At 40.3% G+C, this 72089-nt stretch overlaps 1 protein-coding gene and 2 pseudogenes across 1 annotated transcript; 1 reads left to right on the top strand and 2 right to left on the bottom strand.

Moving 5' to 3' along the window:
* Nucleotides 1-19641: 19641 nt before the first annotated feature.
* Nucleotides 19642-21558, bottom strand: LOC140854559 (protein RBL-like; annotated as a pseudogene).
* A 1963-nt stretch (nt 21559-23521) lies between these two features.
* LOC140854563 (uncharacterized) lies at nt 23522-24995 on the bottom strand. Its single transcript, XM_073250523.1, has 6 exons — nt 24944-24995; nt 24662-24865; nt 24467-24559; nt 24205-24306; nt 23752-24111; nt 23522-23651 (listed from the first exon to the last, which is right to left on the bottom strand). Exons 1-5 carry the CDS (start codon nt 24983-24985, stop codon nt 23932-23934), a joined length of 621 nt encoding a protein of 206 aa, XP_073106624.1. The 5' UTR covers nt 24986-24995; the 3' UTR covers nt 23522-23651; nt 23752-23931.
* A 16855-nt stretch (nt 24996-41850) lies between these two features.
* LOC140854558 (protein RBL-like) lies at nt 41851-46908 on the top strand (annotated as a pseudogene).
* Nucleotides 46909-72089: the final 25181 nt, after the last annotated feature.

Here is a 72089-nt window from a genome sequence, read left to right as displayed (position 1 = left end):
ATGACTTGACAATAAATTATCATCCCAGGAAGGCGAATGTTGTAGCCGATGCTTTAAGTAGAAATTTTTTTGGTGAATTGGCTGCTCTAATTACCTCACAAAAGCCTATATTGCTAGATTTGAAGAAATCAGGAATTGAAATACGACTACATGATTCTCAAGTTCAACTTGCAAATCTGGTACTACAGCCTACTTTGATTGAAAAGATTAAAGCAGCTCAAAAGGAGGATTCAGAATTACAAAAGGTCATAGAAGCAGTGGAATCCGGTATACAGACGAAATTTTGGACACATGAGGATGGGTCATTGTGGTTCGATAACAGACTATGTGTTCCCAAAATTCCAGGATTAAGAGACGAGATCTTGGAGGAGGCTCATTGTTCGGCTTACACCATGCATCTTGGAAGCACAAAAATGTATCAAGATTTGAAAAAAAATTTTTGGTGGTCCAGTATGAAAAGGGATATTGCACAATTTGTAGCCAAATGTTTGGTATGTCAACAAGTAAAAGCCGAACATCAAAGACCAGCAGGACCATTGCAGTCTCTTCTTATTCTTCAGTGGAAATGGGAGCATATTACTATGGATTTTGTGACTGGGTTACCTAAAACACTTTGGAATAATAATGCTGTATGGGTAATTATTGATCGATTGACGAAATCAGCGCATTTCTTATCTTTTCAAATTGATCTTTCTTTAGAAAGATTGGCAGGCTTGTATATAGAGCAGATAGTATGACTGCATGGAGTACCAATTACTATTGTGTCAGATCGAGATAATAGATTTGTTTCTCAGTTTTGGAAGAGCCTTCATAAAGCCCTTGGTACCAAGTTAAATTTCAGTACAGCTTTTCATCCTCAAACTGACGGACAATCAGAACAAACCATACAGATCCTAGAGGATATGTTAAGGGCTTGTATTATGGACTTAGGTGGAGCATGGGATAATCATTTATCATTGGTTGAGTTCGCTTATAATAATAGTTACCAAGCAAGCATTCAGATGGCTCCTTTCGAGGTATTATATGGAAGGAAGTGTAGATCGCCCATTTGTTGGGATGAGGTGGGAGAAAGAAAACTGTTAGGATCAGAAATAGTGCAATAGACAGTAAAAAAAGTACACATGATCCAAGAACGACTTCGTACAGCTCAGAGCAGGCAAAAGAGTTATGCTGATAATAGAAGAAGGGAGCTAGAATCTCAAGTAGGCGATCATGTTTTTCTGAGAGTTTCTCCCACTAAAGGTGTAATGAGATTTGAAGTTCGTGGTAAGTTGAGTCCAAAGTATATTGGTCCTTTTGAAATTTTAGATAGGATTGGAGAGGTTGCATTTCGATTAGCATTACTGCCGTCTTTATCTAGTGTACATAATGTGTTTCATGTATCAATGTTGAGAAAGTATATTCCAGATCCAAGTCATGTGGTGAGTTATGAACCTTTGCATCTTCAGAAAGATCTGACTTATGAAGAATATCCAGTACGAATTGTTGACAAGAAGGATCAGGTGTTACGGCATCAAAGTATTCCTTATGTGAAGATCCAATGGAGCAATCATAGCGAGAGAGAGGCTACATGGGAACTCGAGACAAAAATGAAGATCAAGTATCCACAACTCTTCGAAAACTCAGGTATGTAAATTTCGAGGATGAAATTATTTTAAGGAGGGGAGATTGTAACGGCCCAGTTACTTGGGCCTGTAAACCTTTGACGGCCCAACAACAGAAAAAAAAAAATTTACAGGAGGAAGACTCCTAATCGGAGTCTTCTTCCTTCTCGTTTCGATGGAATCAGACTCGAAGAGTCCGGCTAGGGTAGAAATTCTTCGCTATAAAGACCCCCCTTCCTCCCTTAGGATCTTACAACAAAAATTTCGAAGAAATTTGAGGGATTGAGGGATTTTTCTCAAAGGACACACCGTGGGTGGTTGATCGGAAGAGAAGGGCCGTCGGAGCTGTCTTTGGACGTCGGAACAAGGTATTCTTCTTCTCCTTTCTTTTCGAGCTGATCCTCCGATCATCGGTGTACTTGGAAGCCGGCGAGATGCCGGTTCGGGCTCAAACAGGGACACCCCTGTTTGCATTGATTTTCTCCTTCCGTCGTTGGCAGCAAGAAGGGATGGGGTTGCCACCGGGATGGTGGCTTCGCCATCGTTGGAGTTGCCGGAGAGGGTGGCCGGAGATGGCCTACCTGGCCGGATTAAGGGGAGGCGCTCGGAAAGGGCTCAGGTCCCCTATTTTTGAGCGTGAGGAAGAGGAGAAGAAATTTCTTCTCTCTTCTCTAAATAAAAAATTATATATATATATATATATAATAAATAAATAAATAAAAAGAGAGGGGGACATAGGTAAGAGTTTCGATAAACCTTAATATATAATTTTTTTTTAAAAAAATTAATTTGGTTAAATTAATTTGTTTGATAGGAGAACAATCTAACGATCAGGGGGACAATGAATAGGATTTTGATTTTCAGATTATAAGGCTGTGAATTTGAATTCTCATTGATCAAGGTAAGAATACTGCGCATGACCATCATTATATATATATTATTTATTTGTTAGTCTTATAATGTTAAATTTGCAATATTGAATTTATAATCGATGAGTTTTCTATGCTTGAGACACTGATATAGGGCTTATATGAATCTTTTTAAATATGAGCATGTTAGGGAAGGATTTGTTTTTATGATTAATGGTATGAGTCTTATGGATATGATTTATCAACTTCATCAGTCTGTAATTTGAAATAATTCGATAAAAATCAAGAATTAAATGAAAAAGATATGGTTTGGACTAGCCTCGATATATGGATCAGCCGGTCAGGAGCTCATGCCTGGGACAGCCCGCCAGGAGCTTATGCCTGGGACAGCCTCTCACGGGCTTTCGTACGTAGGATAGCCGGCCAGGAGCTCATCCTGGGATAGCCTTGAAAGGCTTATATGAAAGAAAAAAATTAGATTGGAAAGAGATTGAGGTATGGTCTGGGTTAGTTCAAAGCCAAAAAGAGATAAAAGATTGTCAATTGAAGATGAGAAAAGATGAAACATATAACACGTAATTCAATAATGAGTGAAGATTTTATTTGATGATATGTGATGATCCATATTATTAAATACATATTTATGATAATATTTCAGTTATTATATACATATGAGTCTTCACAAATTGTATTGATTTCAGAATATTATTGTTATTTATTGGCTTGATGTACATGTACAGTAATTCTTACTGAGCTGGAGAAGCTCATATTTCCTTCTTATTTTTTTCAGACTCACAGGATGCTTAGTTTGGATGGTTTGGGCGAGAGCAAATAAGAACTGAAGCCTTTAGTAATTTAGTTAGCTTAAATTCTCTGATACCAATGAACATTTGAATAAATGTATTGAACAAGTTTACATTTGATTTGAAGTTGTGACTCAGTTGATTGATTTGGTATTTACTTGGTTATTTTAAATTTTGAAGTGTTAAATTATTAGGTCTTACATGATCCTCAGGGTGTTGCTCTAGGGTTTGTGTGGCCGTGTCACGTGTCCAACTTAAGTGCTGTGTTTGGGACGTGACACCTTGTGCGTGAGCCCACCTGGGAAGTGGCGTTATATATTAAAAGGTTGTGTTTGATGCATGCAACCTTAAAAGATGATCTAGAAAAATACAAGATAGATTATTATTATTAAATTAAAAATAATATTAATTATTATATTTAATAAATATAGATAATATTATAGTAAAATTATTAGAAATTTTAATTGACATGTTTAGTATGACAATCAAGTTATTGGTAACGTAACATCAAATTTTTAAAATATCTTTAAATCAAATTTATTAAAAATCATACATCATGTATAAAATTTATAATTTTTCAAAATAAAAAAATAAAAATATATTATATATTATAATATTTTCATCATCATCTTTTTCATCTATCTCTGATCTATACTTGATCCTTTCTTTGTATCTCTACCCTCTACCAATACAAGCAGTGAGATTTTAGAATTTTGAAAAGCCCCTAGAGGAAAGAGGAAATGAAATCCATCGAGAAAATTGAAGCCATAGAATATTAAAAGTTGGCATTTTAAGAGGACAAACTAGAAGAAGTGGATTTTTAGTGTGAACAAAGAAAGCAACACTGAATTTTAGTATTTTAGCAAATTGGAAAACAAAATGCAGTTCCCTTTCCAATCCATCGAAAGTATTTTTTTTTCAATTTTAAACAATTGCCTGAGCTCCTCCTTCCAGCCCTTCCCACCGTCCTACCCTCCCCCCCCACAAAAAAAAAAAAAACCTCCCACCCACATTTGAAAAATCTAAACAACAAAATCTCCTTTTGACTTCTCCTTCCCTTCTCCCACTATCGTCGCGCCCGCAAACCCCCCCACCTCCTCCCATACTCGATGCCGATTGCATCTCCCTCGACCTCCCCCTCCTCCCACCCTCATCGACCTCCCTCGACGTCCCCCTCCTCTCGCCTGCATTCGCCCCTCCTCGATGCCGACGAACAGTGTCTCTCCCAACCTCCCCTCCTCGCGACACTCATCAGCCTCGCTCACAAACTCGATGACCACCCTTTCTCTCTTCTCCTACCTCCACCGTGCCCGCATCCCTCCGGATCTAATTGCCTTCAACTCCGCCCTCGCTGGAGTCTCATCCGCCACCCATGAGAGCAGGGCATCCTCGGGCTCTCACCTCTCCGTCGCCTCATCCAGCTCTGTCACCCACCGATACGAGCACCCTTGGCTCAGGGTGGTTCGTCTAGACGAGCACCATCGGCCGGTGCTCATGGAGACAACCCATCCCTCACAGGAAGAAAAGGGTGAAAAGGATGATTTATGCAGTAATTTTTTGAGGATATTTTTGTCTAAAAAAATTATTATAATATTATCAAATGTGTGGTAATATATAGCCACATCTCTTTAAGGCAATCTAGATTGCCTTTTGAGAGATAATCTAAATTATCAAGACAATCCAGATTGTCACTTAAAAATATACCAAATGCATTAATGTGATGGGCCGATGTTAAATTATCGGCAATCTAGATAGATTGCCAGCTACCAACCTAAGAGACTTAGCATTACATAATAAAATAAACCTACTTTCATATAGTTATTTATGCATCTAACTTCATAAGTAAACGTTAAAGATAACTTCAGCAGTAAAAAAAAATAAAATAAAAGAAGAAAGAAAGAAAACTCTTCACCAGGAAACCTTGTAGAATGCTAGATGCATATCCAACTAAACATAAATTAGCTTTTATAAATTAATTGTTAGGTCATTCAGTTAATGGCCTATCTGAATCATATATAAATATGCTTAGTATCGGATAAGCCCAGATTCATATCAATGATAGGTGCTGTATAGCTAGTTTTATATAACTCTTGCATTGTAGTTAAAAATAATAAGACATTAAATGGAAACAAGTTGGAAAAAAGAGGGAGATCCACAGATCCTATAATTGTCTAGATTTTCGAAAATGCACTATCCATGAGAATATAGAATCTCGTTGCTAAACAAAAGATGCGACAATTAGGGCGAATCCCAATTCACAAAATAGCATAATTATTTTTTAATGCAGATTTCTTAAATTAGTTATAAATAATCATTAAAATTTGTACCTACCTCAAGAAAATTTAACAATTTCAGATTTTTTTTTTTAAAAAAGAAACTGGAGAATGTTGTAAGCTGTGATTCTTTTGACCATAAAGGAAGTTGAGTGCCTTGCCCTCTTTTTTGGTACAATGACTTGCCATCTAGTATGTCATTCAGGTCCCTCGCTGCAGTTTGGGTTACGGGCTCTGTGACGCTGTAACGATGGCTGATTGCGGGGTTTGGCTTTCCCTAGCGAAGCTTCCAAACAGAACATCAACTTGTAAAAATTTACGTCACACCAAACATTATATGACAAATCTCCATGACTGGGAGCAGATCTTCTCTTGGTGGGAACCGATATTGGATCTTTGGAATGTTGCAAGCAAGTAGGGGCTCAGTTCAGCAAGAAAGAACTTCCACTTTACTGTGAAATTTTCATCACCGACAGCAGCACACAAAAATGAGAAATGCCAGAATTAAATATGGAATTGGAATCAATTAAAATTGTCTATAGATACTGTTGCGGCCAATCCCCTCGTCGCCTAGTCGTCGGGAACGAACGTCTGCAAAAGAAAGTCCACACTGATCGGAGGCGGCTCCGGCGGGGACCCTCCGACGGTCAAGTCAGAGAGGAGACTAGGCAATAGTGAAATGAAGACAGAGAGCTCGATCGAGAGAGAGAGAGAAAGAGAGGGAGCAAGCCTGAGAATTTTCGGAAGGACCCCAGCACTGTTGCCTTCCCCGATATATATAGTGGAGCGTGGTATGGCGTCGTCATTAATGGCGCGGACAATTGAAGAATTGTCAATTCACTGTAAACTGCCAGAGTCGCCGTAAAGATGTCAAATCGCCGTGGGGCTGTCAAATCGCTAGGATTGACCCATACCCTAAGTGGCATAATGCCCCTAGGCGGCAGTGCCGCATGCCGTTGTCAGGACCGACAGTCCCTGACAGAAGTACGGCGATTTGAGGGATCGACCGACCTTGGGTCGGTGGCCAGCTGAGAGCGTCGGGTAGAGATTCGGATCCCTCCGACGGTCAGTCGGGCACGGCGCGGGAGTCGGGCATCGGACCCCCCGGTGCAGTCGGTCGGGAGGGCAGAAAGCGTCTGCCCGACCGACGTATCCTCGGTCGGTTGACAGTCATCGATCGGTCGGTCGGTCGGTCGGTCATACATGCCCGATCGTAAGTCGGCACGAGCGGGGTCGGTCGGTATTCCCCAACAGTTGCCTCCCTCCACTCCTGAGTCAGACGGCGCGCTGGCCGATATCTTCGTTTGGGCAGCAGCGTCGGACGAAAAGGAGTGGATCCTCTGTGTGCCGAGTTCCGACCATACCGCGGGTTGATATGATGTCAGGCGTCTCATGAATGCCGAGCGATTCGCTGGCGTCAGACGTCCAGTCGGTGTCAGACGTCTTGTCGGTGTCAGACATCCTGTCGGTGCCAGATGTCATGTCGGTGTCAGACGTCTCGTCCCATCGGGAAGGGAAACCGTCGTTCCCGCCGCCCCTTCGGGGATACGAAACGTCACGGCCTTTGTGCCACGTGGCATGTGGCCATTGGGACGGACCCGTTGGAGCGGATTGAGGTGACGTGGCATGATCTGAGGATGGGTGCGTCGAACCGTCGGGCTAACGGACGGCCCGAATGATGCCATGCGGCGAGATCCGGGGGCTTCTCGTTGGTCGTGTCTTCATCTCGACCGTCGGAGGGTACTATATATACAAGGTCGTCCATATTCAGTTTTTACCCCCCGTTATCTTGCTGTCGAGACTCTGCCCGCATAATCCCTCATTTCAGGTTACTCCTCTCCGCTTCCCTTCTTCTTAGGAGTTCCGTCTTCTTCTTCTTAGGGCCGTCATCACCTTCACCGTCTCCTCCTCCCTGCTTTCTTCTTCGTTTCCTTATCTTTTGTTCCAGTCCATGGCTAGAACGTCTCCTCGAGGCAGTTGGTCCGGAGAGCCAACCGACGACCCTCGATCGACCCCAGAGGTGGAGGTCTCTTCACTATCGGGGCCGAACGTCGATCGGCTTCGGGAGCAATATTGCATCCCGGAGCAGTTTCAGCTATTCGCCCCTGGCGCCACTGGTCGGGTTAACAGCCCGCCTGAGGGTCAGGTGGCCTTTTACGTGGAGGACCTCCGGGCCGGCCTTCGTTTCCCGATCTCGGAGTTTGTCCGAAACATTCTTGACTATTACGGGCTGTGCCCGGCACAACTCGCGCCGAACTCAGTTCGGCTAATAGTCAGCTTTGCTCTTCTGTATCGGCTTTTGCCGACTGACCCTCGAATCTTCCTCTTCCGAGCCTTCTTCATCCTCCGACCCCACCCTAAAGCCCGAGGGTGGTGGTACTTCAATCCTCGGAAGGAGCTTTCCTTCATCACTGGTCTTCCGTCGTCCATCCACGGATGGAAGAACTAGTTCTTCTTTGCGTCGTCTTCCACCTCTTGGGGGTTCCCCACCCGTTGAGAGAATCCCCGAACCGAACCGAATGAGAACAGTCGGGTGGAAGCCGAAGATCGGAAAGACTTCCATCGGTTAAAAGATATCTCGGTGCCGAAGCAGAGGGAGCTCGTCACCGAGCAGGCCTTGTATGACGCCGGCCTCAGCCCGGTCCCTTGCTTAGGTCGGTTTTTTCGTTTTTCTTCCCTTTTTTCTTTTCTTTGTTTTTTCTTTATGGCGCTGACCGTTTGTCATTGTTTGCAGATATGCCACCGAGGTCGAGACTGACGGCAGTCGACGTATGCCAGTACGCCGTCCGAAAGAGGCTGGCACAAGGGGCCGGGCCGTCGCGGCCTCCCAAGAGGCCCCACGCAGCTCCGTCGAGCGAACCGACTGGGTCGGGGGTGGAGCCCGTCATCGCACTGTCGGCACCGACAGTGCTCGTCGAAGTCCCGTCCGAGGGACCGTCGGGCGAGGGCGCCACCTCGCCCGAAAGAAGGGCGGCCGATGAGTCGGTCGATGGCGCACCGGCTGCCCAGACGGCAGAGGAGGATCGGGAGGAGGTGCACGAGCCTGAGCGACCCTCGCCAGCCGCTGCCGCGCCGACGGTCGAGACTCGGTTGGGCTCGAGTTTGCCGTCCATCTCTGACGTCAGGGCCTGGGCGTCCGACCGAGGGAAGGCCCCCATGGCGTCGGGCGACGAAGGACGATCGGCCGGTGGAGGATTGACCGACTTCCCCCTCCCCGAAGGTGCATCGGGCCTGGCCAATCATGACTTTGCCAGGAGGCTGTGCCAGGCGCTCCTCCTTCCCGCCGACATCGAGGCAATGAAGAACCAGCGTGTCTCCAACATGCTGTCTTCGTTCTACCCGATGATGATTCAGGTAAGTCTTTCTTTCCTTCGTTTTCAACGTGGTTTCCGTAGGCTCGGCCTCTTGACAGTCGGTTTTGTTTCTGCAGCCGGTCTACAACATATCCGAGCTAGAGGCCGGATACCGGAAGTTCGGCGACATGCGCGCAGCTGGAAGAGACAAGGTCGCGGCCGTTGAAGCTGACAGGGTCATCCTGGTTGACCAACTACAGCAGTCGGTCAAGTGGGAGGGCCGACTTGAGGGGGAGGTCTACCGACTTACGGAGGAGGTCTCCCGACTCAAGGGCGCCTTGACGACATCAGAGTCGGAGCTGCTGTCGACCCGGGATGATGCGAAGAAGAAGTCCCGGACCGTCCGTCGGCTTCGGCACGAGCGGGACAGCCTCGCCAAGGAGCTGGAGGCCGATCGCGAGCAGCTCCGAGTAAGCCTCGAAAATCTCGCTAAGGCCGAAGAAGGTCTATCCATTGCTCAGGCCGATGCAGACGTCGCGAGGGCGGAAGCAGAGTCGGCAAAGGAGGCCATGGGTCGGGCTGTCGAAGACTTTCGTGACTCGGAAGAGTATCGAGAAGAGTTTCTGGAGAGCGGCTTCCTTTCATACCGGGCCGGGTACGAGGATGCTCGAGAGGCCGTTCGAAGCCTGTACCCGAAGCTTGATCTCAACAGCATTGTTCTGTCGGAGTCGGAGGCCCCAGCAGTGGAGGAGACAGCCGACCCAACGTCGGAAGGCATCACCACCGGGGCGGAAGCCCAAGAAGACGCAGAGCAAGCCACCGGAGATCAAGCGGCCCCGACTGCCGAAGCCATAGCGGGTTCGTCGATCGTCCCCGGCCGTCACCTAGTAGAGGAGGCCGACTCCGAAGATTAGTCGATTTTTTCCATTTCCTTTTGCTTCGGCTTGTAATACTTGTAGTCGGGCTTCGGCCCAGTTTGTAAAAGTTGCCTTGATCTTTAATGAAATCAATAGTCAAAGTTTTGGACTTGAACTTTTTTCTTCCGCACGTCTTTTCTTTTTTCGTGCGCTGTGGAATGCATTTGAACACACAAGTCGCTAACCCATATAGGTCAGTTAGGACGTTCGGTAATTCGCGCCGCCACGAAGGTAGAACAAGTCCCGACTTTGGATCGGCCTTTCGATGGTCGAGGGCCTAAGTCGGGCATCCTTCGCCCGGCTGTGAGTCGGGCGTGCTCGTTGAGTCGAAAGCCGACTGACCGTCGGATGAGACTGGTCAGTCGGGTCTCTTCCGACGCATTTTAGTCGGATGTTGCCCGGCACATTTTAGTCAGGGGAGCGATGATAAGTCGAATCTCGATACCCTTGTGTCAGGTATTTACACTGCGCCACATGATATACGGTGGTAAGCCGAATATCTTTCGATCGACCGTAGCTCGGTCGGTGAGTCGTGAACGCGATACCGGTCGCTTCGTGTGATAGACAGTGGTAAGCCGAATATCTTTCGACCAGCCGTAGCTCGGTCGGTAAGTCACGACGGCGGTCGCGCAGGCATTTCGCCTTTCTTTGGTCGGAGCTCAATCGGTAAGTTAGCCGATCGTTTGGCCCGAAAGTTCGACCGTAGAAGGAGTGTCAACTCTCGTTGTCGTGGACGGTTCGGCCCTTGTGAGTGCCCGATACATTATCGACGGTCGGGCCGTCAATCCCGTGCGGACATTAAGTCCGAGTCGGGACGTCGGGTCTCATCCTTTTTGGCGAGTGCCGATCATCAGTCGAAGAGATAAGACTCCGAGCTTCGGAACTGGGTTTGCATTCCGAATGAACAGGTACAAAGTTCATTGGTGATACAACTTCAGGTTGTCAGCATTCCAGGTCCGGAGGATCGGTTTCCCTTCCAGAGTTTCCAGTCGGTAAGCCCTTGGCCCGAGGTGTCCGCTACCATGTAGGGCCCTTCCCAGTTCGGAGCTAGCTTTCCTTGGTCCAGAGGCTTCGAGACCTCTGTCTTTCTTAGGACTAGGTCCCCAGGCCTGAAGAGCTTTGGCTTGACCTTGGTGTTGTAATATCGGACTACCCTCTGTCGGTATGAAGCCATACGAAGTTGAGCCTCATGCCGTAGTTCGGGGAGGAGGTCTAGGTCAGCTCTCTGACAATCAGAGTTGTCCGGCTCTCGATACCGCTCGACTCTGGTAGATGGCAGCCCAATCTCGAGTGGTATCATCGCCTCCGTCCCATAGGACAAACTGAAAGGCGACTCCCCGATCGGAGCGTTGGGGGTCGTTCGGTAAGCCACAGAACGGAGCCCAGCTCGTCGACCCAGAGGCCTTTGGCTTCATTCAGTCGGGTTTTGAGCCCGTGTAATATGGTCTGGTTGGTCACCTCGACTTTGCCGTTGGACTGCGGGTGCCCGACTGAAGTCAGTCAGTGTGTGATGTGAAACCTCGCACAGAAGTCTCTAAAGTCCTGGTTGTCGAACTGTCGCCCGTTGTCGGTGATAATGGTATGCGGCAATCCGAACCTGAAGATGACGGACTTTTGGACGAAGTCCTCCATCTTTCGTTCGGTAATCTGCACCAGGAGCTCAGCCTCCACCCATTTGGTGAAGTAGTCGATGGCGACGACTATGAACTTCTTTTGGGCCGATGCCGGAGGGAAGGGACCGAGGATGTCGACCCCCCACTGAGCAAAGGGCCATCGGGCGACAATGGGAGTGATTTGGCTAGCCGATCGGTGTTGTACGTTGGCGTACTTCTGGCATGGCTCGCACTTTCGGACCAACTCAGCCGCGTCTTTCCTCATGGTGGGCCAGTAGTAACCCGTCGCAGGATCTTGTAGGCTAAGGATTTGCCCCCCAAGTGACTCCTGCAGATTCCTTCGTGCACTTCTCTGAGTGCGTAATCTGCGTCGGTCGGTCCCAAGCACCTGAGCAAGGGAAGGGAGAACGACTTTTTCTAGAGTCGGCCATCCATGATCACATATTGGGAGGTCGACCATCGGAGCCGTCTGGCCTCTGTGGGATCCTCAGGGCTGATCCCATCGGTCAGGTACCGAACAATCGGATCCATCCAGCTTGGTTCAGCCGCCAGTTGTAGCACCTCCTCGACCTTATCGATACTCGACTGCTCGAGACTCTCCACGAATGTCCGGTCCAAAGAGTCGAAAGCCGAGATCGCCAGCCTAGAGAGTGCATCGGCCCGGGCGTTCTCCGACCTGGGGATGTGGGAGATTTCAAAATATTCGAGGTGCGTCACGAGATCCTTCACTTTCTAGAGATATTTTGCTATGGCTGGATCTCGCTCCTCGAATTCGCCTTTGACCTGCCCCATGATCAGCTGAGAATCGGAGAATATCCGGAGGCTGACGATCCCAAGTTCCCTTGCCATCCTCAAGTCGGCGAGGAGCGCTTCATACTCGGCTTGGTTATTGGAGGCTTTGAAGTCGAATCGGAGGGCATACTCGGTGACCACTCCATCCGAGTTGGTGAGCAGGAACCCAGCCCCGCTCCCCTGAGCATTTGAAGCTCCGTCGATGTGCAGTACCCAAGTAGAGGCCGGGTCAGGCTCAGAGACCGCGTCTCGTCTGGGGTCCACGTCTTCCGACCCTTGGTCGGTCGTCGGGCATTCTGCGATGAAGTCGGCCAGGACCTGGGCCTTTAAGGCAGGTCGCGGTCGGTACTGTATGTCGAACTCACTGAGCTTCATCGTCCACTTTGCTAGTCATCCCGATGTATCAGGTCGGTGCAGTATCACCCTCAGGGGCTGGTTGGTGAGAACCACAATGGCGTGCGCCTGGAAGTATGGGCGGAGTCGCTGTGCGGAGACAGTCAGAGCGAAGATCATCTTTTCTGTCTCCGAGTACCGAGCTTCAGCACCGTGGAGCACTTTGCTGGTGTAGTATATGGTTGATGAATCTGGCTCTCGTTCTCTCGGACGAGCACCGAACTGACCGCCTCGGGGGAGACGGCCAAATAGAGGTACAGTGTCTCCCCAACCTCTGGCTTCACAAGCAACGACGGAGAAGCCAGGTACCCCTTCAAGTCCTCGAAGGCCCGCTGGCACTCGTCTGACCAAGAGAAGCCCTTCGCCTGCCTCAGGGTTTTGAAGAACGGGAGGCACCTCTCAGCCGATCGAGAGATGAACCGGCTGAGGGCGACGATTTTTCCATTCAGCTGCTGGACTTTCTTCTTGGTGTTCGGGTGCCGCATGTCGATGATGGCCTTGATTTTCTCGGGGTTGGCCTTGATTCTCCGTTGCGAGATGAGGAACCCGAGGAACTTCCTCGAGGTTACTCCGAAGGCGCACTTAGTCGGGTTCAGCTTCATCCGGTGTCGTCGTAGAGTGCGGAAGGTTTCTTCAAGATCCCAGACATGATTCGAAATCTGCACACTTTTTACCAGCATGTCGTCGATATATACTTCCATGTTGCACCCGATCTGATCTTTGAAGACTTGTTGACGAGTCGTTGGTAGGTGGCGTCGGCATTCTTCAGCCCGAAGGGCATTACTCGATAGCAGTAGAGGCCCTTGGGGGTCATGACGGCAGTGTGCTCCTCGTCTTCAGGCGCCATCCGAATCTGGTTGTATCCGACGAAGGCGTCCATGAAGCTGAGCAGTCAAAATTCGGACGTTGCATCCACCAACTGGTCGATCTTCGAAAGTGGAAAGCTGTCCTTCGGACAGGTCCGATTCAAGTCGATGTAGTCGATACAAATCCTCCACTTTTCGTTGGCTTTTTTGACCATGACAACATTGGCGAGCCAATCAGGATACGTAGCTTCTCTGATGAAGCCCGCCTCGAGTAGCTTGTCCACTTTTTCGTCGATGGCCTTCTATCTTTCAGGAGCAAAAGACCTTTTCTTCTGCCTCACCGGCCTCATCGTCGGGTCAACGTTGAGTCGGTGCGTTATTGTCTCCGAGAGGATGCCCGACATATCTGCTGCCGACCAAGCAAATATGTCGGCGTTGGCCTTCAGCAGCTCTGCCAACCGTCGTCGTTCTAGGTCGAGTAGCTGAGACCCGACCCATACCTGTCGGTCGGGATTTTCCGCTATCAAGATGGGAACAAGCTGTTCGGTCGGTGAACCCCATTCTCCCTCCTCCCGCTGGTCCAGTTTGTCGATCGTCAGGGAGCCCTTCAGCTCATCGCTTTGGGTGGAGAACTGAAAGCATCGGCGGGCGAGCTGTTGATCTCCGCGCATCTCCCCGACTCTATTTTTGGTCAGAAACCGAACCAGAAGGTGGTACATCGAAACGATCGCTTTCAGGGCATTCAGTCCGGGCCTTCCAAGTATGGCATTATAGGTCGAAGGCACCTGGACGACCGTGAAAGTCAAATGGACCGTGCTTTGTCATGGTTCGGTGCTGACCGTCACGGGCAGGGTGACTTCCCCTTCTGTTGTGACAGCATCGCCGGTGAAGCCTATCAAGGGCGTAGGGACCCTCTTGAGTCGGTCGGTTGATAGTCGCATCCGGGAGAAGGTCGAGTAAAACAAAACGTTCATTGAACTTTCATTATTCACAAAAATTCTTTTTACATCATAGTTCGCTATTGTCGTCGAGACAACAACAGCGTCGTCGTGGGGAGTTTGGATGTCCCGAACATCTTCTTCCGTAAAGGTGATTACGTCGTCCGGGCGCGGCCTCTTCGTCGGCTCCCCTTCAGCAGACGTCCCCAGGCCAAGTCGTTTGGAAATCATATTGATGACCCTGGCCATTGGCTGATTAGTCGTCGCTTCTTCAGTCGGCTGGGGTCGTCGATCGACGACTGGTTGAGTCGGCGGGTTCCTCCAAAATTTACCGAGATACCCTCGGCGGATGAGAGCTTCGATCTCATCCTTAAGCTGGATGCATTGCTCAGTATTGTGGCCATGGCCCCGATGGAATCGGTAGTACTTTCGTCGGTCGAGGCCTTTTGCCTTCAGAGGCGAAGGCCGTCGCAGGTACTCTTCCCCCTCGATCTCCATCAGAATCTGCGCACGGAGAGCAGAGAGAGGAGTGTAGGAGTCGTACCTGGGGCGTGTCGGCCTCGGAGTCTGCCGCCGGGGCGACTTCTGGTTCCGTCGCGGGGGTGAGACCCGACCGTCGGTCAGGGGCCTGCTAGGTTCGGCGGGGTCCCGACCCTTTCTCCACTTTTCCTTCAGGCCCTTGAACTCGGTCAAGCACCGGTCAGAGGCTCCTTTGTCTGCGCGTATGTACTTGTACGCGCGCTCTAATAGTTCGGCATACGTCCGAGGGAGGGTCTTATCCAGGGAGTAAGTGAACCGAGATGCCCTCAGCCCCCGTTTCATGGCCGAGATGGCCATGTCTTCGTTGAGGTCCCGGACCTCAAGCGTGGCCGCATTGAATTGCGTCACGAAGTATCGGAGCGTCTCATTTTCTCCCTGTTTGAGGGAGAAAAGGCTGTCCGACGTTCGCGGCGGCTTTCGATTGGTGCTGAAGTGGGCCACGAAAGAGTGCTCGAGCTGCCCGAAGGAGTGGATACTTCCCGATCGAAGATCGGAGTACCAGGCCCTGGCAGCTTTGCGGAGCGTGGCGGGGAAGCCGATGCAAAAGAGAGCGTCGGTTGCCCCTTGAATCATCATGAGAGCTTTGTAGCTCTCCAGGTGGTCGATTGGGTCGGTGGAGCCGTCGTAAGGCTCCACATGCGGCATCTTGAACCGACTGGGGATCGGCTCATCGAGGATGAGTCGGGAGAGAGGTTGGGCGGTCTGGAAGTCAACGTCGTTCGAGGACCTCTGCCCGTCCACCTGCAACTATGCGAGCCGACGGTCGATTTCCTCGAACCTACGTTCGTAGTCGTCTGTCCGTCGGTGCTGGGAGACCCCAGGAGTGGAGTCTCCGGAAGAATCCGAGAGAGAGGCGGATGGCATTCGCGGGTGCTTCTCCTTCCTCGCTCATTCTAGCTGGGAGGGAGAATACCGTTGGGATCGATGGGTGTCACGCCGCGGCCGTCCGTCCTCCTCTCGGTAGGAGCGCTGTGGCAGGTGCTCCTGCGGAGGCGACGGAGATCGACGCGGGCGTCGGCGGCTACTCCTGGAGGGCATCGGACGTGCTGGAGAGGGTGGCCGGAGATGGCCTACCTGGCCGGATTAAGGGGAGGCGCTCGGAAAGGGCTCGGGTCCCCTGTTTTCGAGCGTGAGGAAGAGGAGAAGAAATTTCTTCTCTCTTCTCTAAATAAAAATTATATATATATATATATATAATAAATAAATAAATAAATAAATAAAAAGAGAGGGGGACATAGGTAAGAGTTTCGATAAACCTTAATATATAATTTTTTTTTAGAAAATTAATTTGGTTAAATTAATTTGTTTAATAGGAGAACAATCTAACGACCAGGGGGACAACGAATAGGATTTTGATTTTCAGATTATAAGGCTGTGAATTTGAATTCTCATTGATCGAGGTAAGAATACTGTGCATGACCATCATTATATATATATTATTTATTCGTTAGTCTTATAATGTTAAATTTGCAATATTGAATTTATAATCGATGAGTTTTCTATGCTTGAGACACTGATATAGGGCTTATATGAATCTTTTTAAATATGAGCATGTTAGGGAAGGATTTGTTTTTATGATTAATGGTATGAGTCTTATGGATATGATTTATCAACTTCATCAGTCTGTAATTTGAAATAATTCGATAAAAATCAAGAATTAAATGAAAAAGATATGGTTTGGACTAGCCTCGATATATGGATCAGCCGGTCAGGAGCTCATGCCTGGGACAGCCCGCCAGGAGCTTATGCCTGGGACAGCCTCTTACGGACTTTCGTATGTAGGATAGCCGGCCAGGAGCTCATCCTGAGATAGCCTTGAAAGGCTTATATGAAAGAAAAAAATTGGATTGGAAAGAGATTGAGGTATGGTCTGGGTTAGTTCAAAGCCAAAAAGAGATAAAAGATTGTCAATTGAAGATGAGAAAAGATGAAACATATAACACGTAATTCAATAATGAGTGAAGATTTTATTTGATGATATATGATGATCCATATTATTAAATACATATTTATGACAATATTTCAGTTATTATATACATATGAGTCTTCACAAATTGTATTGATTTCAGAATATTATTGTTATTTATTGGCTTGATGTACATGTGCAGTGATTCTTACTGAGCTGGAGAAGCTCATATTTCCTTCTTATTTTTCTCAGACTCACAGGATGCTTAGTTTGGATGGTTTGGGCGAGAGCAAATAAGAACTGAAGCTTTTAGTAATTTAGTTAGCTTAAATTCTCTGATACCAATGAATATTTGAATAATTGTATTGAATAAGTTTACATTTGATTTGAAGTTGTAACTCATTTGATTGATTTGGTATTTACTTGGTTATTTTAAATTTTGAAGTGTTAAATTATTAGGTCTTACATGATCCTCAGGGCGTTGCTCTAGAGTTTGTGTGGTCGTGTCACGTGCCCAACTCAAGTGCTGTGTTTGGGGCGTGACACCTTGTGCGTGAGCCCACTTGGGAAGTGGCGTTATATATTAAAAGGTTGTGTTTGATGCATGCAACCTTAAAAGATGATCTAGAAAAATACAGGATAGATTATTATTATTAAATTAAAAATAATATTAATTATTATATTTAATAAATATAGATAATATTATAGTAAAATTATTAAAAATTTTAATTGACATGTTTAGTATGACAATCAAGTTATTGGTAACGTAACATCAAATTTTTAAAATATCTTTAAATCAAATTTATTAAAAATCATACATCATGTATAAAATTTATAATTTTTCAAAATAAAAAAATAAAAATATATTATATATTATAATATTTTCATCATCATCTTTTTCATCTATCTCTGATCTGTACTTGATCCTTTTTTTGTATCTCTACCCTCTACCAATACAAGCAGTGAGATTTTAGAATTTTGAAAAGCCCCTAGAGGAAAGAGGAAATGAAATCCATCGAGAAAATTGAAGCCATAGAATATTAAAAGTTGGCATTTTAAGAGGACAAACTAGAAGAAGTGGATTTTTAGTGTGAACAAAGAAAGCAACACTGAATTTTAGTATTTTAGCAAATTGGAAAACAAAATGCAGTTCCCCTTTCCAATCCATTCGAAAGTATTTTTTTTTCAATTTTAAACAATTGCCTGAGCTCCTCCTTCCAGGCCTTCCCACCGTCCTACCCTCCCCCCCCACAAAAAAAAAACCCTCCCACCTGCATTTGAAAAATCTAAACAACAAAATCTCCTTTCGACTTCTCCTTCCCTTCTCCCACTATCGTCGCGCCCGCAAAGCCCCCCACCTCCTCCCCATACTCGATGCCGATTGCATCTCCCTCGACCTCCCCCTCCTCCCACCCTCGTTGACCTCCCTCAACGTCCCCCTCCTCTCGCCCGCATTCGCCCCTCCTCGATGCCGACGAACAGTGTCTCTCCCAACCTCCCCCTCCTCGCGACACTCATCAGCCTCGCTCACAAACTCGATGACCACCCTTTCTCTCTTCTCCTACCTCCACCGTGCCCACATCCCTCCGGATCTAATTGCCTTCAACTCCGCCCTCGCTGGAGTCTCATCCGCCACCCATGAGAGCAGGGCATCCTCGGGCTCTCACCTCTCCGTCGCCTCATCCAGCTCTGTCACCCACCGATACGAGCACCCTTGGCTCAGGGTGGTTCATCTAGACGAGCACCATCGGCCGGTGCTCATGGAGACAACCCATCCCTCACAGGAAGAATAGGGTGAAAAGGATGATTTATGCAGTAATTTTTTGAGGATATTTTTGTCTAAAAAAATTATTATAATATTATCAAATATGTGGTAATATATAGCCACCTTTCTTTAAGGCAATCTAGATTGCCTTTTGAGAGATAATCTAAATTATCAAGACAATCCAGATTGTCACTTAAAAAATATACCAAATGCATTAATGTGATGGGCCGATGTTAAATTATCGGCAATCTAGATAGATTGCCAGCTACCAACCTAAGAGACTTAGCATTACATAATAAAATAAACCTACTTTCATATAGTTATTTATGCATCTAACTTCATAAGTAAACGTTAAAGATAACTTCAGCAGTAAAAAAAAAAAAATAAAAGAAGAAAGAAAGAAAACTCTTCACCAGGAAACCTTGTAGAATGCTAGATGCATATCCAACTAAACATAAATTAGCTTTTATAAATTAATTGTTAGGTCATTCAGTTAATGGCCTATCTGAATCATATATAAATATGCTTAGTATCGGATAAGCCCAGATTCATATCAATGATAGGTGCTGTATAGCTAGTTTTATATAACTCTTGCATTGTAGTTAAAAATAATAAGATATTAAATGGAAACAAGTTGGAAAAAAGAGGGAGATCCACAGATCCTATAATTGTCTAGATTTTCGAAATGCACTATCCATGAGAATATAGAATCTCGTTGCTAAACAAAAGATGCGACAATTAGGGCGAATCCCAATTCACAAAATAGCATAATTATTTTTTAATGCAGATTTCTTAAATTAGTTATAAATAATCATTAAAATTTGTACGATTTTTTTTTTAAAAAAAGAAACTGGAGAATGTTGTAAGCTGTGATTCTTTTGACCATAAAGGAAGTTGAGTGCCTTGCCCTCTTTTTTGGTACAATGACTTGCCATCTAGTATGTCATTCAGGTCCCTCGCTGCAGTTTAGGTTACGGGCTCTGTGACGCTGTAACGATGGCTGATTGCGGGGTTTGGCTTTCCCTAGCGAAGCTTCCAAACAGAACATCAACTTGTAAAAATTTACGTCACACCAAACATTATATGACAAATCTCCATGACTGGGAGCAGATCTTCTCATGGTGGGAACCGATATTGGATCTTTGGAATGTTGTAAGCAAGTAGGGGCTCAGTTCAGCAAGAAAGAACTTCCACTTTACTGTGAAATTTTCATCACCGACAGCAGCACACAAAAATGAGAAATGCCAGAATTAAATATGGAATTGGAATCAATTAAAATTGTCTATAGATACTCATCGGTTACATCATCCTCGGGTACAAAGCCATTCGTGTCAAGCCCATCCCCATCTTTGTTTTTGGATTTCGACGGCTCGGCCGAGGGCTTGATTTTCGTTGACGGTTTCCGGCCCAGCTCTGCCTGCAACTCCAATCCCATGACCGATGGCTTCCTCTTCCCCTTTAAGCTCCTGGTTCCCACCACCTCTTCTGCAGTCGAATTACCCACCACCGCAAAAGAGCAAACCCATTTAACCTGATAGATTCTTAGAAAGATTTTAAATCAGGTCCAACCATGTTCCATTTCATGTCCACAGAAATTAGAACACTTTTCCAACCTAAAGGTTAATCGCATTACCTTCTAATGGACTTGAAGTCGCAAGTATAGCCTGACCATTCTGTGCTGCTTCAATTGAAAATGGGGAGCCAGAATGATTGCTATCCTCCAACTTCGATGAGCTTCCGAGCCATTTGTCTTGTTGTTCAGGAATGTCTGGTGAAGGGATCGCAGGCAAGAAACACAGCTCATCCTGTGATGCTTCAGAATCACTAAAAGCTGAATCTTTCTCTGTGATCACAATATCAGCTTCCTCATCTCGATTGGTGTCCAACTCTTTCCCCTGCAAACAAGCATTTTAGATAAATTCAAATATGTAAGAAGAAAGGCACCCGATTGGGAAAGTTATTCTTACCTTCTCTGACTCAGGCTTCACAACAAATTCATCTTCTCTTTCGACATATTCTTCATTCTCCCCGAGTTCTTTGAAGTCAGGAGCAAATGCACTCAAATTTTCTGTGTAGTCTTTGGCCCAAATATACACCAAACCAGCAACAGAAACAGAGACGACCAAAGGACGAACAGGGTGCCAGGCAAGATATATAAGAGCTTCTTTAGGTCCTTCTAGGATTTTAACAAGATAACCAGCCCTGTCCCATGTGTACAATTTATGCTCTCCTTTGATAGCCGAAGCACCAATTATTACCCACTCACCATCACCACTAAAACATGGTGCTTTCCATTGTACCTTCGTCACCGCATCCTGAAACTCCCGAAATAAAAGCAGGCACTTTGAGCCCACTACTTTCAACTTCTCAATCCCTTGAAATTCATTATCAAGGCTGCTCATTGCCTCAAGTTCCTTTGCAACGAAGAAGGTTTTCATAGACTCTGATGACTCGGTCGTTTGAATTTGTGAGCAGGTACTGCCCATTCCTACTAAAATCAATATCCTTGACCACAGAACCCCCAGAAATAGGAATTATTGCATGTACCCCGATGTTCTTTGAATCTACAATGAATATCTCGCCTTTGGAATTCCCCACATATATTAAATCCCCATACTTGATAAAAGTTGCTGCAGTGGGAGTGAAGGGTGGAGAACCATCAGAAAATTTATTGCGTGGATGTGCAGCAGTAGTGCCATTTGCTGCATCTGACGCTGAAACTGGCAGAATGGTGGAGCTACCAGTGTTCAAATCAACAAGAATAGGTGCAGAAGAGAGGGGACAAGCTAGGCAGACTGGTGGACTACAAGTCCCCAGATGGAGACGTGCATGAAGACTAGTTTGCTGAAGAGACACGAGCAACCTTCTCCCCATTCCAACGTGTTAATGACTTGTCGGACCAAATCGTTGGTCCGTTACTCGCAAGAGTTCTTGCGAGACACTCACATGAAAAATTATCGTCCCCAGTTTAGTCTCCTCATACGAGTTAGCTGGAGAGTTGGCACTTCTCTCTTAGGTCCGCACCACTGCAAGGAGCCCGTGTCATGCCTTCTGCTAATAGTGAGGATGGGGGCTTTGCAGCAACAAAGGATTAATATAAAATAGGGTAGTCATGAGATTCCAAAGCAAGGAAATTTTTCAGAAAGAAAATTTCTGCATTCGCTAGATAAATAAATATGATGGAAGAAGTTCTATCATCCTGAGGTAGTGGGTAATAATGCAAAAACCTTGTTGCTTAACCCTATATTTGATTAAGATCATGAGAAGGTGGATGGATGGGGTAGGAAGGATGAGTGGCCTCCATCCATCATTTTGTTCAAAAAGTTCAAGAGGAGATGGATGAAAAGGAGGGGATGGAGCATCGAGGGATAGATTCTTTCATTGACAAAATTTTTCCTCATTAATGTTTTTAGCCAAACTATAATACTTTTTTACTTTTTCATTCACACACACACACACACACACACACACACACATATATATATATATATATAATTTTATATATACTATTAAACTATTAAATCTTATTACTAATTATTTTAATTTTAGTGCATCATTTTCATAATTATACACACACACACACACACACACACACACACACACACACATATATATATATATAATTTAATATATACTATTAATGATACACTATTAAATCTTATTACTAATTATTTTAATTTTAGTGCATCATTTTCATAATTATAATTAAATAATTAGAATTATCTTCTATATCTCTATTCATATTTACTATTTTTAATTAATTATTTGTACAATATTAATTAACTATTTAAATTAATCATATATTAATTAATTATATGATTTATTTTTAATAATTAATTTATAAAATTATTTATTAAATTAAATTAACTTTTTATATGATTTTTATATAATTATAAATTATAAAATTATAAGTTAATATATTGTTTTACTTCTTTAGTATAAATAGGTATTATAAATTGATAACAATAATATTTTTATCAAAAGATAATTTAATATAAATATTATATGAATATTATCTTTCCTTTCATTCCTTCTATACTAAATGGAAGAGGAAATTATTTCTATTTATCCTTCAATATTTTACTAAATATATAAGAAGATAGATGAAAGATCCATCCACCCTCTCCCTTATGTATCTTTCCTTCTCTATCCATCCTTCCTCTAATCCATCTTTTATACTAAATAGAGGGTAAGAGTCCCTTTCAAAGTTTATATATGAAGCTCCTATAAAAAGAAAATTTTTGGAGATCAAAGTGGTGCATTCAAAGCCATTAAGTCTGTGCACAACAATAAACTCATCATGTCACTACAGGAAAAATGGCCATTAACGACGCTATTAATGGTCATTAACGACGCTTTAAAGCGTCGCTATTCGGCTTTACGATGCTTCGAAAAGCGTCGGCAAAGCGTCGACTATGCAAGAGTGGGGACGAATATCGCCGACGCTTTGTAAAAGCGTCGTTATTTTTTAACGACGCTTTAAAGCGTCGTAAATATTTACATTAACGACGCTTTAAAGCGTCGTTAAATTTGTCTTAACGACGCTTTAAAGCGTCGTTAATGTAAATCTTTACGACGCTTTAAAGCGTCGCAAAAGACAAATTTAACGACGCTTATAAGCGTCGTTAATGTAAAAATTAACGACGCTTTAAAGCGTCGCAAAAGACAAATTTAACGACGCTTATAAGTGTCGTTAAAGGTTTTAAGAGGAAAAAAAAAATACAAATATTATTTAAAAAAAAAATAATACAATACATTCCTGTACGAAATCATATCACACCTGTACAATACAATAAACATGTACAATCACCACATTCACATTCACACCTGTACAATCACCATCATTCACATCACCTGTACAATACAATAAACATGTACAATCACCACATTCACATTCACACCTGTACAATCACCATCATTCACATCAAAAGCAAGCTGAAATAGAAAATTGAATCAAACCAAAAGATAATATTTTATATAAATAAAAATAAAGTACTAATCGTCCATTACAATCAAGAGTAATATAAATAAATATAAAAATACAATAAAAATAAAATAACATCAATCTGCAGGCGGATGGTCGTCGTTGTCTCCACGTGACGTGCCGCTATCTCGATGGGTGCCTGATATGCCAGGAGCCTACAAAAAATATATCAAAAGCATGATTTGCATATCTATAAATAAAATATATAAATCATTAAATTAATACAAAAATATATATTTAATATTATGTGTTTACCTGAGATGAACCATACATCTCTAATAAAGATGTAAGGCGATCAATCTGTCCCCTCATGGCCTGCATCTCGGCACGGCTCTGTCGCATCTCCTCCATCTCAGCGGCACGACTCTGTCTAATCTCCTGTATCTCCGCCTCGAGTCTGCGAACGCGTGAATCCTGAGCATCTGTTGCAGCATGCTACGTATATCTACTAACCTCAGATAACTGAGTGGGGGTGACTCCTACTCCATAACCCCTCACTCGGCCGTAGCGCTCTGGTCCCATCAACTCTGTGAATACCTCGGCCTCGATACGGCTCTGCTGCGTAGATGCTGCGGACTCGTCGTCACGCTCCGCAATGAGAGATGTAGCCCTCTCCTGTATTTTTTTTGAAAACAAGAGTTATACATTAATAGCTAACAAAATTAAATTTAAATCATTGCAAAAAATATAATATTAACAATGTCGTACATATAAATCTCTCGACTCATCTCGAACAAAAGTACCATCCTGATGAGTATGAGTCATCCGGTAAAACTCCACTTGTCTGGGTTCCCTCCCATGCTCATCCTCCTACACAAATAATTTCAATTTTAAGCAAACAGTTATGATAATTTAAAAAAATATATGAGTATCATGATACAGACATGGTCCACGATACATAATGATATTAGTTATATAAATATTTGAACATAAAAATTAAAAGTTAATTATGAAAGTTTAAAGAACATACAAACTCCTGTCGGAGTCGTGCATAACTCTTCGACCCCGATGTATGAGGAACAGACTGAGCTGCTCGTGCAGCTCTACCAATAGCAGAATAAGTCTGTAAAATAAAGTAAAGAACTTGTTATATATACAATATATAATAAAAATCAATATTTTTATAAAATATTTAAGAAAAAAAGATAATAAACAGATAATATACCTGTGCCCTCTCGGAGAACCAGTAATGAACCAACTCCATCCACTGATGAGGGGGTACATCAGGAGGACAATTCCTAGCAACCTCCTCCTCTGTCATACCCTGTCTCATATAGTCCTTCTTCAATTGTGCTTTATATTCTTTCCATTTGCGGTTGAGAGACTTCATTACAAAATCATGAGTGGATGGAGGGAGAACAAACTTGCTCTATAAAAAAAAAGTTAAATGAAATAAATTATATAAATGATTAACAATTAATATACAGTATGAACATCAATTCATTACCTCTATAACTCGGAGGAGCTCAACTTTGTACGTTGGAAGCATGTCATTCCATTTTGCGTAGCCCAACGGACATAGCTGAGGCCTCCGAGCAACAGTCCCCAAAAATGAAGTCAATAAGCAGGCAGCTTTCTTAATTGGCTGACCTAGCTGATTGCACTCCACAACAATCCTCTCGCCCTCACGCATCTGCCACACATCTCGTACTACTGTGGGTCCGCGTCTGGGGCGTACTCTCCCGGATCCGTCTGCAAAAAATACATAAAAGTAACTATATCATAAATATACATAAAATGAAATAAAAAAAAATTACATGAAAGACAATATATACCCTGCACGTGTATCTCATCATCTGGCTGATGAACAGGAGGATCGTGCTGTGCTGATGATGAAGGACAGGGCTCAGAATGTTGTGCAGCTGAACTGGCCTCAGGCTGCTGTGCTGAAGAAGACGTACCGGCCTCTGTCTGTGAAAACTGGAACTGCACACCAGCATATCGTCCCCTGCGACGCATGATGTCACCTAGCATTTATATAAATAAAAGGTAGAATCAATTAATATATGGAGTAAAATAACACAATAATTAATGCAAAATATATACATCATAAATAATTATTACCAGTAACAATCAAGCAGTAGTGTTTTCTTCGAATTCTGTTCTAACCAACGTCGTCGTAGCATTTAAATCATCAGCTGGCACAAAATTGTAGGGCATACATTGTGTATAAGTGTCATCGTCATCATCCTCCACTTGGTTTCCCATATCATATAAGTCTCTAGGTTTTATTTTGATGACAGTAAACCAATCTTTATCTTTTGCGTCTTGTACATAAAATACTTGACGAGCTTGAGATGAAAAAATGAATGGGTCATCCTTCAATAACACACCAGTGTGTATCAACCTTGAAAAATTTACAAGTGTAAATCCATTTGCATCTTGTTTCAAACCCCTTGGTGAGTTTATGTCTATCCAATCACATCTAAACAGTACTACTTTAAATTTTCCATAATAATCCAACTCATAGATATCTTTAAGTGCACCATAATAGGATTTTCCATCCGCTTCCACCATAACACCGCTATTCTGTGTTTTTCTAAATTTCTCCCGTTCTCTAGTATGAAATTTAAAGCCATTAATTATGAAACCATTATATCTATTCACAATCTTGTTAGGTCCTCGAGCAAGAGCTATTAGTTCATCTGACTTATTTGTCTCCATCATCTTTGATACCTAACAAAAAATGATATGACGAAGTGCAGTTGAGTTATCTGATATTAAATATGTATCAAAAATTAATATATCCAATAATTAAATATAAATCACACCTGATTCGAAAGCCACATAGGGAATAACTCGACCAACCATCGCTGTTCAATCCTTGCATTAGGACGAATGTTATGATTGGCTCGTCTCTGATAAATTAAAAATTCACTGCATAAAATATAAATATATCATTTAGAACATTATATCTAATATAAAATTTAAATTTTGATGTCATTCCTTAAATATACTAACCTGCGATGGTCAGATATTATGTCACTATGAAGTAACACATAACGATGTGCTTGTGCTAAGGATATTATGTCATTCCTTCAAGAATTAAATATTTATTAAAATATCAGTATGCTGTTGTTTCTAATAAAATTATCAAAAGATTTAAGGTTTGTAATAATACCTCTCAATAGGATACATCCATCTATAATGTACCGGTCCACCAACTTTAACTTCTGAAGCTAGGTGAACGAGCAGATGTACCATAATAGTGAAAAATCCAGGAGGAAAAATCTTTTCCATCTGGCAAAGTGTAATTGCAATATCCGATTCTAACTGATCAAGTTCCCGAGGATCAATAACTTTGGAACATAATGCCTTGAAGAATGACGATAATCGAAGTACAATTGTAACAACTTGTTTCGGCAGTGACGATCTTAAAGCTATTGGAAAAATATCTTGCATCAATATGTGACCATCATGACTTTTAAGATTTGAAAGTTTTCGATCCTTTAGATGCACACATCGTGAAATATTCGATGCATATCCATCGGGTACTTTGATACTTTTCAAAACTCCCAAAAAATTATCCTTTTCTCGAGCAGACATTGTGTAACATGCAGGAGGCACATAAATTCTATCATTAGCAAGCATTTTAGGATGAAGTTCCTGTCGGATACCCATTTCTTTTAAATCAAGACGTGCCTTCATGTTATCTTTGCTCTTTCCATCAAGGTTTAAAAATGTTCCAAGTAAATTATCGCAAACATTCTTCTCTATATGCATGACATCAAGATTGTGCCGAATAAGATTATGTTTCCAATAAGGTAAGTCAAAAAAGATACTTCGTTTTTTCCATAAATGTTTACTTGGCTGTTGTGTAGATGCTATCTGTGTGTCTTCCTCATTTTCATCCTCGAAATAATTGTCTGGATCTTGAAACAACTCTGCATCTATAGTACTGATACTGACTTCCTCTGGTAACCCTTCGTGCACTGAGCTTTCAACATCATCCCTTCCTCTTTTTTTAGAGGACTTTGAGTGCTTACCATAGCTGTAATTCATGCCATCCATTTGTCTATGAACATCAGTTCCAGAAGGTGGAATAGGGGCACATCCCAATTCTATAGTACCATCAAACAAATCTTTCTGAAATCGAAACGGATGATTTGCTTCCAACCATCGACGATGTCCCATGTAACAAAATTTACCTCCATGTTTTAACCAAATTGAATGTGTTGAATCTCCACAACAAGGACATGCGACCCGTCCCTTTGTACTCCAGCCAGATAAATTGGCATATGCTGGAAAATCATTAATAGTCCATAACAAAGCTGCCCGTAGTTTAAATGTTTGGCCGTTGGAAGCATCAAATGCATCAACACCCTCCCACAACTGTTTCAATTCCTCTATCAAAGGCTGTAGAAAAATATCAATATCATTGCCTGGACCCTTATCTCCTGGAATAACCATTGACAAGATAAGTGATGATTGTTTCATGCACATCCACGATGGCAAATTGTAAGGTATCAAAACGACTGGCCAAGTGCTGTAGGTAGAACTCAGGGTCCGAAATGGATTGAAGCCATTAGAAGCTAAGCCAAACCTAACACTGCGAACATCAGAGGCAAAATCAGGATGCCTATCATCAAATGCTTTCCATTGAAGACTATCTGCAGGATGTCTCAACATTCCATCCTTTGTACGTCCTTCATGATGCCATCTCATTGATGAAGCTGTTTTTGATGATGCATAAATCCTTTTCAATCTAGGTATAAGAGGAAAGTAACGCAATACCTTGGCCGGTTTCTTTTTACTCCGCGTTGCATCCAATTCATTCAGTACATCATCTCGATCTTCTTTTTGTGTTATCCATCTTGAAGATCCACATACATTGCATGACTCTTGATTAGCATTTTCACCCCGATATAACATACAATCTTTCGGACAACTATGAATCTTTTCGTATCCAAGATCCAATTCCTTTACTACTTTCTTGGCTTCATAATACGATGGTGGTAAACGAGTGCTTTCTGGAAATGCATCCTTTAATAACTTGAGCAGCATGGTAAAACTCTTTCCAGACCATCCATTCAAATATTTTATATGAAATAAATGTACAAGAAAAGAAATCTTAGAAAATTTTGTACAACCCGGATATAATTCTTCGTCTGCATCTTTCATTAAGGTGTGATAACGAGCTGTCTCATCATTAGATGTATGTATGGGCTCCTCAACATGCATACGTTCCGTATGCGTACATCCATCAAACATCCCAACTGTTTCTTGTATACTACTGGATTCTCCTAAATTTTGAACATCAAATCCAAAAGCATCTGTGATCAAACCCCTTATATCATCATCTCTTGCAGAATTGTCTTCTAGGCTAGTGGATCCGTAATGAGTCAGGGGTTGGTTACATGATGATGGCAACATAGATTCTCCATGAAAAATCCAGTCGGTATAACCTCTTAAAAAACCATTCCATACCAAATGTTCTTCAACATTTTGTGGATCTAAAGAAGAACTATTTACACATTTCCGACATGGACATAAAATCTTTCCATTTAAACTACTTTTCTCCATACCAAATTTAATGAAGTCATGAACTCCATCTAAATATTCTTTACTATTCCTTGGTTTATTTATCCAACTTTTGTCCATTGTAGGATAAAACTGACCGAACTTGCAATTTATCTAAAAATAAAAAAAAATTATACAATCTATATTAATGCAATGAGTAAAAAATATCAGTCATTTCATAAAATCCAAAAAAATAACAGCTAGATAAAGTTTACATAGTAAATGCTTGCTATCATCAACTAATAGGTAAAGAAGGTCCTATCCCATTCAGAAAATATATTAATTCTATAGGTCAATTACAAAAATCAAATGATATGCAACAAGAGCCGAAAAAAATTTCGGCAGCATTTCCCCTTAGTTCTTCCGTATAGGAAGAACAAAAGGAAAATACCATCCGAAATTTTTTCCAAACCTCTCAGCATACCATTTGATTATGGTAATGACCTATAGAATTACTCACATTTTCCAAACTGTCCATACTGGACAATCAATTGATCAATGTACATAATTCTTTTATCCGTATAAAAATAAATAAATATACGGATATAATAGAATATGTACATTAATCAAAAGATGGGTCTATGTTTCGATGCAATGTAATTTTTTTTAAAATTAATTCATAATTAACATTGCCTGGCATTAAATTCACAACCATCACAAAAACACCCATGAAAATCTACTTAGCATGCATTTGAAAATCTAGCCATTTCTGTGATAAAAAGTTGCAACTAATACTATAATTTAATGAGAGATTATCAACCAACTTGAATATTTCACAATGATATAGAAAACTATGCACCATGTGCTCATAATCTCCATATAACATAAAAGATATTTAACTTTTCAATCACAACAAAATGATCTTTGATCAGATGGCTGCGGATGAGATGGACTTGTTTAATCCCAATGACATCCCTCTTCTCCATGCACTCAAAAGCAAGACGCTGAGGTAAAATGGTTGGATACAGTGGAGTACCACCTTGGTGGTGAGTGGTACCTCTCTTGCTGGTTGACTGGCTCTGGCACAGCAACAGGGGAAAAAGATAACAGAGGTGTTTGCCCTGTGGCAGCTGAAATTTATACATGAAGCTTGTGGCTCTAAACAAAAGCTTACTTCTAATGGTGGCCTGCCCATCACTGCAGACCAACAATCTCTAACAAGTCCGATGGAAAAAGTTTTAGAATGCCTCACTTTGACTTGGTCAACCAAACACTTTTAGGCCTGTGATGAGTGAAGAACCGTTATTATATAAGGACGAGAAGATTCGCAGTTTGCTCTTTGCTAAGGAATTAGATTATTCTTTTCCAAGAACTAAGGTTCTGATCAGGGTAGGACGAGAAGATTTATCATTATTCATTTGCATAATCTAATAACATAAGTTATAGTGAACTAGCATCTTGGTGCCATGTAAAGGACTTTTTCCTCTCTCTCTCTCTCTCTCTCTCTGTGCATGCACGTGCATGTGCACGCCTGCACATGTGTTTGAGCCGAGATGTGTGTGACATATGAATTTACAGAAAAAAAAATCCCATATGCATAACTATGATTTTGTTGAGACTTTTAATATTTCTAACATAGAGTAATTTTCTTTTATCAGACCGCTCATAAGTCTCGGTCTTCCAATTAGACTCCACATAATGAAGGAATTAAATATAAAAGAAAGGCTATGCACCAAGAAAAAAAAAAAAGGCCAATACCTAATCAAGAGGGGTCAGACGAAAATATTTCAACCAAAGAAAAATCTCACCTCTTGCTAATGAAGAAACAAAAAACTCTTTCGTGGACAATTTACAGGCGAATTCCAGTAACATACTCAGGTAGTCCAGCAAGAAGAGCTTCTTTCACTAAAATAATAGGGATAATGAGTATATAGAAAACAAAAAGCCTATTCTTTTTTTTTTTTTTCCATGATGTACATGGTAATTAAAGGGTAGAACACTTTGCAAGAACTAGGAGAAATAGGGAAAGATTTAACATGTTAATAGACTGTCTCATATAGACCCTTTCTATTTAGCATTTCAAGTCCTCACTCACGGATCTCTACGCTCCAACTCGAGGGGGAGTAATGGAATCCTAAAGATTCTTCAAACTTTGCGTTGATAGAATTCTAAAAATTCTTCAAACCTTGTACATTTACCTGCATAATTACCATGATTATTTGGTCGATTTGAACAGCTCAGTCATAAATTGATTTATAGGATCTAATAAGAATCCTAAAGCTTGTTCAAACTTCTCACAATTATCAGCACACTTTTCACATATATTTGGTTAACTTGGGCAGGTTTGTCATGAACGGATTTACAGGATCTAATATAATTTCAAATATTGATTTATAAGATTTGTGTACATCCTGAATTAATTTTATAAACATACTAAATTTGTACAAATGATGTATATATATATACCTCATTGCTATGCTCAATAAAATTAGGTTATTCTAATCTTGCTTATGATCAAACAAATTAGTTAACTTTCTGCACAACTTCTATGTCTACTCTAGTATACTCAATCCTCAATCTGCTACAACAAATCTGCCTTGATGTAAAGCACAAATCAAGTCAATGTGTGCCAAAGATATGGTAACACCAAATAAAACATGCTGAATGGCACATCATGCAAATCAGAATTCTCACTCTTATTGATTCATCTCTCAGCTATAACCCTGAAGCGTAAGAACATATATAAGCATAAAAGTTGAAGTGGTGTGAACACAAGTAAATTATTATACAAAGAAAAACAGAGGAAGGGAAGTGAGAAAGCACAATAATTGATAGGAGATCAATTAACAGGATTCTGAGAAAGCACAATAATTGATAGGAGATCAATTGACAGGATTCTGTCATTGGTTCCTTTTCAAGCAGATACACAATTGGAGAGCAAATCAAAAAAACACATGGAGGAAAAATGCGGCCTTTTTACAAGTTCAAAATTCATCACTTAACAATAGAAAAGAATGGATCTTTTAAGGAAATTTTAGCCTTCTTTTCTGAATGGCTGCTTAATAACCTAAGATTGTCAGCTCTCTAGGCCTAAGTCCAGTACAAAATGAGTTCACATGCTGCAGGATTTTATGTACATAAAAATGGTTACAAAATCAGGCACCAACAATTTCGGAGGCCTATGTGCCATGATACAAGAAAATCCAACAATTTTACTGTGCTTAAAACATGTGTCCTCGCAAGATGACCAAACTGGCGATTTTATCCTCCAAATCCCGGCCAGCAGCTGCCGGAATACCTCAATCGACCAAATCCCGGCCAGCAGCTGCCGGAATACCTCAATCGACCGACCGCTGACCTCTCTGGGGACTGAAGACCCCTTTTTCCGATGATGAGGGAGGGGAAACCGTCGGTTTGTCTTGATCCGGTGGTTCCAAATTTACCGCCTGCGATTTTTTTTTTTTTTTTTTTTAACAATGGGTTGAACGCCGGTGATCTATTCCGGCACCCCCTTTCCGGTCAGCTATAAAAACTTGATGCCGGCCCAGATGGTTGCCGGCGTCGGGTCCGGAGGTGATAAAACCCATCTCCTCTTGAATCTGGACGAGATTCAAGAGGAAAAAATTGAATTTACGCCGAAAAAAATCATTATGAATAACATATCTTACTTTTGTGCCTGCGAAGATGGCCGCCGGGAGGGGAGAGGAGAGGAGGGCCGGTGGGGAGGGGAAGGGCTTGGACCGCGCGGGTGGGCGTCGACAGATGCGGCAGCAGAGGGGATCGAGCGACGGACGGTGGTGAGGCGTGGACGGCGGGTGCGCGTGGACGGCAGCTGCGGTGCCGGCGGCGGAGATGGGCCGGGGTCGGCGGAGAGGATCGGGTGGAAAAAATGAAGGGGCGGCGGTAGATAGATTAGGGCACGGGCGGGGGTATGAAGAAACCTAACGACGCTTTTTAGCGTCGTTAAATAATGACGTAAAAAAGCGTCGGTATTGTTTTTATTTCACGACGCTTTTGCTAAAAGCGTCGGCGTTGACAGTGCCCAAATTTCTCGACGCTTTTAAGCGTCGTTAGATATCGACGCTTTTTAAAAGCGTCGGCAGGTCAGCGCAACCTGCCGACGCTTTCCAAAAGCGTCGGCAAAAAACGGTCGGTATTTACCTATTTTCTTGTAGTGTGTCATCTTATTCTTACCATTTGTGCCCCACGAGTATGCTCATCCTTACAGCATCAGGCAGGATCTTGTCAGTAGGGGACCTCATAATCCATCCTCATTGAAAAAGTTTTTTGGCTCATAGAGGGCCTCTCATGTATGTCTTATTCTTAAGTCCTTCCTTCAAATCCTTATGTATGATGGATCTACCGAATAAATCAACCATGATCTCCATCCACAACCATCTCAAACCATAACAAACACGAACCTGCATCCTATCAGTCACTCATATTCAAATTCTCAACAGGAAACATCAAGAAATAATCCCCATGAAACATAACTGTTCATTTGATTAATTTACTTACTGAAAACAAAAAAAAAGCACCTGTTTTAAGGATTTAATGTCCGATTATTCATGCTCTTCAAAATATTTTCACTGGTATTAATTCTAAAGGTTTGTAAATTTAATTGTAAATGTATTAATAAAATTTGTTCTGAACACTCAAGTAGCATAAGTAGCAATTCAAGTTCTTAGAAGGAAATTCTCTCAGTTTTTAACCTCTTATACCTTAGAGGCATAGCTCAATTTTTTGTCGACTAATCTACGAAAGTTGTTTGCTAAGGTTCTGGAAACTGATCGGGATACGCAGTCACGAATACAAACACCCGGATGCTTTGTGGAGGGCAGCCAGGAATACATACACCTATGCAGTCACGTATGAGGCCACAAAAATTGCTTTTTGAACAGTGTTTGCTTTTTTTCTTTTTTCGGTAAAAGAAGCACTTAGCAGGAAAAATCATCTTCATCTTGATGTAAGCTAAAATATGGATGAAAATTAGTTTATGTATCTAATTCTAATAGTATATTCTAGTATTTCTTTTTCCCTTTTTTACTATGCAGAGGATTAATCAGATTTTTTGTGCATTTGTGATATAGATAGATAATATGTGACTCTTGAGAAGGTTATGCTTCACCTGTTGTTCACAAGACTGATGATCGATGAAACTATCATTTGGAAGAAAAAAGATAATTGAACTTCAAAAGAGTGTAATGCATATGAGCTTTCTTATTTTTCATGATGGCAATTATAAAGAACGTCAGTATTACCCTAGAAATCTCATATAGAATTACAGATTTGTAAATAAAGCAAAATCTGAAAAACAGTGATCGAAGGAAAAGAAATTTTAAGATATGTAGCTATTAAAACCGGACATTAAAATAGCATCATATCATTAAACAGACATAACAGGTGACATGTAAAAATTATTTTTATATGTTGTCAAGCAGAGATTCTACCTGCAAATTAGAATTTTGAAATACATCTTCAGTTAAGTGAGAAATGATGCCCTGCATATAATTGTGGTGGTGTTCAATCTTATGCTTGCAAAAGACTTTCCAGTAGTGGTGTTCAATCTTATGCTTGTAAAAGACTTTTTCCATCCGGGAAAAGATGCCAGATGATGACATTACAATTACTGTTGTATTTAAAATAAAATCAGCAGATCTTGCAGGATAGATAGCCTATCTTATCAGTGTATCATTTTCTTTATCTGAAATATTCATCAAATGGATCTGCAACCATTTATACTTTGACTGTTCTATGTGAAAAGAGAGAGTTTTGAAAAATCTGAAATAAACTAGAGCACATCTAGCAATAACATTTTGGAGACATCATAAGGATAAATTGTCCAGCCTTCTTGATCAAGACTAGACTGGTACTTTCTTAAGGATTGATGTTGTTATCATGTCCAAGACTCAACATAGAACATGCATATTAAGCGTATATTGAAGCCATTCTCATGATACCTAAAAACCAGAACATATTTTATAATAAAAGACAGTATGAGATCCACTATGTTAAATATTTAAGAAGGTTCATAATAAAAGACGTCCAAGCTCATGAGATAAGCATGGGAAACTAAGAACGGGTTGTTGTAAACCAAGATTTTATGGACACGTGCAATGTTACAGAGAGCAATTGGTACACTGGTGTTGGAGGAGGTGGGGTCGTTCGAAGATGTGAGAGAAAACATATGAGATTTGAGAGGACATGTAAAAACTAGAAGCAGCGGGGGATACAACTCCTAACAAGATGGAATGGCGAAGGAGGATCAAAGTTATTATGGTTATAAATGGATACGAGAGCGAATATTCATCCACTGAATGAAACCTTATGACACAACATAGAAAGAATCTCTTTCATAAAGAACTAAGCCATCATGTTCCTGTTTACCCTACATGCTTGGTTGAATGTTTCAGTTATGGCAATTACTAGATCTTAACTCAGTTCATACCGTTACCAATTACTGGATTATGGTTATGGCAATTGTTTGATTCTGACGATCATTAGTTACCGGAGTATTGCGAACAATAACTCCTGTCTATCAGCACCAATATGATAAGGGGCATATATAGGCTTTTGTGCATGAAAAGAAAAAAAATCAATCAGCATGGATTTTTTTTTCTTATATATATAGAAAAAAGGGACTACTGTACTGACATTGACAACATATAGAAGTGCCAGCACTAATAAGACGAGTAAGAATTTGAATGGCTGATAAATTTTGTTCCTTATACTTCCAATACTCTCCAATCTTTCGTTTCTCAAATCCCGAACATTTGAAGAAAAGCAGCATTAAACTTTACAATAGCTTTGAGCATATACAACTGTATTAACACATATCCGTCCTCTTGTACGACATAAAAATCACAGTCAAAGAAAAAGGGGAAAAAAAAATACAACAGAATGTTAATCCTGATGAAGGGATCAGTTTTATCCAAGTGATTAACTTTTAATCCTTGTTTTGTTGAGTTAAACACTTTTCTTGGATGGTTGGTCTTTTTGTGTTTATAGTGTACCAATTGCTCTCTGTAACATTGCACGTGTCCATAAAATCTTGGTTTACAACAACCCGTTCTTAGTTTCCCATGCTTATCTCATGAGCTTGGACGTCTTTTATTATGAACCTTCTTAAATATTTAACATAGTGGATCTCATACTGTCTTTTATTATAAAATATGTTCTGGTTTTTAGGTATCATGAGAATGGCTTCAATATACGCTTAATATGCATGTTCTATGTTGAGTCTTGGACATGATAACAACATCAATCCTTAAGAAAGTACCAGTCTAGTCTTGATCAAGAAGGCTGGACAATTTATCCTTATGATGTCTCCAAAATGTTATTGCTAGATGTGCTCTAGTTTATTTCAGATTTTTCAAAACTCTCTCTTTTCACATAGAACAGTCAAAATATAAATGGTTGCAGATCCATTTGATGAATATTTCAGATAAAGAAAATGATACACTGATAAGATAGGCTATCTATCCTGCAAGATCTGCTGATTTTATTTTAAATACAACAGTAATTGTAATGTCATCATCTGGCATCTTTTCCCGGATGGAAAAAGTCTTTTACAAGCATAAGATTGAACACCACTACTGGAAAGTCTTTTGCAAGCATAAGATTGAACACCACCACAATTATATGCAGGGCATCATTTCTCACTTAACTGAAGATGTATTTCAAAATTCTAATTTGCAGGTAGAATCTCTGCTTGACACCATATAAAAATAATTTTTACATGTCACCTGTTATGTCTGTTTAATGATATGATGCTATTTTAATGTCCGGTTTGATGAAAAAGAGAAGGAGATATTTATTTTTATTTTTCTCCACACTTTATCAAAAGTATGTACAAAGACCTATAAATACAAATATGTAGACCCAAATATAGATAGGGAATAACAAGAATATGCCAAAGAATAACCAAGAATATGCTACAGAATAAATCCATGGTCCTTTAATTAGATATTTTTTTCCAATTAAGCTTAATCCTTCCAATACTCCCCCTCAAGATGAGGCGAAGATATCTCGAAGCCCCATCTTGTCAGTCAATCCAGAAAAGGATAAGGAGCTGAGCCCTTTGGTTAGAATGTCTGCCACCTGATCAGAAGACCGAATATAGGTAATGCAGATCTGGCCTTGATTAATCTTTTCTTTGATAAAATGACGGTCAATCTCGATGTTTTTGGTACGATCATGCTGTATCGGATTGCTTACAATCTCAATCGCTGCTTTGTTGTCACAATATAACCGAAGAGGAAATTTGTTTAGAAGTTGTAATTCCTGAAGCAGCTTCTGAAGCCAAAGAAGTTCGTATATGCCTAGAGCCATTGCTCTATATTCAGCTTCTGCTGATGATCTAGCCACCACTGACTGTTTCTTGCTTCTCCAGGTAACTAAATTACCCCCTACATATGTACAATACCCAGAAGTAGATCGCCTATCATCCAATGATCCAGCCCAATCTGCATCAGTAAATCCCTCAACCTGGAATGTGTTGTGTTGGGAGAACAATAAACCACGACCAGGACATCCTTTCAGATAGCGTAATACTCTGAAAGCTCTCTCCATGTGTGATTCTCGTGGATCATGCATGTATTGACTGATGACACTGACAGCATAGGCTATGTCGGGTCTTGTATGTGAAAGATATATCAACCTTCCAACTAACCGTTGATACCTTTCTCGATCAACAGGAGTTCCACCATCTGTCACTGTTCGATGATTCTGATTTATTGGAGTAGTAGCAGGTTTACACCCCAACATCCCAGTCTCAGAAAGCAAATCTAGTACATACTTTCGTTGTGATAGAAAAATACCTTTGGATGATCGTCCAACTTCTATGCCCAAAAAATATCTTAGTGGACCCAGATCTTTTACTTCAAATGCTTGCTTTAGTTTTCCTTTGAGTTGTTTAATCTCATGATGGTCATCTCCTGTTATTACAATATCATCAACATAAACCAAGAGTATAGTTTTCTTTCCCTTGAGATGTCTATAGAATAGAGTATCATCTGCATTACTCTGTTTATATCCCATTCCTTTTACAGTCCGACTGAATCGATCAAACCAGGTTCGAGGAGACTGTTTAAGATCATAAAGTGAGCGCTTTAGCTTACAGACTTTTTCAATTGTTGCTCTAGTCTCAAATCCTGGTGGTATCTGCATGTATACTTCCTCCTGAAGATCTCCATGAAGAAATGCATTCTTTACATCTAACTGATGTAATTCCCAGCCAAAATTAGCAGCACATAATATAAGTGTTCGAACAGAGTTCATCTTGGCTACTGGAGCAAAGGTTTCATCATAGTCTACACCATATATTTGAGTGTATCCCTTTGCTACCAGCCGAGCTTTGTATCTTTCCACCTTGCCTTCTAGAGTCTGCTTTATAGTGTACACCCATTTACACCCTACAGGATGCTTCCCAACTGGCAGAGTGACCAGATCCCACGTCTGATTTTTGGATAAAGCAGTCATCTCTTCTAACATTACTTCCTTCCACTTAGGTTCTGCCATAGCCTTTTGCCAGGTACTAGGGATACAGACAGAGTCTAATGCAGCTATAAAGCTTTGATAAGATGGAGACACATTCTTATATGAAACATAATTAGTGATATCATAACGGTAACGAGCAGGAGGAACAATTGAGCGAGTACCCTTCCGTTTTGCAATAGGAATATTAAGATTAGAAGTGGAAGAAGTAGTAGAAATATTATTACCATTAGGAGACTCTGGAGAAGAAGCTTCAAGCGGTGGAGATACCTGGGCAATTGGTGGTGAATGCACACTGGACTCTTCTTCTTTCTCAATACTAGGCTCCCTCTGAACATCATTACTATGATACTCCCCCTGGGCACCAGAATTTGGTGTGTATAGAAAGTCACCCGGAAGAAGTAATTCTGGTGTCTTATTATCAGATAGACGGCTTCCATAATAAGCTTCAGTTTCTCGAAAAGTAACATCCATAGTAACAAGCATTCGTCGCTCAGGGGGATAATAGCACTTGTATCCTTTTTGAGTAGCAGGGTAACCAACAAAGACACATTTTAATGCTCGTGGATCTAGTTTTCCTACTGAAGGTCTATGATCACGAGCAAAACAAACACATCCAAAGACCCTAGGAGTGACTACATAATCAGTAGACCCTTTCAAACATTGTATGGGGGACTTAAACCCGAGTGTTCTTAGAGGCATACGATTGATCAAGTAAGCCGCGGTCAAGACAGCCTCACCCCACAAAAATTTAGGAACTTGCATGGTAAAAAGTAAGGATCGGGCTACTTCCAATAAGTGCCGATTTTTTCTTTCGGCAACTCCATTTTGAGCAGGAGTATCAACACAAGTGGTTTGATGAAGAATTTCGTGAGTTTGAAGATACGCACGGAACTCCTGATTAATGTATTCTGTGCCATTGTCAGAATGTAAAATTTTAATTTTAACACCAAACTGAGTACCTACAAATTTATGAAACTCTTTAAAACAATTTAAAACTCCCATTTTTTCCTTCAATAAATAGACCCAAGTTACTCGACTAAAACAATCAATGAAGGTAACAAACCACCTATGGCCCTTGAGAGTATTGGTACTACATGGTCCCCATACATCAGAGTGAATTAAAGCAAAAGGTTGAGAACTTCTAATTCCAGATATAGGAAATACTGCTCTGGTGTGTTTAGCCAATTCATAATGATCACAAACTAACAAATTTTTATTGCATTTAGTTGATAAAGATGGAAATAAGCGACTAAGAATAGAAAAAGAAATGTGACCTAGCCTCCGATGATGTAACATAAGTTCTGAAGTGGCACTTTCAGCAGACAATGCATACCCCGTCAAAGAAGAGCTCATACTTTTCTCATCAGTTGATAGATAATAGAGTCCATTGTGCATTCTACCACCCCCAAGTATCTTCCCCATTTTTTGCTCCTGAAATAGACAATGTGAAGGCCAAAAAGTGACAGAGCAGTTCAAATCTCTAGTAACAGAGCTGATAGAGAGTAAATTTGTAGGAAAGGATGGAACATGCAATACTGATGATAATCTTAAGTTAGGAGTACAGTCAATGGATCCTTTTCCTGAAACAGGGGTAAAAGATCCATCAGCTATTCTGACCTTGTCATGTCCTGAACATGGTGAATATGAAATAAAACTATTAGGTGCCCCTGTCATGTGACTGGATGCTCCTGAGTCTATTACCCAGGAGTTGGATGTCTCACAAGTAAATGCATGTGATAACTTATATGAAGTACCTGAGTGTGCAAAAAGAGAAGAATCAAGATATTCGTCCTGGTTGCTAGACTGTTCCAGAGTAGAAGGTGTGGTGTTAGAAGATGATTCATACTTTTTCATCATTCGTCGGAAGGTCTGATACTCCTCTGTAGATAAGCTGTGTATAGCACCCTCGGTCTCTTCAGAGAGATTTGCTTGGGCAGATCCACGAACATGATTCTGTCCTCTAGTTCTTCCACCACTACGACGACCACCACGGCCCCGACTACCACGCCCAGGCTGATTTGGGCGGCCATGGAGATCCCAGCAAAATGCCTTAGTGTGCCCAGGCTTTTTACAATGAAAGCATACCTTCTCACCTACTTGCTGTGGCTGTACGGTAAGGGCTGATCTTATAAAACTATTGGAGTCAGAAGTCACTCGTCGACGTGTCTCCTCGCTTAAAACAGTAGAGAAAACTTGACCTAAACTAGGTAAAATATCTCTGGCGAGGAGCTGAACTCTGACAGATTCATATTCCGGATTCAGACCATATAGAAAGTCCTGGACCCGTTCTTCTTCTAAATATTTTTGAAATCCATCAACATCGATGGAGCATTATGGAGCAAAAGTTCTATAATGATCAGCTTCGGACCAAAGACGTTTCAACTCGGTGGCATATTCAGTGATAGATAAATCTCCCTGACGAAGCTGATGTAATTGAGAACAGATCTCAAATGCTTGAGCAGAATTCTGCTTCTGTGAGAACATTTGGGCCACCGTCTCCCAGACTTCCTATGCAGTCTCCAGCAGTTGCACACTTCTTGCCACATTTGATGTCATGGTATTTAGAAAAAATGCTAGAACAACAGAGTTCTCCATTCTCCATTGAGCCATATCCTGCTCATTATTAACAGGTTTCTTCTTTGTGCCGGTGAGATATCCCTCCAAGCCTCGCCCTTGTACAAGTAGACGAGTGCTCCTCTCCCATTGTAAATATGTCGTTGGGCCATCAAATTTTACAGCCACTTGAAGAGCATTCAGCGATCCACTATCTCTTGACGAACCCCCTGATCGAGTGGCAACTGTAATAAGCCGATCCAGCAGACCTTCAAGATCTTGCATAGTAATTGGATTGGCCATACAAACAAAATGATAATCTCACTGACACACTATCAATGAATCACCAGACACACGAATCACCGAACATTCACCAGACACACGAATCACCGAACATACCGTAAATACAGGCTTCTTAAGTTTTTTTTTCCTTTTTTTTTTTGTTTTGTTTTGTTTTTTTTTTTTTTGGTAAATGAAATAAAAGAAAGGGTTAAAAAAGGAAGCTGTGGCTTTTACCGATTATGTATCCCGTGAAGCACGGGATTGCTGCCGTCACCGGCGACGCCTTCGAGGGAGGAAGAAGAGGAGGAGAGGTTGGAGGCAGCAGAGGTCACCACAACACCGGGCTTGGAAGCAGCAGAGGTCGCCACAACGCCGGGCACGCCAAGACAGAGGTGGGAGACGAGGAGGAGGAAGAGGAAGAGGTTGGCCGGGAGATGGAGGAAGGGGTTTCGGCTGGGAAGGAAGGGGGCTGCAGTGGCGATGGCTGCGGATGGACTCGGCGGATGCGGAAGCTTTGAAAGGGCTTCGGCTGGGAAGAAGAGGCTCGGATGGACTCGACGGATGCCGGCGAAGGGGTTTCGGCCGGGAAGAAAAGAGGGCTTCGACCGGGAAGAAGGGGCTCAACGGGAAGAAGGGGCTCGACGGAGGCGGCCGGTGAGAAAGAGAGCTGCGATGGCTGCGGTGGCGACCGGGAAGAATGGTGACGCTGCTCGGATGGACTCGGTGGATGCCGGCGAAGGGGTTTCGGTCGGGAAGAAAAGAGGGCTTCGACCGGGAAGAAGGTGCTCGACGGGAAGAAGGGGCTCGACGGAGGCGATCGGTGAGAAAAAGAACTGCGATGGCTACGGTGGCGATCGGGAAGAATGGTGACCGGAAAGATGGCAGCAGTTTGCTGTGAAGAGAGGAAAAAAAATAATAAAAAAAAAACGAGGGCAGAGGTGGGCGGAGGGAAAAGAAGTTTTTTTTTTTTTTTTTTTTTTTTTTTTTTTTTTTTTTTTTTAAGAAGGGGAAGGAAGAAAGAATGGATCAGAATCCGGATGCTCTGATACCATGATGAAAAAGAGAATGAGATATTTATTTTTATTTTCTCCACACTTTATCAAAAGTATGTACAAAGATCTATAAATACAAATATGTAGACCCAAATATAGATAGTGAATAACAAGAATATGCCAAAGAATAACCAAGAATATGCTACAGAATAAATCCCTGGTCCTTTAATTAGATATTTTTTTTCCAATTAAGCTTAATCCTTCCAATACGGTTTTAATAGCTACATATCTTAAAATTTCTTTTCCTTCAATCACTGTTTTTCAGATTTTGCTTTATTTACAAATCTGTAATTCTATATGAGATTTCTAGGGTAATACTGACGTTCTTTATAATTGCCATCATGAAAAATAAGAAAGCTCATATGCATTACACTCTTTTGAAGTTCAATTATCTTTTTTCTTCCAAATGATAGTTTCATCGATCATCAGTCTTGTGAACAACAGGTGAAGCATAACCTTCTCAAGAGTCACATATTATCTATCTATATCACAAATGCACAAAAAATCTGATTAATCCTCTGCATAGTAAAAAAGGGAAAAAGAAATACTAGAATATACTATTAGAATTAGATACATAAACTAATTTTCATCCGTATTTTAGCTTACATCAAGATGAAGATGATTTTTCCTGCTAAGTGCTTCTTTTACCGAAAAAAGAAAAAAAGCAAACACTGTTCAAAAAGCAATTTTTGTGGCCTCATACGTGACTGCATAGGTGTATGTATTCCTGGCTGCCCTCCACAAAGCATCCGGGTGTTTGTATTCGTGACTGCGTATCCCGATCAGTTTCCAGAACCTTAGCAAACAACTTTCGTAGATTAGTCGACAAAAAATTGAGCTATGCCTCTAAGGTATAAGAGGTTAAAAACTGAGAGAATTTCCTTCTAAGAACTTGAATTGCTACTTATGCTACTTGAGTGTTCAGAACAAATTTTATTAATACATTTACAATTAAATTTACAAACCTTTAGAATTAATACCAGTGAAAATATTTTGAAGAGCATGAATAATCGGACATTAAATCCTTAAAACAGGTGCTTTTTTTTTGTTTTCAGTAAGTAAATTAATCAAATGAACAGTTATGTTTCATGGGGATTATTTCTTGATGTTTCCTGTTGAGAATTTGAATATGAGTGACTGATAGGATGCAGGTTCGTGTTTGTTATGGTTTGAGATGGTTGTGGATGGAGATCATGGTTGATTTATTCGGTAGATCCATCATACATAAGGATTTGAAGGAAGGACTTAAGAATAAGACATACATGAGAGGCCCTCTATGAGCCAAAAAACTTTTTCAATGAGGATGGATTATGAGGTCCCCTACTGACAAGATCCTGCCTGATGCTGTAAGGATGAGCATACTCGTGGGGCACAAATGGTAAGAATAAGATGACATGATGAGTTTATTGTTGTGCACAGACTTAATGGCTTTGAATGCACCACTTTGATCTCCAAAAATTTTCTTTTTATAGGAGCTTCATATATAAACTTTGAAAGGGACTCTTACCCTCTATTTAGTATAAAAGATGGATTAGAGGAAGGATGGATAGAGAAGGAAAGATACATAAGGGAGAGGGTGGATGGATCTTTCATCTATCTTCTTATATATTTAGTAAAATATTGAAGGATAAATAGAAATAATTTCCTCTTCCATTTAGTATAGAAGGAATGAAAGGAAAGATAATATTCATATAATATTTATATTAAATTATCTTTTGATAAAAATATTATTGTTATCAATTTATAATACCTATTTATACTAAAGAAGTAAAACAATATATTAACTTATAATTTTATAATTTATAATTATATAAAAATCATATAAAAAGTTAATTTAATTTAATAAATAATTTTATAAATTAATTATTAAAAATAAATCATATAATTAATTAATATATGATTAATTTAAATAGTTAATTAATATTGTACAAATAATTAATTAAAAATAGTAAATATGAATAGAGATATAGAAGATAATTCTAATTATTTAATTATAATTATGAAAATGATGCACTAAAATTAAAATAATTAGTAATAAGATTTAATAGTGTATCATTAATAGTATATATTAAATTATATATATATATATGTGTGTGTGTGTGTGTGTGTGTGTGTGTGTGTGTGTGTATAATTATGAAAATGATGCACTAAAATTAAAATAATTAGTAATAAGATTTAATAGTTTAATAGTATATATAAAATTATATATATATATATATATGTGTGTGTGTGTGTGTGTGTGTGTGTGTGTGAATGAAAAAGTAAAAAAGTATTATAGTTTGGCTAAAAACATTAATGAGGAAAAATTTTGTCAATGAAAGAATCTATCCCTCGATGCTCCATCCCCTCCTTTTCATCCATCTCCTCTTGAACTTTTTGAACAAAATGATGGATGGAGGCCACTCATCCTTCCTACCCCATCCATCCACCTTCTCATGATCTTAATCAAATATAGGGTTAAGCAACAAGGTTTTTGCATTATTACCCACTACCTCAGGATGATAGAACTTCTTCCATCATATTTATTTATCTAGCGAATGCAGAAATTTTCTTTCTGAAAAATTTCCTTGCTTTGGAATCTCATGACTACCCTATTTTATATTAATCCTTTGTTGCTGCAAAGCCCCCATCCTCACTATTAGCAGAAGGCATGACACGGGCTCCTTGCAGTGGTGCGGACCTAAGAGAGAAGTGCCAACTCTCCAGCTAACTCGTATGAGGAGACTAAACTGGGGACGATAATTTTTCATGTGAGTGTCTCGCAAGAACTCTTGCGAGTAACGGACCAACGATTTGGTCCGACAAGTCATTAACACGTTGGAATGGGGAGAAGGTTGCTCGTGTCTCTTCAGCAAACTAGTCTTCATGCACGTCTCCATCTGGGGACTTGTAGTCCACCAGTCTGCCTAGCTTGTCCCCTCTCTTCTGCACCTATTCTTGTTGATTTGAACACTGGTAGCTCCACCATTCTGCCAGTTTCAGCGTCAGATGCAGCAAATGGCACTACTGCTGCACATCCACGCAATAAATTTTCTGATGGTTCTCCACCCTTCACTCCCACTGCAGCAACTTTTATCAAGTATGGGGATTTAATATATGTGGGGAATTCCAAAGGCGAGATATTCATTGTAGATTCAAAGAACATCGGGGTACATGCAATAATTCCTATTTCTGGGGGTTCTGTGGTCAAGGATATTGATTTTAGTAGGAATGGGCAGTACCTGCTCACAAATTCAAACGACCGAGTCATCAGAGTCTATGAAAACCTTCTTCGTTGCAAAGGAACTTGAGGCAATGAGCAGCCTTGATAATGAATTTCAAGGGATTGAGAAGTTGAAAGTAGTGGGCTCAAAGTGCCTGCTTTTATTTCGGGAGTTTCAGGATGCGGTGACGAAGGTACAATGGAAAGCACCATGTTTTAGTGGTGATGGTGAGTGGGTAATAATTGGTGCTTCGGCTATCAAAGGAGAGCATAAATTGTACACATGGGACAGGGCTGGTTATCTTGTTAAAATCCTAGAAGGACCTAAAGAAGCTCTTATATATCTTGCCTGGCACCCTGTTCGTCCTTTGGTCGTCTCTGTTTCTGTTGCTGGTTTGGTGTATATTTGGGCCAAAGACTACACAGAAAATTTGAGTGCATTTGCTCCTGACTTCAAAGAACTCGGGGAGAATGAAGAAAATGTCGAAAGAGAAGATGAATTTGTTGTGAAGCCTGAGTCAGAGAAGGTAAGAATAACTTTCCCAATCGGGTGCCTTTCTTCTTACATATTTGAATTTATCTAAAATGCTTGTTTGCAGGGGAAAGAGTTGGACACCAATCGAGATGAGGAAGCTGATATTGTGATCACAGAGAAAGATTCAGCTTTTAGTGATTCTGAAGCATCACAGGATGAGCTGTGTTTCTTGCCTGCGATCCCTTCACCAGACATTCCTGAACAACAAGACAAATGGCTCGGAAGCTCATCGAAGTTGGAGGATAGCAATCATTCTGGCTCCCCATTTTCAATTGAAGCAGCACAGAATGGTCAGGCTATACTTGCGACTTCAAGTCCATTAGAAGGTAATGCGATTAACCTTTAGGTTGGAAAAGTGTTCTAATTTCTGTGGACATGAAATGGAACATGGTTGGACCTGATTTAAAATCTTTCTAAGAATCTATCAGGTTAAATGGGTTTGCTCTTTTGCGGTGGTGGGTAATTCGACTGCAGAAGAGGTGGTGGGAACCAGGAGCTTAAAGGGGAAGAGGAAGCCATCGGTCATGGGATTGGAGTTGCAGGCAGAGCTGGGCCGGAAACCGTCAACGAAAATCAAGCCCTCGGCCGAGCCGTCGAAATCCAAAAACAAAGATGGGGATGGGCTTGACACGAATGGCTTTGTACCCGAGGATGATGTAACCGATGAGTATCTATAGACAATTTTAATTGATTCCAATTCCATATTTAATTCTGGCATTTCTCATTTTTGTGTGCTGCTGTCGGTGATGAAAATTTCACAGTAAAGTGGAAGTTCTTTCTTGCTGAACTGAGCCCCTACTTGCTTACAACATTCCAAAGATCCAATATCGGTTCCCACCATGAGAAGATCTGCTCCCAGTCATGGAGATTTGTCATATAATGTTTGGTGTGACGTAAATTTTTACAAGTTGATGTTCTGTTTGGAAGCTTCGCTAGGGAAAGCCAAACCCCGCAATCAGCCATCGTTACAGCGTCACAGAGCCCGTAACCTAAACTGCAGCGAGGGACCTGAATGACATACTAGATGGCAAGTCATTGTACCAAAAAAGAGGGCAAGGCACTCAACTTCCTTTATGGTCAAAAGAATCACAGCTTACAACATTCTCCAGTTTCTTTTTTTAAAAAAAAAATCGTACAAATTTTAATGATTATTTATAACTAATTTAAGAAATCTGCATTAAAAAATAATTATGCTATTTTGTGAATTGGGATTCGCCCTAATTGTCGCATCTTTTGTTTAGCAACGAGATTCTATATTCTCATGGATAGTGCATTTCGAAAATCTAGACAATTATAGGATCTGTGGATCTCCCTCTTTTTTCCAACTTGTTTCCATTTAATATCTTATTATTTTTAACTACAATGCAAGAGTTATATAAAACTAGCTATACAGCACCTATCATTGATATGAATCTGGGCTTATCCGATACTAAGCATATTTATATATGATTCAGATAGGCCATTAACTGAATGACCTAACAATTAATTTATAAAAGCTAATTTATGTTTAGTTGGATATGCATCTAGCATTCTACAAGGTTTCCTGGTGAAGAGTTTTCTTTCTTTCTTCTTTTATTTTTTTTTTTTTACTGCTGAAGTTATCTTTAACGTTTACTTATGAAGTTAGATGCATAAATAACTATATGAAAGTAGGTTTATTTTATTATGTAATGCTAAGTCTCTTAGGTTGGTAGCTGGCAATCTATCTAGATTGCCGATAATTTAACATCGGCCCATCACATTAATGCATTTGGTATATTTTTTAAGTGACAATCTGGATTGTCTTGATAATTTAGATTATCTCTCAAAAGGCAATCTAGATTGCCTTAAAGAAAGGTGGCTATATATTACCACATATTTGATAATATTATAATAATTTTTTTAGACAAAAATATCCTCAAAAAATTACTGCATAAATCATCCTTTTCACCCTATTCTTCCTGTGAGGGATGGGTTGTCTCCATGAGCACCGGCCGATGGTGCTCGTCTAGATGAACCACCCTGAGCCAAGGGTGCTCGTATCGGTGGGTGACAGAGCTGGATGAGGCGACGGAGAGGTGAGAGCCCGAGGATGCCCTGCTCTCATGGGTGGCGGATGAGACTCCAGCGAGGGCGGAGTTGAAGGCAATTAGATCCGGAGGGATGTGGGCACGGTGGAGGTAGGAGAAGAGAGAAAGGGTGGTCATCGAGTTTGTGAGCGAGGCTGATGAGTGTCGCGAGGAGGGGGAGGTTGGGAGAGACACTGTTCGTCGGCATCGAGGAGGGGCGAATGCGGGCGAGAGGAGGGGGACGTTGAGGGAGGTCAATGAGGGTGGGAGGAGGGGGAGGTCGAGGGAGATGCAATCGGCATCGAGTATGGGGAGGAGGTGGGGGGCTTTGCGGGCGCGACGATAGTGGGAGAAGGGAAGGAGAAGTCGAAAGGAGATTTTGTTGTTTAGATTTTTCAAATGCAGGTGGGAGGGTTTTTTTTTTGTGGGGGGGGAGGGTAGGACGGTGGGAAGGCTGGAAGGAGGAGCTCAGGCAATTGTTTAAAATTGAAAAAAAAATACTTTCGAATGGATTGGAAAGGGGAACTGCATTTTGTTTTCCAATTTGCTAAAATACTAAAATTCAGTGTTGCTTTCTTTGTTCACACTAAAAATCCACTTCTTCTAGTTTGTCCTCTTAAAATGCCAACTTTTAATATTCTATGGCTTCAATTTTCTCGATGGATTTCATTTCCTCTTTCCTCTAGGGGCTTTTCAAAATTCTAAAATCTCACTGCTTGTATTGGTAGAGGGTAGAGATACAAAAAAAGGATCAAGTACAGATCAGAGATAGATGAAAAAGATGATGATGAAAATATTATAATATATAATATATTTTTATTTTTTTATTTTGAAAAATTATAAATTTTATACATGATGTATGATTTTTAATAAATTTGATTTAAAGATATTTTAAAAATTTGATGTTACGTTACCAATAACTTGATTGTCATACTAAACATGTCAATTAAAATTTTTAATAATTTTACTATAATATTATCTATATTTATTAAATATAATAATTAATATTATTTTTAATTTAATAATAATAATCTATCCTGTATTTTTCTAGATCATCTTTTAAGGTTGCATGCATCAAACACAACCTTTTAATATATAACGCCACTTCCCAAGTGGGCTCACGCACAAGGTGTCACGCCCCAAACACAGCACTTGAGTTGGGCACGTGACACGACCACACAAACTCTAGAGCAACGCCCTGAGGATCATGTAAGACCTAATAATTTAACACTTCAAAATTTAAAATAACCAAGTAAATACCAAATCAATCAAATGAGTTACAACTTCAAATCAAATGTAAACTTATTCAATACAATTATTCAAATATTCATTGGTATCAGAGAATTTAAGCTAACTAAATTACTAAAAGCTTCAGTTCTTATTTGCTCTCGCCCAAACCATCCAAACTAAGCATCCTGTGAGTCTGAGAAAAATAAGAAGGAAATATGAGCTTCTCCAGCTCAGTAAGAATCACTGCACATGTACATCAAGCCAATAAATAACAATAATATTCTGAAATCAATACAATTTGTGAAGACTCATATGTATATAATAACTGAAATATTGTCATAAATATGTATTTAATAATATGGATCATCATATATCATCAAATAAAATCTTCACTCATTATTGAATTACGTGTTATATGTTTCATCTTTTCTCATCTTCAATTGACAATCTTTTATCTCTTTTTGGCTTTGAACTAACCCAGACCATACCTCAATCTCTTTCCAATCCAATTTTTTTCTTTCATATAAGCCTTTCAAGGCTATCTCAGGATGAGCTCCTGGCCGGCTATCCTACATACGAAAGTCCGTAAGAGGCTGTCCCAGGCATAAGCTTCTGGCGGGCTGTCCCAGGCATGAGCTCTTGACCGGCTGATCCATATATCGAGGCTAGTCCAAACCATATCTTTTTCATTTAATTCTTGATTTTTATCGAATTATTTCAAATTACAGACTGATGAAGTTGATAAATCATATCCATAAGACTCATACCATTAATCATAAAAACAAATCCTTCCCTAACATGCTCATATTTAAAAAGATTCATATAAGCCCTATATCAGTGTCTCAAGCATAGAAAACTCATCGATTATAAATTCAATATTGCAAATTTAACATTATAAGACTAACGAATAAATAATATATATATAATGATGGTCATGCACAGTATTCTTACCTCGATCAATGAGAATTCAAATTCACAGCCTTATAATCTGAAAATCAAAATCCTATTCGTTGTCCCCCTGGTCGTTAGATTGTTCTCCTATTAAACAAATTAATTTAACCAAATTAATTTTCTAAAAAAAAAATTATATATTAAGGTTTATCGAAACTCTTACCTATGTCCCCCTCTCTTTTTATTTATTTATTTATTTATTTATTTATTATATATATATATAATTTTTATTTAGAGAAGAGAGAAGAAATTTCTTCTCCTCTTCCTCACGCTCGAAAACAGGGGACCCGAGCCCTTTCCGAGCGCCTCCCCTTAATCCGGCCAGGTAGGCCATCTCCGGCCACCCTCTCCGGCAACTCCAACGACGGCGAAGCCACCATCCCTGTGGCAACCCCATCCCTTCTTGCTGCCGCGACGGAAGGAGAAAATCAATGCAAACAGGGGTGTCCCTGTTTGAGCCCGAACCGGCATCTCGCCGGCTTCCAAGTACACCGATGATCGGAGGATCAGCTCAAAAAGAAAGGAGAAGAAGAATACCTTGTTCCGACGTCCAAAGACAGCTCCGACGGCCCTTCTCTTCCGATCAACCACCCACGGTGTGTCCTTTGAGAAAAATCCCTCAATCCCTCAAATTTCTTCGAAATTTTTGTTGTAAGATCCTAAGGGAGGAAGGGGGGTCTTTATAGTGAAGAATTTCTACCCTAGCCGGACTCTTCGAGTCTGATTCCATCGAAACAGGAAGGAAGAAGACTCTGATTAGGAGTCTTCCTCCTGTAATTTTTTTTTTCTGTTGTTGGGCCGTCAAAGGTTTACAGGCCCAAGTAACTGGGCCGTTACAATCTCCCCTCCTTAAAATAATTTCATCCTCGAAATTTACATACCTGAGTTTTCGAAGAGTTGTGGATACTTGATCTTCATTTTTGTCTCGAGTTCTCATGTAGCCTCTCTCTCGCTATGATTGCTCCATTGGATCTTCACATAAGGAATACTTTGATGCCGTAACACCTGATCCTTCTTGTCAACAATTCGTACTGGATATTCTTCATAAGTCAGATCTTTCTGAAGATGCAAAGGTTCATAACTCACCACATGACTTGGATCTGGAATATACTTTCTCAACATTGATACATGAAACACATTATGTACACTAGATAAAGCCGGCGGTAATGCTAACCGAAATGCAACCTCTCTAATCCTGTTTAAAATTTCAAAAGGACCAATATACTTTGGACTCAACTTACCACGAACTCCAAATCTCATTACACCTTTAGTGGGAGAAACTCTCAAAAAAATATGGTCGCCTACTTGAAATTCTAGCTCCCTTCTTCTATTATCAGCATAACTCTTTTGCCTGCTCTGAGCTGTACGAAGTCGTTCTTGGATCATGTGTACTTTTTTCACTGTCTGTTGCACTATTTCTGGTCCCAACAGTTTTCTTTCTCCCACCTCATCCCAACAAATGGGCGATCTACACTTCCTTCCATATAATGCCTCGAAAGGAGCCATCTGAATGCTTGCTTGGTAACTATTATTATAAGCGAACTCAATCAATGATAAATGATTATCCCATGCTCCACCTAAGTCCATAATACAAGCTCTTAACATATCCTCTAGGATCTGTATGGTTCGTTCTGATTGTCCGTCAGTTTGAGGATGAAAAGCTGTACTAAAATTTAACTTGGTACCAAGGGCTTTATGAAGGCTCTTCCAAAACTGAGAAACAAATCTACTATCTCGATCTGACACAATAGTAACTGGTACTCCATGCAGTCATACTATCTGCTCTATATACAAGCCTGCCAATCTTTCTAAAGAAAGATCAATTCGAAAAGATAAGAAATGCACTGATTTTGTCAATCAGTCAATAATTACCCATACAGCATTATTATTCTAAAGTGTTTTAGGTAACCCAGTCACAAAATCCATAGTAATATGCTCCCATTTCCGCTGAAGAATAAGAAGAGACTGCAATGGTCCTGCTGGTCTTTGATGTTCGGCTTTTACTTGTTGACATACCAAATATTTGGCTACAAATTGTGCAATATCCCTTTTCATACTGGACCACCAAAAATTTCTTTTCAAATCTTGATACATTTTTGTGCTTCCAAGATGCATGGTGTAAGCCGAACAATGAGCCTCCTCCAGGATCTCGTCCCTTAATCCTGGAATTTTGGGAACACATAGTCTGTTATCGAACCTCAATGACCCATCCTCATGTGTCCAAAATTTCATCTGTATACCGGATTCCACTGCTTCTATTACCTTTTGTAATTCTGAATCCTCTTTTTGAGCTGCTTTAATCTTTTCAATCAAAGTAGGCTGTAGTACCAGATTTGCAAGTTGAATTTGAGAATCATGTAGTCGTATTTCAATTCCTGATTTCTCCAAATCTAGCAATATAGGCTTTTGTGAGGTAATTATAGCAGCCAATTCACCAGAAAATTTTCTACTTAAAGCATCGGCTACAACATTCGCCTTCCCGGGATGATAATTTATTGTCAAGTCATAGTCCTTCAATAACTCCTACCACCATCTTTGTCTCAAATTTAACTCCTTCTGAGTAAAGATATATTTTAAACTTTTATGATCTGTGAAAATCTCGCAATGTTCTCCATATAAATAATGCCTCCATATTTTTAAAGTAAAAACCACAGCTGCTAATTCTAAGTCATGAGTAGGATAATTTCGCTCATATGACTTCAATTGTCGAGAGGCATAAGCTATCACCTTTCTTTTTTGCATCAAAACACAACCGAGACCTTTACGAGAAGCATTGCTATAGATAGTGAAACCTTCTGTCCCGGATGGAATGGTTAAGATTGGAGTAGTCACTAATCATCTTTTTAACTCTTGAAAGCTTTGCTCGCATTCATCTGTCCATTCAAACTTTACTTGTTTCTGTGTGAGACGAGATAGAGGCATGGCAATACAAGAAAAACCTTCCACAAACCTTCGATAGTAGCCAGCCAACCCCAAAAAGCTACGTACCTCTGATATATTAGTAGGTCGGTTTCAGTCAACTACTGCCTCCACTTTCCTTGGGTCAACTAAAATACCATCATTGGAGATGACATGCCCGAGGAAAGTAACACTGCTCATCCAAAATTTATATTTTTGTAGCTTTGCATACAGCTTCTTTTTCCACAGAGTTTATAATACAATCCTCAAATGTTCTTCATGCTCGAGTGAGCTTTTCGAGTAAATCAAAATATCATCAATAAATACAACTACAAATCAATCCAAGTATGATGCAAACACTCGATTCATCAGATCCATAAAGGCTATCGGTGCATTGGTCAAACCAAATGGTATGACTAAAAACTCATAATGCCCATATCTAGTCTGAAAGGCTATTTTTGATATATCTCCAGACTGTATCTTCAACTGATGGTAGCCAGAACGAAGATCAATTTTTGAGAAGACCTGTGCCCCTTGCAACTGATCAAACAAATCATCGATTCGTGGTAAAGGATATTTGTTTCGCACTGTTACCTTGTTTAATTCTCGATAGTCTATGCAGAGCCGAAGGCTACCATCTTTCTTCTTCACAAAAAATACCGGAGCTCCCCAAGGTGATACACTAGGTCTAATGAATCTTTTGTCTAACAACTCTTGTAATTGCTTTTGTAATTCTTTCAATTCTGCTGGAGCCATTCGATAAGGGGCTTTAGAAACTGAACTCGTACCAAGGATCAAGTCAATAGAAAACTCAATCTCTCGATCAGGAGGTAGTCCAGGCAGGTCATCTGGAAAAACATCAGAAAATTTCTTCATAATAGGAATATCCTGTAACTTGAGCTTATTATCTTGAGTGTCTAATACAGTGGCTAGAAATCCTTCACATCCTTTTCTAAGAAATTTTTGGGCACGGATAGCTGAGATGAACTTCTGGTGAAAGAAGGGTTTAGTACTCTTAAAACTAAACTCTGACTGATTTGGAATCTGAAACATTATTGTCTTTTTGAAGCAATCAACTGTAGCATGATATGCTGCTAACCAATCCATCCCCAAGATTAGATCAAAGTCCTTCATCTCTAAGACAATAAGTCTGCTTTCATCTCCCTATCTTCAATACTCAGTATACAATCTTTGCAAATTGAATTAACCAAGATCACCTCTCCACTTGGTGTGCAGACACAGAGATCATTTTCTAAAAGTGTAGGAGACATCTCATTGGTCTCTTAATAAAACTAGTTGCTATAAAAGAGTGGGTAGCTCCAGGATCAAAAAGAGCATAGACATCGTTGGATGCTATTTTAATCATACCTGTCAGATATTTATATAATATTCATTTATCATTCAGGGCTATATGTCCATATATATCTAAGCATATAATATTTCATGACATATATATAAAAGAACTTTTAGGAGATCGATTCAGTACCTGTCACCACTGAGTTAGAAGCATTAGCATCCTGTTGTGTAAGTGCATGGACTCGTCCTTGGGTCTTTGATTTTTGTTGTCCCGCATCTTGTCTTTGTACATCTTGGGGTGCCCGATTTGCGAAGATACTTTAAAATTTTTGAGGCATCTGCTGTCTCTGTGATTCTCCTCCACTGCGGCATACAACTGCTTTGTGGCCATCTCGTACACATTTGTAACATTATCCTCCAGACCATGTGCAATCCTGTTTAAGATGGGGTCCTCCACATCTATAACATATAATACTCCCCTGAGGTTGTACTTTACTTTCAGTGGCAGTCTGACTTGATTTTGGGGTCTTTGGTTTGAAAACTCTGATACTTTGACCTTGAGAATCAATTGCTCGACCTCTTTTCTTTATACTTTTCTCTCTTGCTACTTGAGCATCATTGAGTCTTTTTTCTATTATTAAGCATTTGTTTACAACTTCTTTATAAGTGGGCAGCTCAAAAATAGTCACTAGTTGTTGGATTCTCTCTCTTAATCCATTCTCAAATTTTCTAGCTCGAACATTTTTCTCAGCTATCAATGCAGGGGCATATCTCGACAATTCTTCAAATTTGGCTGCATATTGAGCAACTGTCATGTGGCCCTATATCAGTTGATCGAACTCTCAAAATTTTGGAGTCAGATACTCTGGGGAAAATACTTCTCATAGAAGACCTTTTTAAATTCTTCCTATGTAAATGGTACATCATTCGGCCCCAACTTTTTAATTTCCATCTCCCACCAATCGGCTGCCTCACCTTGTAACATAAAAGTGGCAAAAGTGACCTTATCTTCAGCAAGACATCTCAAAGCATGAAAAACTTTCTCTATTGCTTTTAGCCAGCTTTCAGCTTCCATAGGATCTGAGATCCCTGAGAATTCTGGTGGTGCATACTTTTTGAAATCTAATAAATTGATTTGACGTTCATACTGATTTTCAGCTCCTTATTGCTGTTGGGACTGTCGCTCCTGAAATATTTGTTGTATGATCTGCTGTTGTTGTCCTTGCTGCACCTCTAATATCCTCCTCATATCTTCCCTTGCAGCCACTTGTTGTTGAACCAGTACTTGCATTAACTGAGCTGCAGTAACTTGTTCCCCAAATTGAATTTCAGGTTCTCCTGGAGTTTCTTCCCCGGGAGTGACCTCTACAGGCTCAGTAGGATGTTCTTGTTGTGGTGCATCATCATCTAGTGAGGGTGGAGCATTTTCTTGCTGCATAGCTAGCTCCCAAGCATTAGAGCCATCCGCAAATCGAGTAGGTCTCCGATTTCGCCCACGCTCAGTCCCTCGTGCCATGACAACCTACACAGTTTCACTTTAGTCAGGAACTTAAGAAAAATATCTCATATTAGTCAATTTCCATCTAAAAGTCTATCCATATACTCTTTCTCTGAAATGAACCTTAGGATTCCTAAACCTAGGCTCTGATACCACTTTGTCACACCTCAAACCCAGCACTTGAGTTGGACACGTGACACGGCCACACAAACCCTAGAGCAACGCCCTGAGGATCATGTAAGGCCTAATAATTTAACACTTCAAAATTTAAAATAACCAAGTAAATACCAAATCAATCAATCGAGTCACAACTTCAAATCAAATGTAAACTTGTTCAATACAATTATTCAAATGTTCATTGGTATCAAAGAATTTAAGCTAACTGAATTTCTAAAGGCTTCAGTTCTTATTTGCTCTCACCCAAACCATCCAAACTAAGCATCCTGTGAGTCTGAAAAAAAATAAGAAAGAAATATGAGCTTTTCCAGCTCAGTAAGAATCACTGCACATGTACATCAAGCCAGTAAATAATAATAATATTCTGAAATCAATACAATTTGTGAAGACTCATATGTATATAATAACTGAAATATTATCATAAATATGTATTTAATAATATGGATCATCACATATCATCAAGTAAAATCTTCACTCATTATTGAATTACGTATTATATGTTTCATCTTTTCTCATCTTCAATTGACAATCTTTTATCTCTTTTGGGCTTTGGACTAACCCAGACCATACCTCAATCTCTTTCCAATCCAATTTTTTTCTTTCATATAAGCCTTTCAAGGCTGTCCCAGAATGAGCTCCTGGCCGGCTGTCCCACATACGAAAGTCCGTGAGAGGCTGTCCCAGGCATAAGCTCCTGGCGGACTGTCCCAGGCATGAGCTCCTGGCCGGCTGATCCATATGTCGAGGCTAGTCCAAACCATATCTTTTTCATTTAATTCTTGATTTTTATCGAATTATTTCAAATTACAGACTGATGAAGTTGATAAATCATATCCATAAGACTCATACCATTAATCATAAAAACAAATCCTTCCCTAACATGCTCATATTTAAAAAGATTCATATAAGCCCTATATCAGTGTCTCAAGCATAGAAAACTCATCGATTATAAATTCAATATTGCAAATTCAACATTATAAGACTAACGAATAAATAATATATATATAATGATGGTCATGTACAGGATTCTTATCTCGATCAATGAGAATTCAAATTCACAGCCTTATAGTCTGAAAATCAAAATCCTATTCGTTGTCCCCCTGGTCGTTAGATTGTTCTCCTATCAAACAAATTAATTTAATCAAATTAATTTTCTAAAAAAAATTGTATATTAAGGTTTATCGGAACTCTTACCTATGTCCTCCTCTCTTTTTATTTATTTATTTATTATATATATATATAATTTTTATTTAGAGAAGAGAGAAGAAATTTCTTCTCCTCTTCCTCATGCTCGAAAACAGGGGACCCGAGCCCTTTCCGAGCACCTCCCCTTAATCCGGCCAGGTAGGCCATCTCCGGCCACCCTCCCCGGCAACTCCAACGACGGCGAAGCCACCGTCCCGGTGGCAACCCCATCCCTTCTTGCTACCGGCGACGGAAGGAGAAAATCAACGCAAACAGGGGTATTCCTGTTTGAGCCCGAACCGGCATCTTGCCGGCTTCCAAGTACACCGATGACCGAAGGATCAGCTCGAAAAGAAAGGAGAAGAAGAATACCTTATTCTGACGTCCAAAGACAGCTCCGACGGCCCTTCTCTTCCGATCAACCACCCACGGTGTGTCCTTTGAGAAAAATCCCTCAATCCCTCAAATTTCTTCGAAATTTTTGTTGTAAGATCCTAAGGGAGGAAGGGGCTCTTTATAGCGAAGAATTTCTACCCTAGCCGAACTCTTCGAGTCCGATTTTATCGGAATGGAAAGAAAGAAGACTTCGATTAGGAATCTTTCTCCTATATATTTTTTTTTTATTATTATTGGGCCGTCAAAGGTTTACAGGTCCAAGTAACTGGTCCGCTACACAAGGTATATACATGACCGTCTCTGTTTCCGTATCCTACTTTTGCCGCCCCGTACGTTTTCTCGCCCTGCCTCTTCCTACCCTATTTTGTCCACATCTGATTGTTAACCACAAGACCAAAGATTCCATCGTTCTGACGTTCATAATATATTAATTTAATTTTTATTAAAATTAAATTGCATGTGATTTTATGGGCCACATTTAAGTGTAAGAATAATTAGAGAAGCAATAAGGGGCTAATTGTTAGCTTTTCATTTCACATTTTTTGTGTATTAACTACAACTATGGTCACAATGTGTTTATACCATATTCTAACATATAATAATAATAATCTCTAAAGATGTGTTAGATAAGAGCCACATGGCTAGGCCGAATGAACCGGAGGAAATGATTTGAAACTTGACTGATTAAACTACCATGTAACATTCAGCGGGCTGAAATGGTATTTAAAAGAGCATTGGCCAAATTAGGCCAAGGGATCACTTGAAGTGCAGATTGAGATGCAGTACGGGCAAAGTGAAGGTGGCCTATCCAAAAAACACTAAGTACAAGACTTAAGGCCAGTCAGATCTTATGATTTGTATAGCTTTTTCTTATTTTTTATTTTTTGGTAGAACATGATTTGTATAGCTTAAACCATTGGCCTAGGGAAAGAGTTGCAACATGAATATGGCATGTGAGAGGTTACCGAGGAAATAGGACATGGAAGGTGGGATGAATGATTGGAGCTGACTGTTGAAGGCAATTAATGATAGGTGTTAATGTGAGAAGCAAGTAGGTTTCTAGTGGTTAACAATAAATTGTATAAATATCATAATGTAACTAAAAATAAGACCCTTTGCCAATCAAATGACCAAGATTCTATTGTATTTTTAGTTATCTTCCTTTACCTTAATTTATATCATAGTTCATAGTTTCTAGCGTAGCATAGTAGTCACCATTCCCTTCTGAGAAGATGGCATGTTAGTAATGAAAGTCCTTTAAATTCAAGGTTCCTGGATCCACTATTACCATAACTCTTTTCAATTACACACCAGTGGCATGGCTGCACAATCATCTCATCTCATCATAGGCTTGGGCTCACCTCCATCCCGCATCAATGATAAAGGCGTAGACAATATGAATGACTCTTAGGAATTTGAATTATTTTTTAATATCATATATTTTCAGCTTTTCATGTAACGATTGTTGAATGGTTTTGATGTCCCTATGAAAACTTATCAACATTGAAATTATCTTTTAATCTTGAATTAAAGCATATGCTCGTTTTAGTTCTACTAACTTTAAAAGGTATGTTTTTGAGGAGTTTGGAAAGTGTAATACATGTGACACGAAGTATGAATAACTATGATCCTCATTCTTCAAGCATATTTTATTGTATATGCAATTTAATAACCATATATTAAAATTTGAAAGGTGCACTTCTTTTATATCTTTTTTCCGAAATAGCGAAGCTGACAGCTCATCAATTTGGTAAAGTCCATTATAGTTGGATATAACTTATGGTCAAATCTCACTTTCACTAAGATTGGAGGGTTAGATTGAGGATGGCAATTTTTGATCTGACCTGTTTATCTAATCCAATCTAATATGGAATCAACACATTAGGTTTGTAGTGTGATACATGTTAGCCCATCGATCCCCTTCTCACTAGTGGGTCGTCAACTTGAGTTTGAATTTGGGCACTTCAACCCATTGAGTCAAAGAAGGGAGAGGATACATACATACATATACATATATATATATATATATATATAGACACACACACACAAATATGTATGTATGTACATGTATACATATAAGAAAGTTATATAGTATGAGCTACTAGAAGATAGTGTATCCATGTAATATAAAGACCAAAATTAAATAAGAATGGGCCTTAAATAGGTCTGGGGGTCGATTGTGGTTGGCTAGGTAGCTGTAGATCGGGTTTAGGCAGGTATAACTTGCTGGTAGGTCAGGTCCAGTTCGGATCAAATCCTATAAATCTTGATATATGAAGGCGACCCAGTAGGAATCCAACCAAACTTGTTAATTGCTACTTTTAGGTTTGGGGCATTTGACAAAGGTTGTACTGCTTCTCTCCTATCGGCCTTCGTATAGAAAAAGTCCACAAATATTTATGGTTTTAACATTATTGAAATGAACAAACACATGACATAGAGTCCTGAAGATGACATTAAGAAGAATATATTTAATAGGATGACATTAAGAAGATTATATTTATTACTATAACCTTTTGTCAAAAAATTCAATATTTAAACTAATATTTGACACACATGACACTCAGAATTTATTCAGTAAAAAAAAGTCATGCACTCTAATTTCTGATATTTCTCTTCTTCTACAGATGGTTGGGGGGGGGCGCCGCGGGGGTGTGGAGAGGTATGAAATAGGGGAGAGAGTATAGAGAGGTGAGAATGTTCGTAAATTATAGCAGCCTCAAAAACCTAAACCAAGGTTATATCCACTGTTAAGCAGTTCCAAACCATCAGATTAGAAACCGTGATTAACGGCCTCGATATCTCCAACGTTGCTCGCGAGGAACTTTCTCTTGCATTAAAATATTCAACAGAGCCATATCAGTTTGGTGCTGGATTCATTGGAGGGATTGTAACCTCCGGGCCAATCTAACTCACAAGGGAATGAGGACAGTGCCCTAATAGGGTCTGTGCGGAAGCTGTCTTGTATTGATGTAATCTGTGGCGCCTCACCGAGCGAGGTGTTGATCACCTTGATAGCTCTGAAATTAAGTAGCAAGCCAAGACAGTTGCTGATGAATGGAAGCCCAAGTTGGTTGGTGCTTCTAATGGATATTCATTTGAAGCGCAAGCATTCCTACAGCTTCTTGCAACATTTAACATTGCACCAGAGTTTGATAAGGAAGAACTTTGCATGCTCGTCATTGCTATCTCTCATCGCTGGCAGGCACGTCAGCTCTGCCGTTCTCTTGGATTAACACAAAAATACCAGGTTGGTATCCGACAAACCGACCATAAGAGTTCCAATGACTCATGACCATTTCTTTTGTTAGGTGCCTCCTATATATGGGCATAGAGTAGATCTGAGGATGCTTGTTTAAAGCAATCAAAGGTTGACTACGAAATATCACTAATTGAAATTAGGACATTAGCTAGCCAAATGCTCTATATTTTCCTTCATCTACGTATGGTTGAAGATTTAGTTAACAGAGGGAGACAGATTGATGCTGTTCATTTTGCACATATCTTCCAGCTTATATAAAGCATGGGGATGCAAGCACCAAAGATGTGTAGGTTAGTATATCTGATATTTTTGTAAAATATGTGTGAATATGGACTATTTTTTAGAAAACTTTAGGGACAAATGTACAAATGTTTGAGAGGGGATAGTTTGCCGGTGCTGCAAAAAGATACCCTGAGAGGTATCTTTACAGTGCACCTCCCATGCACTTACGAGCCGCCATCATATGCTTCCTATGGTCAATCGGTGCATGCTCAGAGGTCATATCATTACCCGAAAGTTCCTCCTGCACCTTACAATGCTTCATGTTCTGAGCACAGAAGAAAGAAAAAATAGAGAAGTCGAAGAACGGAGACAACACTTAATGTGGTTCGGCCATAGATAGTGCCTACATCCGTAGAACGGATGAATCCCCATCCCTTTTTTTTTTTTTTTGGGAGGATACGTGATTCTTAAATAGATGGCAAAGAGTTATACATGGATGGCAAAAATAAAGGAGGAAAATATGTAAATGATTTTGACAAAATCTCCTTCTAAGAATAGGAGAAGGTCACCCTTATCTCGCCACTAGATAGCTATAATTAAGGAGGAAAATATACAAACAGTTTTGACCAAATCTCCTTTTAAGAATAGGAGACGGTCATCTTTATCTTGCCAACACTCCCCTTCAAGTTGGAGTGAAGATATCATTTGAAGTCAACTTGATCATTATCTTCTAAAAAGAGTCTTTGGGCACTGTCTTGGTAAAAATATCAGCAAGTTGATCGTCACTTCAAATAAATAGTTTCTCAATCATCTTATCTTGGACTTTCTTTCGAACGAAGTGACAGTCGACTTTTATATACTTAGTTCTTTCATGAAAAACAGAGTTTGAAGCAATGTGAGTGGCAGCTTGATTATTATAGAATAATTTCATAAGTTTAGATGAAGGATTATGCACCAATTCTTGTAGCAACAACTGAAGCCACACTAACTCACTGGTAACCAATGCCATTGGATGGTATTCTACTTCAGTGTTGGATCGAGCCGTAATATTTTATTTTTTATTTTTCCAAGTGACAATATTTTCACCCATGAATGTACAGAAACCAGTTATTGACCATTCGTCAGTAGGACTTCTAGTCCAATTGATGTTAGTATAACCTATCAGTTCTATATGACCATTGCTTCTCATCCATACTCCTCTTCTTGGATAAGACTTTAGATATCGCAAAATGTGATCAACAAGTTCCATATGCCCTTCCGTAGGTGTCTTCAGGAATTGACTAACATAAATGACAATATATGCAATGTCGGATCTTGTGATAGTGAGATAAATTAATTTTCCCACTAAAATCTGAAAGCGACCAACATCTTGCAAAGGGGCACCTTCAGGAGCAAATTTACTATTGTAATCCACAAGAGAATTGGTAGGTTTGGCTCCTAATTTTTCAGTTTCTTTTAGTAGATCCAAGACATACTTTCTTTAAGAGATGAACAATCCTTTATGAGAACTAGCAACTTTGATTTCGAGAAAATATTGTAACTTACCCAAATCCTTGATATCAAAATTTTCATTTAGATATTGCTTGAGAGCATTAATTTCATGGAGATTGTCATCTATAATGACAATATCATCAATATAGACAAGGACCACTAAGGTCCCGTTGGCACTATTCTTTATAAACATTGAGGAATCAGAGTCACCTCTTTTGAACCCAAAATCCACAAGAGCAGCATCAAGTTTTTTGTACCACGCCCATGGTGACTGTTTGAGACCATATATAGTTTTATTAAGTTTGCATACCATTCCACCTTGATTTTCTAATGGATGACCAAGTAGGAGGTCCATATACACCTCTTCTTCTAGGTCTCCATGTAAAAAGTATTTTTAATATCCATCTAAAAAAATAACCATCCATAGTTCACTGCCATTGACATGAGTACTCTTACGGTATTCATTTTTACAACTAGAGCAAAAATCTCCTTGTAATCAACACCGTACATCTGGGTATATCTTTTGACAATAAGTCTTGTCTTGTGTCTCTCAACGGATCCATTACTATTATATTTGATCTTATACATCCATCAGTACCCAACAACTCATTTCCCATCTAGCAGCTGCACCAAGTACCCTGTGTGATTTCGATCAAGGGCTTGAAGTTCATCATCCATGGCTTTGATCCATACTTGTGAGGTTTTTGCATCAAGGAAACTTTCAGGTTCTTTATAAGTATCGACAGCAGCCAGGAAGCCCAAAAACTTGGAGATATATTATCATAGCTTATGTGGGCTTGAATGGAGAATGAGGTTGTATAATATATAGAGAAATCTCAAAGCCTAGTTGATGGTTGAGATACACGAGTTGACTGTCGAATAGGCATAGGCGCAGAAACTTCATTACCCACAGTGTTTCTATCAACAACCTCATCTTGGTCGCACTCCATCTCAACTTGACCTCCACTCTCACCTTCATTGAATACCACAGGTAGAGGGGCAGAGGCAGGAGTTATTTCAACATCAAGATCACTATAGTCCGAAGAGATCTTCTCAGCCCTAAAGTTGATTCCTACCATGAAATAACATGTGATCCTCGATAAAAGTGACATCATGACAGAACACTTGTAACCCTTTTTCATTGAAGAATATCCCACAAAGACACACTTGTGGGCACGAGGATCGAGTTTCTCTCCAGACTGAGAATGGACAAAATAGAGAGCCAAAAACTCAAAGATGGGAAATAGTAACTTTCGATCATGGAGCACTTCCATTGGAGACTTAAACTGCAAAATCTTACAGGGCAGACGATTAATTAGGTAGCAACTTGTGGGGATAGCATCAATCAATAGTTCTGAGGAAGATTCCTAAAAGAAAAAAAGTAAAGCCCGAGTTACCTCAAGAAGGTGTCAATTTTTTCTCTCAACAATTCCATTTTGTTGAGGGGTATTAACACTTGAGGTTTGATGAATTATTCCCAAGCTTTTGAGGAATGCTTCAAATGAGTGATTGGTATACTCATTACCATTATCGGTATGCAATACTTTAATGTGGGTCTTGAATTTGGTATGAACCATATTGCAGAAAACTCGAAACACCTATATAACTTCACTTTTGGAGGTAAGCAAATAAAACCATGTAGCATGAGTTTTATCATCAATAAATATAACAAAATATTTATAGCCATCCCAAGAGTCAACAAGAGCACTTCCCCATACATCAGAATGACCAAATGCAAACAATTCAGCAGAAACAAGAGCGCTATGGGAAATGGTGGTCTACTTTGAAAATGACATCTCACAAGTGCTAGAATAATGTGAGAGAGGAGTCAAGAGAGTGAAGCACTCAGTCCGAACGATGACCCAACCGTAAATGCCATAACTATGAATGATTTACTGTATTTTGCCTTGTTGGGAGGATCTCTCATGAGTACAGAATATGGATCCCCGTGCCCAGGATTACAAACACTGACGATGATATTGATATCGTAAGATGAAGGAAGAAAAGAGCTGCACAAAAGAAAAAAATCAAAATAACTTGGATTAGCTCAAAGCTTATCTCTACGAGGTATGCAAGCTTTACTATGAGAGAAAATAAATACAAGAGGAGATTAAACCCTCTCAATCCTATACATCAATCTCTCTCAATATGAAGCACAAAAAAAAATCCTCACAAAGCTCTCAAAACACCCCAAGGAGACTCTGCTGCTGCCAAGATCCTCAGCCACTCTCAGCCACTATAACTTGCCCATAGGCCATCAACCCCTTTAAAAAATCCTAAACCCAACTTTTGTTAGGACTCAATTAAAATCCTTCTGGCTACCTGATCACCCCCGCATGTGCTCATAGCCATCCGATCACATCTACACGCACCCATGGCCGCCCGATCGTGCACACCTGTGCATGGACCATGATAAAGACTGTCTCACTATGTGTGGACCATGCGTTGTGCCCTCTTGGACCATGAGATGGACTGTGCGGTAGATCGCGCCTCAAGCATCTTGGGCCGCTTGCACCTATGGGCTGTGCACCTGCAAGCTGTGCTTGCAGACAGTGCGCCTGCAGGTCGTGTGCTACAGGCTCGATCTGTGGGTCTGGTCTATGAGCTTATTGTGGGTGAATATTGAGGAGTCAAAAATCCAACAATTTTTATCTTAACTCAACATTCGGCTTCTACATAACTTTGAATTCTTTTGGATAATCTCGTCCCTATGCTCTAGGATAAATATCTAACTGGTTATAGATAGGCAAATATGAGAATCGAGCCAGACTACTCGATCCCTCTTCATCATATACTGTGATCTGTCGACCTGAGACCTGCTCGAGATAGCATCTTATGGTAATAAAAACTTCATCCTACGAGTCATCTTCCCAAGTCTTCCTTTCTCGTATCCAATCCTACTGTACCTGAAACTTCACCTCATACTAAGCACCTACTGACACCTAAAGCTCTACCTTGCACTGAGCTCCCTGCTAAGAGGTAGTATCCTCCATAACTTTTTTCCTTATAAATCCTTCTGCCAGCACAACCTTTAGGATTCCATCATCAGCTCTCTATCTAGAGCTGCTTGAATCATGTCTGCTCAGTGAAATCAGATTACTCTGAAATTAGATATGTATTGAATTTCACCCAATTTTCTTACTATTCTATCATGTATCTATAACTAACTATCTCAATGCCTTTGATCGTATAGCTCGATCCATCCGACAAATGAACAGTGCCCTGACTGCCTCTAGAAAGTCAAATAGCTCCTGTTTGTAATAAATATGATGCGAACATGCAGCATCTAACATCCATTGAGGGAAAGAAGTAAATACCTTATCTGAGACCATAAGTACACCATTAGTCTTATCTGTGTCACTACTATGGACTGCCACCGTAATAGCCTTCATTCAATCTCTGAGCTATAGGCAATCTCTGACTCGATGCCCCAACTTATCACATCAATAGTATTTAATTTTGTCCCCCTCGACTTGACCTGGACCACCCACTTTGTGATCCTCTGCCACTTCTTCTTTTGCCATCACCATCTCTAGTCACTGCAAAGTCGAGTCGTCATTTGAACTTGAAGCTCGATTCTCCCATCTGAGAATCTTATTTTGAAGAAGTGCAGAAGTGACTTCATCTATATATCTTGATAGTGCTCTTCTTCATAAGAAAAGTAGACACCAAAAACTCAAAAGAAGTGAGAAGCGATGAAAGCAAGACCAACGTCCTGATTTTCTCTTCAATCTTCTCACCAATGTTGAGGAGATCAGTAAGAATCTTCTGAAAGTTGCTGAGATGCTCCTACACATACTGCCCCTTGCTCGTCCGAAGCTGATAGAACTACTTCCAGATGAAAAGAACGTTGGTGAGTGACTTTATCATATACATCTCCGAACTTCATCCACAATGCCGTCAAAAAATCTCGCTAAGCACATGATTACCACATCATCCCCTAAATACAAGTAGATCATGCTCACGGCCTGCCTCTAGAGCTACTTTTAATTCTTCTCTTCCATGATAATTAGCTTCTCTTCGCACAAGAGAGCATTAATCAACCCTTGTTGGATGAGCACATCTTTCATCCTTGCTTATCATAGGGAGAAATTTCTTTTTCTATCGTACCGATTGATCTCTATCTTAATTGAACATATCTTCTCCATTTTCTTCAACCTTGACAACCACATGCTCTGATACCACTTATTGGGAGGATCTCTCATGAGTGCGACATATGAATCCCCACCTAGGATCACAAATACTGGTGATGATGTTGATACCATCAAAGAAAGGAAGAAAAGAGATGCACAAAAGAAAAAAATCAAAATAACGTGAATCAGCTCCAGACTTACCTCCATGGGTATGCAAACTTCACTATGAGAAAAAATAAATACAAGAAAAGATCAAATCTTCTCAACCTCGTACATCAATATCTCTGAACAAGAAGCACAAAAAAAAGACCCTCACAAAGCTATCAAAACACCCACAAGGAGACTCTTTGTCGCTACCAAGATCCTCAGCCTGCTCTCAGCCGCTACAACTTGCCCACAGGCCATCAGCTCCTTTAAAAAAACCTAAAACTGACTTCTGTTGGGACTTAGAAATCTTTTGGCCGTCCGATCATGAACGCATATGCTCGCAGCCATCCGATCACGCAAGCATGCACCCATGGCTACCCGATCGCGTATATCTGCATGTGGATCGTGATAAAAACTGCCTCATTGTGCATGGACCGCATGCTGCGCCCTCCTAGACTACGCGATAGACCACACCTCATGTGTCCTGGGCTGTGCACTGTGGGCCGCACACACCTGCGAACCTACGCGCCTATGGGCCGCACCTGCAGGCCTGTGCACCTGCGGGCCTGGTCGCGGGCTTGGTCTGCAGGAGTGTTGTGGGCTGAATGTTGGGGCACCAAAAACCCAACATGCCTTACAACTATCATGGCAAGAGGGATGTCAAGAACATAGAGACGTTGCTGGCATCTCCCTTCACTAATCATCTTTCTTATGGTGCTGCCTGAAAGGTGAACATATGGGAAGAAAAACATAACATAATTGCAATTTAATTCTTGAGTGAACTTGCTAACTGACAATAAATTAGATGAAAAAGAGGGCACAAATAAAGCATTGGAATTAGTAGAGAACAACTGAATTTTTCCAACACCATTTGTTGGAACATGCTCTCCATAGCAATAATGATCGAGGAATGGGAACCATCAGGAGCAGTTATCAGACTAGATAAATTATGGGTAGAGCAACACGTATAGTCAGTGGCCCCTGAATCTACAATAAAATGACTCTTAAATAAAGTAGAGAGAGCAAAAATAGCATTACGAGAGGATGCAATCATATTCCCTGATTCAAGTGGTGAAGGAACAGCACTATTAGAATCATTTCCACTGGTTTGCAGAAATTGTTGAAACAAAGGTGCAAATTTTTCAAGAGTCAAATATAGGTCTCCTGAACTGGTTTGTGCTGCAACATTAGAGTTTGTCCTCATGGCTTTATTGGGGCGCAAGCGAGGATGCAACGAGTAACACCGATCCTTAACATGCCCATCTCGGCCACAATGATCACAATGAAATGGTGGCCGTGGACCACGACCCTTTCCTTTCACCTTTCCAAATTGACCGCCACCATCATTTTTCAGATGGTTCTCCCCTTATCTTGGAATCAGAGTGCATCACTCGACATTGAGTTTCTTCACATTGGATAGTTGCACAGACATTTGTGAACGAAGAGAGGGTTGAACTCATCAGAATTTGACACTTAAGGTCCTCATATTCTGGTTTGATACTGGCAAGCAACCGAAAAATGCGATCCTGCTCTCTGTTTAACGTAGACATCTACGGTTTGAGTAGGAGGTTGATACCGGCGAAGCTCATCCCGTTTTTAATTTAAGTGTCTAAGGTGTTCGGTAAAGGATTGATTGGGAGCTTGCTCGGCATGGGCGATCTCCTGCTATGACTCAAAGATCCGTGATGCATTATCAACATGACCATACATTGTAACACCCGGTCCATTTGGGCCCTGGACCAAGCCCAAAAGCCCAAAGCCCATACAAAAAAAAAAAAAGGGAACGAAGAAGACTCCAGCGGGAGACTTCTTCCACCCAAATCACCGGAAGAGAAGTCGAATCCGAGAGGGATTCGACCTCCCTCCACTCTATAAGACCCTCTCTCCCCCTCCTAAACAACCCACGATGATCACCGGTCTCTCTCTCTCCTTTCTCCTTGTTTTCTCCAATTGAAGTCAAGGCCTCCCGTACTCGTGCTCGCTGGAAATTGGAGCCGACGACGCTGTTGAAGCTTGAGGTAAGCCCTTCTCCTCCTTCCTCTCTTCCTTTCCCTCCTTTTCATGGCTTCGTGCACCCTCGCCGGCCTTCGGATCGCGAAAATCATGAAAAGGGTGAATCCTGTTTTGCTCTATTTCGATCGGATCCTTTTCTCTCTTTTCTGGCCACCGGTGCCGTCGGTTACAGCGTCTCATCCCTAGAATAGGATCCTCATCCCTTTATCTCTCTTCCCTGAAGGTATTGGCCGCCGGTGACCGGCCAATGACGGAAAAAACAAAAGAAAAAATGGCAGTCCTCTGTTTTTCTGATCTCTTCTTGATTTCTCACCGGCCGAACCTTGTCATCGGTCATCCCTTGCTCCACTGCTGCCTCCACCTGCTGCTGGACATCCGGCCATGCCGCCACCCACCTCGTCGGAGCCCGGGTCACTGGGGGGGGACCTCATCGGTCTTCCCCTGTTTCGGCCCAAGAGAGGGTCGTGGGAAGAAGAAGGAAAAGAAAAAAAAGAAGAAGAAGAAGGAAAAGAAAAAAAAGGAAAAGAAAAGAAAAGAAAAAAAAAAGAAAAAGAGAAAAAGGAAAAGAAAAGAAAAAGAGAAAGAGAAAAATAAAAAAAAAAAAAAGAAAAAAAAGGAAAGAGAGAATTCTCTCTCTCCTCTCCCTCCTTTCTCTCTCTTTCCTCTCTCCTCTCTACCTTCTTTCTACATTTTCTCTCTCTAGATTCTCTCTCTAGACCTTTCTCTCTTTATGGATTTTGTCTCTCTAGGATCTTTCTCTCTCTCTGATTTCATCACGGATCCTAGGATAAAATTGATATAAAAATATGATGACCTGAGATTGCTCCGAAATTCATGCAGTAGATCTGATCCCAGCCCGATCCTATTCGAAATTTATAATATTTGATTCATATTGAGTCTCTGATATGATCTTTGATGATCTCGATCATGATTGCTCGTCTGAAGGATACAAAAATTTTCTCTCTATTTTCTCTCTCCACTTTCTCTCTCTACTTTTTCTCTCTAGAATTTTCTCTCTCTTCATGAATTTTCTCTCTCTAAAAGTCTTATGGATCAGTGGAGGATCCAATACTTAGACAAATCCTAATTTTGGTTAATTTTAAGAGAGGTCCTAGATTTGTGTTATTAGGATCGATTATCGGATAATTTTTTTTCATATATGATTTTTATATTTGATCAGGATCATGAAGAGATATGATTATCTGCATAAGATATCGAGTGGAAAATCTTGTTAAAGAAATTCATAAATCAAAGAAGAACATTAATTTCTGTGTTTGGATCAGTCACCGATAAAGGTAAGAATCTCCGTACATGATCACCATTATATATGTATTTTACTGTTGGTTTTATCTCATTGATTTTGCATTGTTGATTTGAGATTGATGAATTTGTTATATCTGAGACACTGTTATTTATTTATGTGATTTTGACATGAGTATGTTATATCAATCATATGTATCAGCGATTGATGGCATGATTATATGGGTATAACATATTTATTACACTATAAAATTTGAATTGATTAATGAAGTCAAATATTATAATTTCATAAAAATGAAAAAAAGAGAAATATGGTTTGGACTGACCTTGTCATGTGGAATAGCCTGTTAGGAGCTTATGCTGGGACAGCCCCCACAAGCTTATATGTGGAAGAATCTGATCCGAGAAAGATCATGAATGATTTGATCCGAGAAAGATCATGGTCACTTTGATCCGAGAAATCATGAATATTTCGATTCGAAGAAGATCACAGAAATCGATCCGAATAAAAGATCGTCATATGATCCTGGTAGTCCAAAGCTAAAGCCAAAAAGAAAAGGATTAAAGATGATATGATAATAGAAGAAAATGAAAAGATAAGACATGAAACAATCGTTGAATAAAATTGTTTCACTTATTAACATATTTAATGCATCTCTTTTGATAAAACAGATAATCTACAAATATTTATAGTATTGGACATTGAACATCGACTTTTATGTGTTATTGCTTATCTTTATTTTCAGATTATATTATTATATTGATGTGATATGAAAATTCTTACTGGACTGTAAAGCTCACACCCCTTCATCTTTCTTTTCTTTTTAGAGTTACAAGATGTCCATAGTTGGCTATGGTATGGATTTGTGAATGAGTAGATGCATAGATAGAATACGTTGATACCTGATCAGAGGATTGAAGGAATGTTAATTATAATTATATAAGTTTTATAAATTATTATTAAAATTAAATATTATGGTTGATAAGGTTGTAATGATTTAATTTGGCTTGTATATTCTTTAGGGCTTGCTCTAAGCAGTGTGCGGCCATCACGTATCCGACGATGTTGGGTTCGGGAACGTGACAGAATAGTATCAGAGCATAAGTTATGATCAGTGAGGTCTATGATATAAGTGATTTAAATATTACAGAGTAATAACAGAGTTTAGGTTATGATCATTGGGGATTATGATATAAGTGATTAAGATTTGATAAAATGATATTAGAGCTTAAGTTTAAGTCACTAGGGATTACGAAGTGATATCAAAACTTTATGCATGATCAATAGGATGTGACAGAGTGATATTAGAGAATATGATAGAACAATACTAGAGCTCAGGTTTAATCACTAGGGATTGTCATATAAGTGATATCAAAACTTTGGGATTATAATCAATAGAGTATAATTATAATATCAGAGTTTAAGATTATGATCATTAAAGGTATGATAAAATGATATTAGAGTTTAGGTTATGATCACTAGAAAATATGATTTAAGTGGTATTTGAGTTTAAGGTTATAATTATTCAGAATTATAATTTTAGTGATATCTGAACTTAGGTTATGATCATGAGAACATGATAGACATAAAAGAAAGGATTCAATATTTAGATTTCAAATCAATAGATATTAAGATAAAATTTATGCATAAGTGGCGTATGATGTTCATAATAAAATTGATGAGTTATATCTTGGATTTAATTAGTAGGGTGGCCTGAATATAAGAAGAGTTGACTCTAAAAGGAAGTGAGAGGTATTGATATTATGTTGAATATACTCGATGATTTTGGAATGCTAAACTTAT

The sequence above is a fragment of the Elaeis guineensis genome, unplaced genomic scaffold (assembly GCF_000442705.2).
Source record: "Elaeis guineensis isolate ETL-2024a unplaced genomic scaffold, EG11 Super_Scaffold_1000123, whole genome shotgun sequence".
In the NCBI taxonomy this organism is placed as follows: Eukaryota; Viridiplantae; Streptophyta; class Magnoliopsida; order Arecales; family Arecaceae; genus Elaeis; species Elaeis guineensis.
Note: the sequence above shows the minus strand (reverse complement) of the source record. Positions and strands in the feature narration are given on the sequence as shown.

What these genes read in the sequence shown, in the direction of transcription:
- LOC140854563 (XM_073250523.1), bottom strand. Translation starts at nt 24,985, where the DNA reads ATGCTTCCAACGTACAAAGTTGAGCTCCTCCGAGTTATAGAG. An exon ending in CACGACTCCGACAGGAGTTT is followed by an intron (nt 24,307 to 24,466) that starts GTATGTTCTTTA and finishes TTATTTGTGTAG; the next exon opens with GAGGATGAGCATGGGAGGGA. An exon ending in ATGAGTCGAGAGATTTATAT is followed by an intron (nt 24,112 to 24,204) that starts GTACGACATTGT and finishes AAAAAAATACAG; the next exon opens with GAGAGGGCTACATCTCTCAT.